Source organism: Alosa alosa, chromosome 23 (assembly GCF_017589495.1).
Source record: "Alosa alosa isolate M-15738 ecotype Scorff River chromosome 23, AALO_Geno_1.1, whole genome shotgun sequence".
NCBI lineage: Eukaryota > Metazoa > Chordata > Actinopteri > Clupeiformes > Clupeidae > Alosa > Alosa alosa.
The window spans coordinates 28,620,542-28,692,630 of record NC_063211.1 but is presented as its reverse complement, the minus strand read 5'-3'; the positions used below and the strand labels follow the sequence as shown (position 1 = coordinate 28,692,630).

Here is a 72,089-nt window from a genome sequence, read left to right as displayed (position 1 = left end):
GCCTTGCTCAAGGGCACTTCAGCCGTGCCTACTGGTCGGGGTTCGAACTGGCAACCCTCCGGTTACAAGTCCGAAGCGCTAACCAGTAGGCCACAGCTGCCCTTTAGGAATCCGCCATCTTGGTTTGTATAGAAATGAATATTAAGTGACACATACACGTAAGAGGTTGGACATACATGACGGTTGGTAATATGTGACGTTCCTATACACTTGGTTTACTTTTTAAGACAACCAACATTCATTAGATTTTTTTATCTTAGAAACATACACATACACTTTGCCCTAAATGGCCTACATTGAAATATAGCAGTAGACTATAATATTTTGGAGCATATTTAGGGCAGGTAGTGGACTAATAAATGACCTGTATATGTGTGGGAGGAGTTGATGGCTGCTAAGACAGGAGTCCTAATCCTAACCACAAAGCTTCTGCATTTCCATGTTTCTTATTACTATGTATTATTTCACCAACTGCAGATGGGTCATGTGCTCTGGCTCTGTAGTTTTAATGCCTCACATAAATCAGATCTGAAGATGAGCTTTAAATGAACCATATTGTTATTTTGTATCAACAGCTAGTGGAAATAGAATACAAATTCTATCTGGACCTATCCTAAAATATGTCCTTGCGAATCTTAGGAACCATATCAGTTTTGCCTCAGTACTTCAGTGAAAACAGGTATAGAGTATAAACAGAATGCTTAAGTAATCCAGGCAAAATTGTTTATGTTATGATCAAACATTTCAAGAAGCCTTCTTGATCCTTTAATGTTGGACACAGGGTGGTGCTGTGTTTCTTGGTGGCCTCAGACCAGCTATTTTTGTTGGCTTTCCTTCCATTTGTTTTTTTTTCTCTCTTTGAGTGCATCCCTGCATCTGGCTTGCTGCGGCTGGATGCTTAACTGTTTAGCGTAGACGTGGAGCTTTTGGGGGGCCTGCACGGGTTTCACCTCTCTCTTGGAGCGTTCTTTTGTTGCCTCTGCATGGTGTGTCAACGTGTCGTTCCACGACAGTGGCGGCTGGCATAAACGTTCCAACACTTCACCCATTCTGTGTGTGCCAACTCCTGGGCCTTGGTGTGGCATGTGTCACCTGTAGCTTGTGTGCGTCTTCATGTATTTGTATGTGACCAGATGGCACCTTATTGTCATGGAGACAGCCTCTGGGGGTGTTTCCTTTTTGTGCTGGTCTACATTGTTGTTTCAACACTGTATCTTTTGTCTTTATACTTGTGGGACCATTCTACTGGGACTAGATAGATATTTATTTTTGTCACAATTATACTACTCTTAGGCATATGAGTTTGTCTCTAATTCTGCCCCATATTTTTTTTTTTTGTGTGTGTCTGTCTGTCTGTGTGTGTGTGTGTGTGTGTGTGTGTATGTGTGTGTGTGTGCGTGTGTATGTTGTGTGTAGCAGCGAGGAGGAGGTGGCTCCGGGTCTGAAGGTCTGGAGGAAAGCCCTGAGTGAGGTCAGGAGCTCCTCCCAGCTGGCCATGTGCCTGCAGCAGCTACAGAAGTCCATCGCCTGGGAGAGGTCCATCATGAAAGTGGTAAGTGTAGGAGTGTGTGTGTGTGTGTGTGTGTGTGTGTGTGAGAGAGAGGGTAGAAGAGATGTATAGGTGGCATACTGATAGTATTATATGGGCATTGAGGTGTATGTGAAAGAAAGAGGCCTGGAGACGTCATGGCAAAATTATACTTTTGTAGACCACAGTTTAATAAAGGTGATGGGTAATCAGTTTAGTTTGTGTGTGTGTGTGTGTGTGTGTGTGTGTGTGTGTGTGTGTGTGTGTGTGTGTGTGTGTGTGTGTGTGTGTGTATGCAGTACTGTCAGATCTGCAGAAAGGGAGATAATGATGACCTGCTGCTGCTGTGTGATGGCTGTGACAAGGGCTGCCACACCTACTGCCACAAGCCCAAGATCTTCACCATCCCTGAGGGAGACTGGTACTGCCCAGCCTGCATCACCAAGGTAACACACACACACACACACATGCACACACGCATGCACAAACACACACATGCACAAACATAAACACACATGCATGCATGCACACACACACAAACACACACATGCACACACACATACACACACACACACACACACACACACACAAACTAACACACAGTAGCACAAAAACCCAGGCAAAAAGGTTGTCTCGTCTATAAAGGAAGACCGGGAACACTTCTATGAGCTAAAGCAGAGGGACAGCTCATCCACCTGGATTCACACCATTGAGTTGTTTTACAGTAAAGTAGCTTCCATTGTAACATTGGTCTATCTTTTAATATTTCTTCCTCATTGTCTGTGTCTCAGGCCAGCACCCCATCTCCCAATAAGAATAAAAAGCCGCAGACCAAGTCGTCAGCACTGGCAAAGAAGAGCAATGAGGGGCCAAACAACAACAACAACAACAACAACAACAACAACAACAAGCAGCCCAAGCCCATCGAGGAGGCTGCTGCTGCTGCTGCTGCTGCTGCTGCTGCTGCTGCTGTCCCCACTGTGGTCACCACAGGGGCTTCAGCAGGGGCCACGGCCGGGCCCAGCACCCCGCCAAAAAAGGGGGCCAAGGACCCCAAGAAGAGCTCCCCGCCTCCTACCACCACCAAACAGGAGAGTCCAGTGTGTGTAAAGCGTGCCAAGACAGCGCGGGACAACAACCGGGACCTGGGGCTGTGCAGGTGTGTGAATGGCCGTCAAAATAGCAAATGCTGCATCAGCGATCTAGCCAGATTTGTGCACATATCTGTTTAACCATGTCGCCATCCCCACAGCCATTGGTTGTGTTGAATGCATGCCATTGTGATTGGATACTGGGTTTTTTGGTCATTCGGAAACGGGTGTCAATGGGCTCTTTTCCAGACTGACCTGCAGAGCAAATTCAAATTGTCTGAGGGTTCATCTGGGTTCACCCAGGCTATCAGTGATCTCACCTGGGATGTGTTTGCTTGGCTGTTTGTGTGAGTGATTATGTTTTTTATGTGTGTGCATGCAGGGTGTTACTAGCAGAGCTGGAGCGTCACCAGGACGCCTGGCCTTTCCTGACTCCTGTCAACCAGAAGTCTGTTCCTGGATACCGCAAGGTCATCAAGAAGCCCATGGACTTCTCCACCATCCGCGAGAAGCTTGTTAGCAGCCAGTAAGTGTTGTGATTCATCTCACGTACACAAAAACACACACACACACACACACACACACACACACACACACACACACACACACACACATTTACATTGAAATGTGTCTTTTGTGTAGAATCCAAGAAAATGGTTGCCACACCATCTCAGATTTTGCTCAGTTTGTCTACATAATATTTAGGTCTCAAAACTAAGATCTGTATAATATATTTGTTAAATTACAATGTTTTCATACATTGTTCACCCTTGATTTTTACTCTCAAAAATGCCTTATCTTGGAGGCCATGTTTGGACAGTTTTTCCAAATCTAGGGCCTTGTAGAAAATCAATGAGCATGTCATACAATTATTTAATGGTTCAGTCATACTGAGAACATGTTTCCTCTCTTTTCAAACACAGTGTGGTTGTCCTCTTAAATAAGAATGAAGAGTTAATTATAATATTATTTTGGTTCAGTTCTCCTTTTAAAATTGGGATATGTTGTAGGTAGGGACTGCCTTTCCTTCCTTGTGTGTAAGAACTGTCATACATCCTTTGACCAGTGAATACAACCTGCTAGAAAAGTGTTTGGACAGGATGATTGTGTCATCTCAGTGCTGAAATTTCTCCCCCTCCGTGTCTCCCCTTATGGCATTTGTTCTCTCCCTCCTTCAGGTATCAGAATCTGGAGACGTTCATCATAGACGTGAACCTAGTGTTTGATAACTGTGAGAAGTTCAATGAGGACAACTCGGACATTGGCAGGGCCGGACACAACATGCGGAAGTTCTTCGAGAAGCGCTGGACTGAGCTGCTGAAGCAGACGAACTAAGACACCCTGCTCTCTCTCTCTCTCTCTCTCTCTCTCTCTTTCTCTTTCCATCTCTTTCCCCTGCTCTCTCTCTCTTTCTTTCACGCTCTTTCTCCATACCAACCTCCATCTCTCTCCATGTGCTCTTTGCTCTTTTTGGCTGTGGACATTTCAGAAAAGACTTGACGTCATAAACTACTCCTCCGTCTGTACTGACAGGACGAACGAGTTCAATCACTGCTGTCGCTCCAGAGCCCCTTGGGGAAACCTCCTCTCCACCAGCCAGGCTTCTCTTTCCCCATAAACCACTCGTTTGGCTCGCTCACACACTCACACCCAAAGAGACCCTGACAAGTAGGGGGGAGGGTCTTCGTGCAATACCATTTCCTTAAAAGACAGAAACAAAGGAAGAACATGGCACTGAAACTACAACCATCAGAGCTGTAACTAAATAAAGAGAAACACTTTCCACTACCTGTAAATATATTTTTTAAAAACTTTATGGTTAATATTAATAGTGAATGTATTTAATTTTTTATTATTAATTATTTATGAAAGTAAATAAATAAAAAGTGAAAAAAAAGAATAAAAATGAAAAATAAGGTCCACTCTTCATTTTCTATGAAAAGGAAGAAACAACAAAAACAAAACAAAGAAACTGCTTTAAACGAAACTTCTGGAATGTCTTTTTTTTTTGTGTGTGTTGTTTTTTTTTTTGTTCTCTCCAAATATGAAAATCAAGCCAAGAAAAAAAATCACCAGAAAAATAAGGAATCTGTTTACACTGATCTACATGCCAGAGGACATGGAGTATTCAAAACAGCTTGACTGTAGAAACTGCATCTCTCTCTCTCTCTCTCTCTCTCTCTCTCTCTCTCTCTCTCTCTTAATCTGGCATTGACCACCCTCATGTATATAACTGTCTAGTAATGTCAATATTCAGTCTGGGAATGATGATATGTACATATTGTTTCAGACATCAGATATGGTTTATTGCCTTAGGAACGATTGTAGCATTCTCCTTATGTTTAGTCTTAAAAACAAAAGGAAAAAAATAGTGATGGAACATATATTGGTTGTACAATTCTGCGCATACATATCCACTGCAAACACTGTGGTCTCCTTAAAACTTGGTAGTGCCTGCCCTGAACAGATAGGGGTGTAGGAAAATATTTTTATTTTCATTTTTGTAACATTGTTATTATTATTGTTATTATTGCTGTTATTTTTTAATATATCGAACACACCCACTTAAATGGACATACTGTATTCATATCTATCTGTGTGGAAAAAAATGAAATGTCAGGAGTATTTTTTCAGTATGCCCCCATCCCTCTATCTGCCTTGCCACAGAAAGGAGAACAGCATCTGTGACCACTGTGTTGTGAGTCTTTCTATCTTTTTCTCTTGCTCTCTCTCCCTTTCTTTCTTTTTTCTCTCTTTCTGTGTTGTGGCCTACTGGAGGCAGCTAGAACAGTTTTATTTTGTATCCAAGTCAGAGTACTTGAAGTAATTTTATTTAAAGAAAAAAAAATGTTGTGGGACATGAAAAAAACACAAATGATAATTGTAGTGTTCTTTTTGTAGGAGCATTATTTTTCACTAGTATGTGTGTGAGTGTGTGGAGGTGTGTGGCACGGGCCTATTAAAGGATGTTTTTAAACCAAGCAGTGTTTATGTGTGTGTGTGTGTGTGTTTTAGTTATTATGTTATTGTAAATGTTATTTGATGCAAAGTTATTTTGAATTGTTAGTTGTCTCATTTTCACACTCACATGCTGAACTTGGCTGCAAGAGCATTGTTGTGGCCGAAATAACCACAATGGAATATTCTGTGGTTAAAACTTAAATGGTAGGTGCTTTTATAAATATGGGATAATATATGTGTGTGGTGGGGGGATGGGTGAAATATTCCTATTATAATTATCCTAAATGCTACTATAATTCAAGTAAGTTGAACTCCTTTTATGCGCGTTTCGAGAAGGTTCCCGCAATACCACCAACGTCGGCAGCGTTACCACCAACCTAGACAGAGATGAGTATGCGATCTCCGTGTCGGAGGACAAGGTTAGGAAAGCTTTGAAACGAGCTAACATCAGGAAGGCAGCTGGCCCTGACGGCATCTCTGGTTGCGTGTTGAGATCCTGTGCTGATCAGCTGTCTGGAGTGTTTACATCTATCTTCAATGACTCTTTAACTCAGTCAGTGGTCCTGACTTGTTTTAAACAATCAGTTATAGTGCCTGTGTCAAAAAATAACATGCCTGAACGACTATCGACCTATAGCCCTCACATCACTAGTGATGAAGGTTTTTGAGAGACTTATTAAAAACATCATCTGCTCATCTATCCCCAACACTATTGACCCACTGCAATTTGCTTACCGATCTAATAGATCTACTGAGGATGCCATCTCTCATGTCCTTCATACCACCCTTAGGCATATTGAGAGTGGAAAAGGGAATTATGCAAGGCTGCTGTTTATTGATTATAGTTCAGCTTTCAACACCACTGTTCCTCACATGCTGGACTCTAAGCTCAAAGATCTTGGACTAAACACCTCCCTCTGTGACTGGATTTTGAACTTTCTTTCTGGCAGACCCCAGGTAGAGAGAATGGGCCAGTTCACCTCTAATTCCATCATTCTGAACACAGGAGCTCCACAGGGCTGTGTCTTGAGCCCACTGCTCTACTCTCTCTACACCTATGACTGTGTCATCTCACAGCTCCACTTCCATCCTTAAGTTTGCTGATGATACAGTAGTCCTGGGTCTCATCTCTGACAACGATGAAATGGCCTTCTTGAAAGAGGTGAAAAAGCTGATTGCCTGGTGTCAGGCAAACTGTCTCCAACTGAATGTTAGCAAAACCAAGGAGCTATTGTAGACTTCAGAAGGAGGCAGCAGCAGACTTACACCCCTCTCTTGATTGATGGAACCCAGGTAGAGAAAGTTAGTAGCCTAATATCTGGGAGTACACATCTCTGAGGACCTGACCTGGGGTAGGCCTACTCACATCCAAGCTCAGTTTAAAAAGGCCAGACAACGAATGTACCATCTAAGACAACTCTGGAAATTCAGTTGCGTCCGTCGTCACGCGATCTCCCGTTTTACCTGACGCTGTCCGGTGGCGGCGGTAAGCCCGTTCGCGAGTGCCACGCGAAATCTTATGAAGCCAAGTACATAACTGTTTGTAACTGTTTGCTTTCTATTTGTTGTGCTTTTTTAATGAGGGCATTCATATTAATCACTGATATCAATTGCAACACCCAGATAAATAAAAATCAATTTTACCAATTTAGGAGGACGCCTCTCAGGGGCGGACTTTGACCTAAACGCAATCGCCAGCGTCACGAGACTCTAATCATGTATATAATACAGAGCACTACGCTAAGCAGCGCCTCCGTGGCACTATGGAGAAGACGGTGCTCTGCTCATTAGGAATTGTTGCAGGTAGCATCGCCGGTTCGAGTCCGCCTCAATGCTTCGGCTGCAGTTGTGTCCGTCTTCACGCGATCTCCCGTTGTACCAGATGCTGTCCGGTGGCGGCGGTCAGCCCGTTCACGAGTGCCACGCGAAATCTTGCCAAGTGCGTGACTGTTTGTAACTGTCAGAGCCGTACAGTAACGGAGTACAATTTTGAGGGATCTGTACTTTACTCGAGTATAATTTTTGGGTACTCATGACTTTACTCAAGTACATTTGAGAGGCAAATATTGTACTCTTTACTCCACTACATTTCTATTCATAACCGTGAGTACCCGTTACTACTTCTAAAAAAAAAGGAAAAAATAAAAATCTCGGAAATCCTCAATTTGTTGTTTCCCTCTCAAACTTGATTGGATTGTGCAGGCGCCACTGATTGGGACAGCCTATCAGCAATCACCTTCAGCTTTCCGCCAAAGTCAACTCCATGGTCAGATTTAGATAAGAGATGAAACCATGGACGAAACAATGAAGACGCAGCAGGTCCATCCCAGGAATGTGCCAACCTGTGGCCCAACCTCGCCAGACTATTTCAATTTTCTGCACAAGTTAATGATAGTTTTCGGTTCAAGTGTTTCAATTACAAAATAGTATTTTGTATTTGAAATACGTATTTTAAATACATGTATTAGAAATACTGCCCATCCCTGGCAGCATAGTAAAAAGATGAAAATGACTTGATTTCACTTTCAATTCCTTTTACATTCTCCAAGGTATTAACATTAACATTAACTCCATGTAGGACATTTCTGTACATAAATGTAAGCACTGTGGCAGTAGTAATGCAATATTTAGAAAATGTAGGCTAATCTTTTACTCTTGATACTCAAGTACTTTTAAAAACAAGTACTTCAGTACTTTTACTTAAGTAGACATCTGACTGTTGTACTTTTACTTGTACTTGAGTAAAATTTAGCAAAGGGTATCTGTACTTTTACTCAAGTAATGAAGCTGTGTACTCTGTCCGCCTCTGGTAACTGTTTGCTTTCTGTTTGTTGTGCTTTTTTACTGAGGGCATTCATATTAATTATTGATTCCGACACTCTTTATTTAGGCTACGTTATTTAATCAAAATAGTGGTTGACAAATTAAACTTTTGAGGAGAATGCGATATGGAGAAGTTACATACTGCACACATTTAATTTTAAGACCCAGATATCAAAATTCAAGACTTTTTCAAGCCTTCTTAAGGTATTATTTCCACATTCATAAATTCAATGCTTTTAAGCCAATCACATCGTGTACAGAGTCGGCGATGGTTGCGCGTGAATTCCCTGCTACTTGAAAACAATGAAGAGGATGCTGCTGCTGGCGAACAGCGGTCTTTGAATCGCGATTCGAATTTTTATTATTATTATTATTATTGGCAAAAGTTTGACCAACTAGCTCCGCTGGTGGGAAAATGCATGGGACTCGTGAGTTTTAGCGCTATCCTAGTGCAGAGAAAAATTGAAAGACAACCGTTTATCCCGCCCCTCGGATTGAGCAGTGTGCGATGTTCTTAACTAGTTAAAAAAGAGGAGGACAGAGGTACTCATTTCATGAACTTTACTGAGTCTTTCTTCATGCATCTACAACTGGTCACTTGAAGGTAATCTGTAGTCTAATTGTCTCTGTAGCGCCACCTAAGGTGTTGGATATGCAACAATACAATTAGGAGAACATAACATTTCCCCCTTTCTTAAAAAGGTTACTTCTCCTTTGCACAATGGGGTAACATCCAAAATGTATCAAAAGAAAATCCTGTAAGAAAAGTAATACTTAAACAGTTCTATTTAGAATTGCGTTTCTTCTTTTTCAGTGCTGTAACAAAAAAACATACATATTAACAACAATGCATTCTTTTGAACACTGTTACAGCAACAACCCTTTAATTCTCTATTCTATGGGGCATAATCACTAAGCCAAGTAGGTTGTCTTCTCACACGCTGGCTCCTGTTCTCTCCACTCTCACTAGCAGGCTCTGCAGGCCTCCCCTCTACTACTGGGAAAGTGAATGTCTCGGGCAAGACAGACAAATGTGAAGCATCCCAAGTTTTCCCATCATTAAGGGTGTAGCTGTGAGGCCCTTTCTGTTTTGTCACTCTAAGGGGCTCGCTAAACTTTGAATGTCCTTTATTAACATGCAACGGGTTTCTCACTCGCACCAGACTTCCTGGTTGCAACTTTGGAGGCTTAGCATGTCTCTTTTTATCTGCGTATGTTTTCATGCAAAGCTGCTTCTTTTCCACGCTATCTCTCATTTCCTGATCCTGAGTAGGTTTGAGTTTTGGCTGAATTGCTGAAGTTTTGGCTGAAGTTCGCATCTTTCTCCCATTCAAGAGTTCGAAGGGTGACTTTCCTGTGGTTGCATGCGGTGTGGCTCTGTAGACTTGAAGGAACTCGGTGATGTGAGCCTTCCATGGAGCCTTTTCTCTCTGTGCAGTAAGGATGCTTTCTTTTATCACCCGGTTCATTCTCTCCACTGCTCCATTCCTTGTGGATGGTAAATTGTGGTTCTGATATGCTGTATATCTCGTTCTTTCAGGAATGCTGTCATCTCAGAGGAGGTCAGCTGTGGACCGTTATCTGTCACGACCGCTGTAGGATTTCCATTGCGACAGAACACTGTTTTCATAAAACAACAGTTGCAGTGTTACACTGTGGAGCAAAACAAACCTCTGGCCATTTAGAATAATAGTCCACTAATGGCAAACCTGCAGTCAGCTGGACCGGTCTCAAATGGGCCCACTATGTCTAAGGCAAGCTTTTGCCAGGGTCCATCCGGCAATGGAACTGGTGTCATTGGTGCAGGGGCAGTACGTGTTGTCTTGTCATTAAGTTGGCAGGACACACAGGTAGAAATGACAGAATGTACAAGTGCATCTATCTTGGGCCACCAATACAAGTCTCTTATTCTCTGCTTTGTACGGACTATGCCTTGGTGTTGCTCGTGTGCAAGGTGTACCATGTGTGAACGTAAACTAACTGGCACCACAACTCTGTGTGTTCCTCGGATAATAAGTGAATCATGCATGGATAATTCATATTTTACTCTGTAGTACTGCATCATATCCTCTGGTAAGTCTTTTGGTTTTGCAGGCCAGCCTTTTGTCATGTAGGTGCGTACTTTACCTAACTCTGGGCAGGAAGAGCAGGCGGCTGTGAAGTCATTCATAGGAATGGCTGTAAGCAGAGTAGAGACCTCAGCAACAGTCTCTGGTTCGATGTCAGGGCAGCCGTCAGGTTGGTATGGCAGCGGAAAACGAGAAAGGCAGTCGGCTGCAAAGTTCTCAGCGCCAGGTCTGTAGACGATGTTGTAGTTGAAGCAGAGTAACCTGGCAGACCAGCGTGGTACTCTGAGACCGGCTCTCCCCATGCCTTTTGTAGCCAGGAGTGTGGTTAAGGCCTGGTGATCAGTTCTCAAGGTAAACTTTGTTCCCCATAAATAAATTCTCCAGCGTTCTGTTACCCAGACACAGGCAAGTGCCTCTTTTTCCACCACCGAGTATTTCCTCTCGGCAGCACTCAGAGAACGAGAAGCAAATGCCACTGTCCGTTCTGTATTGTCTGCATGGATCTGAGTAAGTATACCCCCTATGCCATAGTCCGAGGCATCTGTAGACACGATAGTGGGCAGAGATGGGTCGAACAAGGAAAGTGCTCGACTGTCAGTGATAAGTCGTTTTACCTGCTGGAAACTGTTCTGTGCATCAGCAGTCCATGTGTAGGTGGGGTCACGTAGCACCTTTCTCATTGGTTCCACCACAGTTGCATAGTTCTCTATGAACTCTATGACGTCAGGCCCAGAAATGACCTATCCTGGTAGAAAGAACATTTCTCTGTATTCAGTTGTAGTCCTGCTTCGTGTAGTCTGTAGAGCACCGCTTTCAGACGTTTTTCATGTTCGGCTCGGCTGGAGGCATATAAGATGATGTCATCAAGATATGCCTGTACTTCAGATAAATCACTCTCTTGTATCTGAACAGCCCCTCATGGGTTATGAAGGCCGTCAGGTCCCTGCTATCCTCATGCAGAGGAACCTGGTGGTAAGCATTAGCAAGGTTAATGGTTGAGAACAAAGTCGCTCCTCTGAGCTCAGAAAAGAGCTCATCAATGTGTGGGATGGGGTAGCAATCAGTCACCACGGCCTTGTTAGGCTCCCTGAGGTCTTCTTGTGGAGTTCTTTCGTTGTGTCACCACGATTGGCGACACCCAGGGGGACGCGTCAATCTTCTCGATTATGTCTGCGTCCACGGGCGTTTCAGTTCTGCAGAAACAGCATCTTTGACGGAGAAAGGCAGCCTCCTTAATTTCTGCTGCACCGGTTTCACATCATCTCTCACTTTCACTTTGTGTATAAAGTTCTTTGCACAGCCGATGGTAGCTAGGGGTGGTGCTGTAGTTGTGTCAGGTGTAGGTAGAGGTGTCACTGTCATTTCCCTCACTATCTGGTCTGACTTAATTTGCACTTTTGTTTCCCACTATAACCATTTCTAAAGCCTGATTTAAATCTAACCCCAACAAAGCTGAACCTGACTCCACTCTGAAAAAGGATGCTGGGGCTGAACACCCATTAAGGTGTGCATGAATATCCAGTGTACCTAAAACTGAATTCTCTCCCTTGAATATGTCACTAAGGGAATCTCTGTATTTTTCAGTTTCATGTCACTAAATGACTTCTCATAAATCCCTACTGGAAGCAATGAAACAAAAGATCCTGTATCTACTATCATCTGAACTGACACAATGTTAGGAGATGTGCCTAATTCTACAGTGCACCTTATTTTTCTCTCTACTTGGGCAGCATCATTAATAAGAAGAGTGGTTAATTCTGGAATCACTACTTCCCTCACATGTTCTTTTCTCTCTCCTGAACGGCACACTTTTGCAAAGTTTATTTGCATCAGGACATTTTGGAGAATTTGCCATATGCTGATCTGAGTCACATCTGTAACATTTACGTCCATTTCTGTTACTTTCTTCCCTTTTCTTCCTATAATCCGTTTCACCTTGTCTTTGTTTCCCTACGCCGTCATAGCGTTTCTTTCCTCTCTTCGAAAATGAAAGTGCGTTCACCTCGCGCACTGGCACGTCATCGCCAGTGAGCGTGCTGGCATCACGCAAAGCAGATTAAATTTGTCCTGCGAACTGAATCGCCCTATTCAGGGTCAGTCCCGTTTCAAGTTAGCCTGACGAGCCAGACCCACATTAAAATGTATGGTCTGGGCACTCACCGTTCGCAGTGCTCAGTCCGAGGGGCGGGATAATCGGTTGTCTTTCAAATTCTCTCTGCATGCAATAGGACAGCGCTACCATGCGTTTCCCACCAGCGGAGCTAGTTGGCTAGTTCAAACTTTTGCCAACTTAATAAAAGCTTAACTCGTGTCACACTGTTCGCCAACAGCAACATTATCTTATTTGTTTTCAAGTAGCAGGGAATTCAAGCCAAACCGTTGCAACTCTGCCATCAATCATTATGTTAAGTAAGGGATAATGGACGACATGGTGGTCTGTTCACAGAAGTTAATGCACGGTCGAGGTTGTAAAACGGCCCCGACGCGAAGCGTTTAAACCTCGTAGTGCATTAACTTCTGTGAACAGACCACCGTGGAGTCCATTATCCCGCTTATTCCACTGTTGCCACTTGCGTTGTGTTCATTTCCTGTTACAATTTAAACGTTTTAATAGCTAAAACTGTCTTGTTTGTAGAACTAATTTCTTCCGACACATATCAACTAATTTCTCAACTCACAGGACAAACTGCCATTACTAGTTCTAAATGAATGGTTGCACGCCAAAGGCCAGTCGTTAGTTCTATCTCTCCCGTTGTCAAGCGGGCGTATCCCAAGATTCTGATGAACTTTAGCTTTGAAACATCGCTTTTACTTAGCCTGCTGTTATCCATCTAGCTAAAAGCCACCTCCGTCATATGCTACAATGTTGCAATGTTCTGAACGCGTCTGCATTTTACAGCTCGGATGCAACGTGACAGTTCATTTAAACTTCACAACGAAGTTCGTGAATTAATATACAAGTGTGATAACGGCCAAAAAATGGATCTACTTCATAGGTGTGCAGATAACATACGGTTAATGGTCGTTCTAAATTACGTAGGACAATGGGAAATTCAACCAAGCAGTGGAATAAGCCAGTCTAACGACTCTATACACGATTTGATTGGCCTGATAGACGTTTAATTTTTCGAGCTCACAAGCCAAAGGACAGTTGCTAGACCAGCCCTGGCAGCAAATTTAATTTGCTGCCTAGGGAATATTGCACTACGGTCCTTTATGTTGTTGCACATAGCGAAACAGGAAGTTAATGACTTTGTTTTAGATGTAAACATACCAGCACTTTTAGCTGCTCATGACATGTTTGATTATTGTCATTTCACTGCTATCATTCAGTAAAGCAAGTGAACAAATGGAAAGTTGTTCTTATTTACTGCCGCTAGGGTGCGTCTAGATTTCTAGGCTATAACTTATGTCTTTCAGCAATGACGTTTACTTTAGGCATAAAATAAGCAGTAAGGGCAGTAACAGCCTGTTTGTATGTACTACCGGTATCTGAGAAGGTGTAGAAAATCCTCTGGGTTTTGACAATCGCTGAAAGGGCGCGCAAAAGCGTGCTCTCACGCTTAATGGACATTCTCTCCCAGATCATTGCGGCAGAGGAGGATATGTACGTGTCACATAAACTATTCATATTTCCAAAGGTACGTACCCAATATAGGCCTACTATTAGAGAAGTGACCGGTTGAGTCATGTTCCGCTGTTGGTCTCATTCTTGCCTTTCCCTCTACTCTCTTAGGACAGCATTGACCTGAAGAACATTTGTTTGCGTATGGCTGAAGATGATTCTGGGATTTCTCCAAGCGACAGAGATTTGCGTGACCTACAGGGATGTTTGAAATGCATTGTTGAAAAGCTGTTGTCTCTGTGTAATGAAAACGAGGCCTCCAGCATTTTTGTGATTCTAAAGCTCAAGCAGATCTGTGACACTTTCCCAAAAATGTGGTGACCTATGATGAATAGGCCTAGTCTGAACCACATGGGAGTCTCACATGACGGATTTTTTTGTTAGGCCTATTCCTCAGTATTGTGAAGAAACACTAATTAAGGCTATGTATGTGTTTTACCTTCAAACAATGTATTCAAACAACACAGGGGCGACTCAGTCACTCTGTGAGCCTATTCTGTCACAGCAACACACTAACTTTGGTGGTCATGCTGGCCCAGAACATAACCCTTATTGACATTTTTCGACGGAGCAGACTAGCCTACTTCCTTTTGTCTTCCAACAAGCAGAGCGGTCTAATAGACTTTCCTCGAACCCGCCATTGCATTCAAAACTATTCTAAAGATAATCAGAATGTTGAAAATGCATGCCATGGGGGTAAATCCCAGTTCTTACGTTGCTCAACAAGCTTCACAAGATTTTTTGTGTGGGTGATCCGGTTCTGTTTGTGAGGCAAGTTTTGCATGGGATGAGCTGTCATTCTGCCTTTCAGATTTTCCAGTTGGCAACTTTGCCAAAAAAAAGTGTTGTTTGTTGCAGGAGAGCCCATAAAAGTTAAATTGTTGGAACATACTACTAGAACACAGAATTAGTGAAAATGTTGTGGGGAAAATGTATTTAATTTCCATTTGATTAACATTAAATTACATTAAATAGGCCTACACACAAGAAAACACTGAGATTATCACTTGTAAGTTGTTTGAATGAATGCGTCATGTCCAAAATGTCTACCTGTTAGGCCAAGTGTCTTGCCTAGTTGAACCCAGACAAACGTGTTAGCATATTATAACATAACTTGCTTTGCAGGTCCATCTGAAGGTCCTTTGTCAGTTTATGAATCACCAAAAACCTAGGAACCAATCTTATCCGGCATAGAGCGGATTTTATGACAACAGATAAAGAAGTGTCATTTAACACAACCAGTGGCTGCATTGATGGTGTTTAAAGACAAGGACATGTATTTTGTTATGAATGGACTAAACAAATGCGTACAGTTTTGCTCATAAGTTTACACACCCATGCTAAAGTTGACTAAAAAGAGGAATAAAAAAATCATCTTTTGGAAATTGATCTTAATGCCTTAATTAACAAAAGAAAATAGGGAAAATCCAAAGGACACCAATTTTCTTTGTGAATGAATAATACATGTAATGAATAAATAAATGTCCTTCCTTAAAATACAGGGGGGATAAGTATCCACCCTTTAAAATGTTGAAATAGCCCCACATCATCACATACCATATCTAGTGATTGCAGTGGGACACAGCCCACCGCTATCGTACCAGTGGCGCCGGCCCAGGGCGGCCTTCATACGCCGCCGCCAGCCTCTGTGGCCCCTCTCCCACCGGCGCCCGACGTGTCGCCGGCGACGGACTTGCGCCGGTCCACCAGGAAGGCCGGTGTGCCTGCCTGGCATAGGGACTTTGCTATGGGGTAGTCTTTAATGGGTTCTATGGGAATCGTGTTCATGTTGGACTTTATGCTCGTTTTGATGGTGCATAGTGCATACAACCTTTCATTTCATGCTGTTTTTCTTTAATCAGCCTTTGTGTTAGAGTGTTAAAGGCTCAGGGGGAGATAGGGAATATTGCACTACGGTCCTTTATGTTGTTGCACATAGCGAAACAGGAAGTTAATGACTTTGTTTTAGATGTAAACATACCAGCACTTTTAGCTGCTCATGACATGTTTGATTATTGTCATTTCACTGCTATCGTTCAGTAAAGCAAGTGAACAAATGGAAAGTTGTTCGTATTTACTGCCGCTAGGGTGCGTCTAGATTTCTAGGCTATAACTTATGTCTTTCAGCAATGACGTTTACTTTAGGCATAAAATAAGCAGTAAGGGCAGTATCAGCCTGTTTGTATGTACTACCGGTATCTGAGAAGGTGTAGAAAATCATCTGTCCTTCGGTTCCTATGCAGTGTAGCAATGTAGCACGCACGCGGGGATCAGGCCATTTCGCTCCCTCAGCGTCTATCACGAGTAGGTAGTTTTCGAACATTTTGAGCCATGTTCCAAACGGAATTGCAGGTTCTCCCGGACATTGTAAGTAAGTGGGAGGTAATGGAGTTGTAGACACAGCCAGTGGCGTGTCCAGCCGTAATCCAGTACGCACTGTGCGTACAATTTTTCAACGCTTTATTCGTGAAATTATTAAATATTACAACAATAAAAATATCTTGTGTACTGTCTTTATTGAAACATGCTTCGGGCACAAATGATGTTTAGGGCAAAGAGAATGGACATCTCAACATAAGGATACATTAGAAGATGATTGGTGTAAACTTTGTCACGACATGATAAGCAGTTCTGGCGCTTAAAAACGCAACGTTCCATTCAGTCATAAATCATTCAAGCGTAGTGCTCGTCATGAAAAGTAAACAGCAGCTTATTATATTTTCAGGTGTTTCACAGTAATAGGAGCACTGTTCTAGCAGTTATGCCGAAGGCAGTGAGATTAGGCATTACATCCTACAGTCACGCTGTTTGGAACATCAGTTCGGGTTTCAAGATTGATAAGATTCAGTTAATGCGGAGTAGCCTATGGATCATCTCAAAGTTTGGGACAACCAAACAGCAGTGTAAGCAAATCATTATCGTTAGGTTACCATAGCTATCTTTTCTCTAGACCTAGGCCTATCGCAAATTGCGACATAAACTTATTGGTTTCTTTTTTCTTTTCTTTCCCTTGTTCGCGTGTTAGTGAAGCGATGGGTAGTGAAGCGATAATGCATTTAATGCAATGTTCACGTCATGTGAGCCAGAGCCGATATGGCCAGAGCTGCGCTTTGTAAAGGTATTTCTGTCCCACCCAAATTGCGTGAAAATGGTGTGTTTAGCAGCCAGAATAAAAAAAAATTCCCGGGGTGAAATCTCCCTCATCCCATAACTTTTAAAAAGCTTGAAACACCTCTACAGTACGTGTAGGGTATCCACCATTCTTTCTTTTTTTTTTTTTTTGGGGGGGGGGGGGCGCCCTGGGCCATGGTGCGTACTATGGAATAGCCTACAACCCTAGCGGCGCCCCTGGACACAGCCATCCTCGTCGCCAATTTGCGATGTTCTTATTCTTAACTCATTTCATGAACTTTACTGAGTCTTTCTTCATGCACCTACAACCGGTCACTTGAAGGTAATCTGTAGGCTGATTGTCTCTGTAGCGCCACCTAAGGTGTTGGATATGCAACAATACAATTAGGAGAACATAACAGTGCCTAGTTCCCAGACCCTACATCTTGATGTGGGTCTGGCTCGTCAGGCTTACCTTTTGCATGTTTGCCAACGTCTCTTTGGCGCAACCAAATTTGACAAAATATAACCTCTCCTTTTAATCAACTGTAGAGTTTTGGCCAACTGGCGATCTGGCTACTTTTCCCAGAACAGACCTGTTACAGTGTTTACAAAATCAATGGGCCTTAAAGAGGTATGAACAGGACCTTTTATTATGCATGAGGTCTCACTACCAAGGACCCTATTACTGACTGTCACACTCTCTCAATCACTGCTAACATCTGAATTTGTGACTTTCCCAGCCCCCATCTGACCACTTACCAAGTCCTAAGATTGATTGAAAATTGAGCGTGCGCCACCCAGTTTTATCTTCATCTTCAGTTTCATCATTTTGCACGTCTCAGAATCTGCTGTCTTTTCTCATCATCTTGTCATGTAGTCGTTTGTTTATGGTGGGGTTCACGTTTATGAAACTTCTTAAGTTTGACATATTGAGGCAATGTCAGCTCAGTCATGTTTGTTAACAATTGAAACTGAAGGCTAACCACACCCAGACAGTTAAGGTGTTGTTTAGAAGTCAATTGGGTACGTCTCAACTCACAATGCACAGCCCTTTCACCGGTAGATCTGAGCCATATACGCTTTCAAGTGAGTCACTAAAGTGTGCGTCTCTTGTTCAAGTTGGGTGCAGGATGCATGGCCGGTATCGCGCGTGGCAGCTGGAAGCCTTGGCTCTCCTGCATCAGGTGCGCTCTCGTAACAACACCCAAGGCGAAAGGATAACTTCATCCGCTCGCGAAGGCAACGTGGAGATGAGTCCACTGATCACCCGGGTGTGCCACGGCATCTCGGCGCAAACTCTTGCACCTCGAAGGGTTTTGACAATCGCTGAAAGGGCGCGCAAAAGCGTGCTCTCGCGCTTAATGGACATTCTCTCCCAGATCATTGCGGCAGAGGAGGATATGTACGTGTCACATAAACTATTCATATTTCCAAAGGTACGTACCCAATATAGGCCTACTATTAGAGAAGTGACCGGTTGAGTCATGTTCCGCTGTTGGTCTCATTCTTGCCTTTCCCTCTACTCTCTTAGGACAGCATTGACCTGAAGAACATTTGTTTGCGTATGGCTGAAGATGATTCTGGGATTTCTCCAAGCGACAGAGATTTGCGTGACCTACAGGGATGTTTGAAATGCATTGTTGAAAAGCTGTTGTCTCTGTGTAATGAAAACGAGGCCTCCAGCATTTTTGTGATTCTAAAGCTCAAGCAGATCTGTGACACTTTCCCAAAAATGTGGTGACCTATGATGAATAGGCCTAGTCTGAACCACATGGGAGTTTCACATGACGGATTTTTTTGTTAGGCCTATTCCTCAGTATTGTGAAGAAACACTAATTAAGGCTATGTATGTGTTTTACCTTCAAACAATGTATTCAAACAACACAGGGGCGACTCAGTCACTCTGTGAGCCTATTCTGTCACAGCAACACACTAACTTTGGTGGTCATGCTGGCCCAGAACATAACCCTTATTGACATTTTTTGACGGAGCAGGCTAGCCTACTTCCTTTTGTCTTCCCACAAGCAGAGCGGTCTAATAGACTTTCCTCAAACCCGCCATTGCATTCAAAACTATTCTAAAGATAATCAGAATGTTGAAAATGCCATGGGGGTAAATCCCAGTTCTTACGTTGCTCAACAAGCTTCACAAGATTTTTTGTGTGGGTGATCCGGTTCTGTTTGTGAGGCAAGTTTTGCATGGGATGAGCTGTCATTCTGCCTTTCAGATTTTCCAGTTGGCAACTTTGCCAAAAAAAAAGTGTTGTTTGTTGCAGGGAGAGCCTAGGCATACTACTAGAACACAGAATTAGTGAAAACACTGAAAATGTATTTATCCATTTGATTAACATTAAATTGTTTGAATGAAAAATGATTGTCAGTTGTTTGTCCAAAATGTCTACCTGTTAGGCCAAGTATCTTGCCTAGTTGAACCCAGACAAACGTGTTAGCATATTATAACATAACTTGCTTTGCAGGTCCATCTGAAGGTCCTTTGTCAGTTTATGAATCACCAAAAACCTAGGAACCAATCTTATCCGGCATAGAGCGGATTTTATGACAACAGATAAAGAAGTGTCATTTAACACAACCAGTGGCTGCATTGATGGTGTTTAAAGACAAGGACATGTATTTTGTTATGAATGAACTAAACAAATGCGTACAGTTTTGCTCATAAGTTTACACATGCTAAAGTTGACTAAAAAGAGGAATAAAAAAATCATCTTTTGGAAATTGATCTTAATGCCTTATTTAACAAAAGAAAATAGGGAAAATCCAAAGGACACCAATTTTCTTTGTGAATGAATAATACATGTAATGAATAAATAAATATCCTTCCTTAAAATACAGGGGGGATAAGTATCCACCCTTTAAAATGTTGAAATAGCCCCACATCATCACATACCCTTCACCATATCTAGTGATTGCATGGCCTTATTTCAGTTATAGCCTAATAGCTGGTTTGATTTGCATTGAGAGATGGTCTTATCGAAAGTACCCCATGCTAATCTCTAGGTATGGTGAAGGGTATGTGATGATGTGGGGCTATTTTAATTCAAAAGACCAAGATAACTTTATCAGGATGCATAGTATTCTGGATCCATGAAATAACTGATCTTTAAAAAAAAAAATATGCCTGCCTCTATGGGAATTTATAGGGGTGCACACTATGCCCCCTGTATTTTAAGGAAGAACATTTATTTATTTACCATACATTATTCATTCACAAAGAAAGTCGGATACTGCGATTTGCGATATAATTTCTGAATTTCAATGATTTGCTTCAGTTCAGTATTCCAAATTTGTCTTTTGTGCCACCCCTGATTGGTGAGCATGCTTGGTGCATAAGAAGAACAGCACCCCCAACCGACTGTGAAGCTCACCAATCAGAATTTCTGTGCCCCTCACACACTACACTCAGAGCCATAGAAAAACAGAGTTGCGACACTCTTTGAAGTCGCCGCCGCACGCGGTCACGTGGTTCACGTACGCTTCAACAGTTCCAAACAGCTCTTCGCGTGTAGTGTTATTTCAATGGGATAGACAGCAGCAAGTGCGTTATTGAACGGGAAACATTACAACAAAACAAAAACGAGTGTTATTACGTGTTAGTATGCTTATATTATAGTGTCAATTAGCCTACATATTGCGAGTATAATTGGTCTGCAACATCGATCTGCTATGTTGGTAGTTCTAACATTGAACGTTTGTTTCCTTGCTGGACATGTTATTGAATTCCTACATTTGCCTGTATCACGCTACATATACTTTACTTACATTGTCAAAACGTAGGCTATGCATTTTGTATCCTTTTTGTGTGTGGACATTAGATCCAGTGTCCTTTTCAGTTCGTTTGGTGAGATAAAGATCTACCACACAGCTTTGATCATTGTAGCCTAAGACTAGCAATAAACGTCTATCAAATATATAAATAGCATTCAGTAGCCTAACAGCTTAAATTTTAAAAGTTTGATCAATGAAAAATAGTTTAAAGGTGGCTGGTAGTTAACATTTTAAGACTAGCCATAAACATGTCAAAAACACAGGCTAAATAAGAATCAATAACAACTTAAATGTGAAAGTTTGATCAATACTGCAAGACACCCACTGTTTCAATAACACACTTGTAACTCAATAAGCAATCAACTGTTTCAATAAAATACTTATAACTTATATTTCAGCCGGCTGGTGAGACTACAGCATGAAAAGGATGACTAATATGTTTTTTTTTATTAAGTTTTCAATGTGTGTTTAAAACAAGAACAGGAACAAATGCAAAAAAGACTGGGAGAAAGGTATGGTGACACTGCAACATAAAAAGGAGGTCTGACACTCATTTAGGTTTCCAAAAAATAAAAATATTTCAGTTTCTAAAGTTTGAACAACAATTGTGTGTGAACTACACAAAAGACACTATGAAGGGATGGACAGCTCTCCATATACTCTGTACACCTATAAGAGGGACATGGTGACATTCTTGAATTTGCCCTTGGGGATCAATAAAGTATCTATCTATCTATCTGGTAAGGAGGATGCAACACATTTGGCTGGAGTCAGGAGTGTTATGGGAGGTGTGGAAGATGCTGGATCAACACAACTTCCTTTGTGTAAGGGCCCCATTGTGTGGACCTCAATCATAAAAAATGATCTTATCTGTCCATTCCAGTCATATATAGCACACCCTTCTTGTCCTCTGCATCCTTGGCCCTGGATAAGCAGAACAGGCAACATGGAGAATGGAGGGAGAGAACAGAGCAGGTAACACTTAGTGTATACTTGGGACAACACATTAAGTAAGTAGCAGAAACCTAAGCAAGAGGCCATCTCCAGCAAGAGGCTAGCAAGAGTTTTACATAGGCTATATACACAGCCAACCATTTGCAAGGCTGGGGGTGCCACAAGTCCACACAAAAACTATAACAACAAGGATACAAGGAAGTTTATTGTCACATGCATATAGTTACTGGAAGTAAGAAATGCAGTGAAATTATGTCTGGTGTCAGCCTTACAACAATAACAATAACATGAAGAATAATTTTGTTAGGGATTACTTTCAGAGTGACCTATGCCCTATTAACCTGACTACACTTTTCAGTTATCCAAAAAAAGATATTTGTCCTACAGTACTTACAAAGATCACTGACCTAATGAAAGGCAATGCCCTCTTGACACGTCAGTCTCTTCCATGCAGACTTCGCTATATGTATTTGACAAATTATTTGGCAGACAAAGCAATCAAAATTATTAGACCAAGAGCACCAATACGAAATGTAAAATTACTGAAAACTAAATGAACTGAAACCTGAAATCGATTATCAGTTGGAGCAAAAACTCCTACTGTAGGCTAACGTTACTATACAGACGCCATTGTCCACGCTCGTGCCACACTCGCCTACCGCTTGTGCCACTGTCCCGTTTGTTACAGTGATAGTGGCACAGGACTGGGCTGACAAGGGAAGAGCCACGCACCAGTAACAACAACAACTAGAAAACGCAATTCCAGGGAATTACCAGTGCATGAAAATGCAAAACATATGGTGTGAAATATATTGTTAAAACAGATGATGTGCTAATTGGCAACCAACATGATGAGGTTTAATATAGTTGAAATGACTGAACTAGATGGTTATGGTTATGGATTTAGCAGACGCCTTTGTCCAAAGCGACACATAAATACAAAACAACATAATAATATTTAAAATTGAACAGGGAACAGATTAAAATGTAGGTCAAATATAGTAAGGAGAATAGTTGTAGTACGTCTGTCTCATAGCCCATCTCGGCTTGTCCCCTGCACTCCAAAATCTGGCGCTAGTTAGCCGATGCTACCAACAGCTTTTTCAATAGTGGTGCTTCGGCATCGGGCTAGCCATGCAAATAAATCACTGTTTTACACCCAACAGGTATGATAAGGGATCAGATTCCAAAAATAATTCAGTGGAAATGCATGGATTCCAGTTTCTTAGCAGCAACTGGAATCCATGCATTTCCACTGAATTATTTTTGGAATCTGATCCCTTATCATACCTGTTCATTCCTACTCATTGCTCGACTTATCGTGACTAAATTCAAGATGGCTGCAAACGCTAAACTTCGTGAAGGTACTGTCTGTATAAATTGTCTTGTAAGTAAACTACCAGTGCTTTTTCAAAGTTCTCAATGTCTCGTTTTTAAATGTCAGGGCCCTCGGAAGTCTACCAATGAAGTGTGGAGATACATTGAGCCTCGTAAATGGGTGTAAAACAGTGATTTATTTGCATGGCTAGCCCGATGCGAAGCACCACTATTGAGAAAGCTGTTGGTAGCATCGGCTAACTAAGCCAGATTTTTTTGGAGTGCAGGGGACAAGCCGAGATGGGCTATGAGACATAATGCTCACACTCGGTATCATGTTTCAATACACTTTAGGTCAATATCACACCGGAATTCTCCTTTAAAGACTGCATTTGCATCTGTATTGAACATCCTGTACCTAAATGGTAAGGTATGAATAGGTTTACCTTTACATCCCTACTGTGCGTGCCCATTTTATGTTTATATAATAAACATTGATATATAAATGTGACCATTCCTTTTCTACTGTGATGCTTTTTTTTTTTTAAATAAGATGTTTTTGAATCTGTTTCAAATTTATTTAAAAACGACTGCAAGAATTTGCTCAATTGTTTAAATGAGCATAGGCAGTGGTCTTTGTCTGAACTAGCTCAGTTTGAAAGTAATGTCCAGGGAGTTTGTTGGAGAGAGAGCTGTGGGAAAAGTAGCCAACTGCCTTCATATGATTAAAGCCAAGACAAATAATTGTCCTATAACATGTGATTTTCGATTAGGGCTGATCCTGTTCTTGGTTAACTTGTTCTTAAACTGTAGCTGTCAACTATTACATCAAGCAGCTACCTGTATCACCTGAACTAAAGTTTTCAGTCAAAGGGTTGAGATGTTTGTTTGGCAGATGCTTTTGTCCAAAGAGATTCACGATAGCCTATGCTAAGCTGTTCAACTAGTTGTATAGTGTAGTTGTTGTGCAAACAGCTCTACGTTATTCTTCAAACTCGTTTGATTATCAGATGATTTTGTTCTGTCAAGTAACGTGTGGTTTTTGTTGTATCTTTAGTGCGGTTAGCTAGCGTTAAGCAAGTTCAACAGTGGGGGAGAATTTAACGGGGGCATACAAATGTCTTCCCCAGCTCCTACAGAAATGCATAAACAGCTGCTTTCGCGATGATATACGACGGCAATGTCGAGTGCCATTCTCGATGCGCAGGATATCTCCAATTATATTCAATCGTAGTATCGCTATAACAACACTAAAGATAGGAGGACTGGGCTCTGTAGTTCTTTAGTTCTTTCGGTTACTGTAGTTTTTCACGGCGTGCGTCATGTGTGTCGGCATCACATGTAAACATCCGGGGTCAAAGGACAGGCAAGATGGCTGCCCAGTACGTCCGAATAGAGCTGGTAAGTCCCGCCCTTTCCGCTGGACCTCTAGATTGAAAAATCGTCAATGCAAGTGAATGTGAGAAATTTTAATTATTTTAATTATTTTTTTAATTATTTTCTGGTCCCGTTTGATTTGTGCCATGAATGTGAACATATGTTGTCTGTGAATTTTTAATATAAATTTTCGTGTAAAGAATGCTACAATTGAGCGGGTAGAAGTTTGATGCGGTTAAACTTTGTGTGAGAGCACTTTGTGGACTACAACTTTCCGCTAGACGACAGATCACTAGTTTCCCATAACAACTTTATGGGAAACTAGTGGGTTATTAAGATCGACTTTGAACACAGTGAACCATACAACTTTACAATCACACTGTATCGTAGTGTTAATGTGTTGAGTGAAGCTAGACATGTTTCAAATATTTTTGTTACCATGTGTGTTTATTCCTGCCATTACAAAAACTAGCATCTCAGTTAATGTTAGCGATTAGAGCTAGCTCACGTCACAGGCGACATGTAGTCTTTCTCGTTATGTCTTTTCCACAACTGATAGCCGAAGAATCATATAATATACTGTCAAACTCGTAACATGAAAAATTATATTAAAGATTCACAGACGACATATGTTCACATTCATAGCACAAATCAAACGGGACCAGAAAATAATTATTTTCTCACATTCACTTGCATTGACGATTTTTCAATCTAGAGGTCCAGCGGAAAGGGCGGGACTTACCAGCTCTATTACCCAAGGGGGCAGGCGAATTCCCGGAAGTAGAAGAATCGACATAGGCTGGAGGGACCACTGTTTGGCCTGTGAGATGAGCTGTCAGCGCTTAATTAATCATATCTCACTGAATACCGAACAGATTCTCCTTTCGTTTTTTGCTGCAAAGGTCATACATGTAGCTATGATACAGGACACATGATTTAGCGTATTTTAATATTCATAGTGGGTTTAACAGTAATAGAATATTCTGATATATGATATAAAGTGACCTGACGTCCGATATCAAAACTGGGAACATAATCCATGTTTGACAGCATAGACAAAACTAGTTTGATACAAGTTTAATAAGTTAAATATAGTTCACAGTTGACAGAAAAAGTTCCATCAACAGCATTATTCACAGAAAGGTTCTATAAACATTTAAGTGAGATCAGTGCCATTCAGACATCTGAGGGTATTCCAAGTAGGCCTATGTGGTTTAGTGACAAACTTGGGTAAATTGACAGAATAAGTTGTAAACCTTCCAGTAGAAAAGCTGTATACAGGAAACATGGTTGTGTGTATTTTAATATTCATAGTGGGCTTAATAGTAATAGAATATTCTCATATATGATATATTATAAAGTGATGACATCAATATAAACAATGGGAACATAACTAATCCATGTTTGACAGCATAGACAGAAACTGGTTTGATACAAGTTTTAATGGGTTAAATTGACAGAAAAAAATCCATTAACATTTTCAGTTCAGTGCCATCAAAAATAAAGTTTGATGAACAGACATTGGTGTGGCATAAGTAAATGAAATGGAGTAACTGGGTTCAATATCAACAGCATTTGTTAGACAAGTTCCATAAATATTGTAAAGTGCAAGTTTGTAGGTTTGTTTCTGATCCTTAAAAAAACAGACATTGGTTTGGCATAGTAAGTGTAACTTCATCAATTCAAGACAAAAGGTGACTTGTCACTTGTACAGTGTCAATGGGTTCATCAACAGCATCTGTTATTTACAGTTCACAGAAAGCTTTCAGCCCCAATGAAGAGATTAAATAAATAAGAATTAAGAAACATTTTAGAAACTGCTAAGATCAGCCCCGTTCATTTGCAATCAGTAAAAGAATGAGTGGGAGTGTCTTCACAGGCTCCAGTGAGACAGAGGTTACTGTCATGCAGTTGGTTCTATGATTTCGATAACTGGTGCATGTAATTTTTTTGTATGTTCCCACCTTGCTAAAATTGCTTGGGTACACTTTGGCTAAGAAAAAAGTGCTTCCAGACAGCAGGTGGGCAAATAAGATAGCAGTACATAGTGAAACTGGGTAAACTCCCTAAAAGGGACCGAGTCAACCAGACGATGGGGAAATGGGACACAGAGTGGTGAATGCAGGTGATGAAGGTGGAGCTCATAAATCAAATATTCAGTCACAGTGTAGCAGATGCCCTCCAATACTGCAATGAAGAGCTGCACCTTCCTCAGTTCCAGGGATGTGAGGAGACTATTCAGTTCATTCACAGTCTCCTTGAGCAAGGCAGTTGTTCTGGGGAGATATAAAATAAATAAATGAATAAAATGAATAAAGGAATTTGAGAGGCATCTTATTCTTGTTAGGGTAAATGACATGTGAATAATACAGTGTTGGGCAAGCTACTTAGACATTGTAGTGAGCTAAACTATCAGTTACTCTGCTATGAATAAAACACTACACAATACTACCACCCAGTCAAATGTATTATTAACACAAACACAGCAGTAGGCTAGTTCTCTACATAGGAAGCTACTTTAAATTGTGCCAATTACACATGACAAGAAAAGTGTAGCTTGTGTGGCTAAGCCACTTGATAAATAAAGAAGTTAAGCTATTGAAAAGTTACTTTATTCAGAAAATAGTGAAGCTACCAACACGCTTTAGGCTACAAGTAGCAGCTAGCGATTGCCCAATAATATAGGCTACAGTCTGTGCCACTTGTGTAAAATTCGCCAGCCAAATCTAGTATGATTTATTTCTACAATAGCCCTTTTGTGTCAGTTGTAATCTAAGTCAGTGTTATGGAATATGACTTATTAAGTCTTTTTCTCGTTTCCAGCAGCCAATGCGGCGTCTATGTATATTATGTCTATGGGAGGGACCACCTCTCTGCTAACTCCCATAGAAGTCCATTCATTCTAGGATTTTTTTGAAATACCATAACTTCATATAACATATATCCTGTGCCGATATTGTAGCTTCTGTGTAATCCACATAAACACTACAAAGGCAAAACAGACTACCACTACCTCGTCCATAACGTTGGTTACCCTTAAGAAGAATGGTTAGCTTGTTCGGTTGGAGGGAAGCTAGCTTTGACGTAATCTCTCTTTCGCGCCGTAGGGAGGGAGTATTGTTTGGATAAGAAGCTCAGTCCACCTTACGGTCTATGACGGTAACTCATAAGCAAAACCTAGCATACACGACCGTATGTTAAGGTAAAGCCAAAGATCCTTGATTACTAGCTCCGCTTTAACCCTCTCTGGTAAAGCATTACACAGAGGCAACCTAATAATAATAAAAAAGTAAACCTATTTTTTTTAAAAACGGCACTAATCATTACAGAGGTTTTCGACGGATTGACCGTAGGTCGGAAAAGTGGAAAGAAGATTAGCTTCAAGGCTATGACTGTTTTTGAAGATGATCATGGATGGTAGCTTCAACATTAACACGACTTGGTGAGGATGATATTAATAATAATACATAAATAAATGTTTAACTTTGATGACTTTGAAGGCGAAGGAAGTGTGAGAAGAATTTCTGTGTATCTATCATATGAGTTACAAGATTCAGTTCGATGGCTAACGCCACGAAGTTAAGTGTGAGTCTGGCGCCAGTACTGGGGGGGACCAACTGAAAAATCGTTCTATTTGACTCAGTGCCCTCCCATTGAAAACGACGGAGTCTGTTCGTCCATTTCTTTTACTGTCTATGGAATTACCAGAGAATGTCTAATAATCTTCTTTTGTAGTTCGTTTATGAAACAAATAGGAGCAATTTCGATTTTCTTAAATAAGGCAAAATAGGGTCTGACATTTTCACAGTTAGAATATTATTACTGTATAAACACTGAAAAATATTTTTGGTGGATAACATCGCTGATTTGGCTTCACAATATTTTTTTAAAAATAGGTCTATGGGACTTAACATTGGAGCTGCTCTTCGATAGGAACACAACCACTTGGGGCGCTGGTTTTCACTTTCCCTCCCTATGTCACTTAACAGTATGTAATGTACAGTCTATGGACGAATACAACTTACCTGATGTGTTTAATCCTCTGACTCATGGTATTTTCTTCGGCAAGGAAAGCCCAATTAAGACCTGTTGTTGCTGGTATGCTTAGTGTGGCTGTGAATGAGCTAACGTCACTAGCTGACTGATGGGTTTGTAGTCGTTGGAATTACGATCTTTCACAATGTTGTAATTCAATAGTTACGAAACAAACTGCAAATGTCTTTACATGAAAAATTGTCTTTAAAATTGACAAACATCATATGGGTAATTCAAGGCAGAAGTCAACCGGGACCAGAAAATAATTTCTTTTTCGCCATGGACTGCCGTTCAAATTTTTTTGAAAGATAGGTCCCATAGAGGCAAACGTAAGGGGCGGGACTTCACCACTCTATTAGGGGTTTGCACCGACGTCACGTTCTGGCCGGTAACTATGGTAACCCAGCACGCGCGGCCATATTGGCGATACTCAGTGAATGAAGTACAATGGAGTATTATGCACTTTGGATATCTTACGTGATAGTAGAGAAATTACGGATTATTGGCAGCGCAGATCCATATGAGTTGGGTGAGGGAGACGAAGTACCAAGTTCAACCACAAGCGCCCCCTTCCTCTGATAACTTCTGGCATTATTGTCCCTTCTCCCTGTTTTTTTATAACTTTTGGAAGTCGATACCTACACCAGATGTTTTTCTCAGTCTGACCTATTGGTACAACCTAAAACACGGCAATAATTAACCATTTTCCTTGACGATGTTAGGGATTTACTTCAGTGCCTAATGCTTTCTAATGAGGCGAGTATCTCCAATATGGCGATGTCCAGATCTGACGACACGCCGTGTAAACCCCTAATAGCAACGCTTTTTGGGCACTCATCGGGCATCCTCTTCAGCAGAAATGCGCATGCGCAAGGCTTCACGACACCAATCTTGTTCCAGTGGCGAGTTCACAACACATGATTGGCAAGATGTCTTCACAACACACCATATGATTGGCTCAATGTATTCACATCACACCACATGATTGGCTCAATGTATTTACATGTCGAAGGAGGGTTTGGATGGACCAAAACATAATGTCCGAGAGGTGTTCTATTGCATTTAAGTCAGGGAAGTGTGGGGGACAGTCAATGGTATGAATTCATTTATCCTCCAGGAATTGCCTGCACAATCTTGCCACATGTGGCCATCGTTGTGCACCAGGAGAAACCCAAGGCCCACTGCACCAGGACAGGGTCAGAATATTTCATCCCGATACCTAAGAGCAGTGAGGGGTGCGTTGTCCTGCCCACAGAGGTCTGTGCATCCCCTCCAAGGGTATGCCTCCCCAGACCATCACTGAGCCACCACCAATCCGGGCATGCTGAATGATGTTGCAGGCAGCATCATGTTCTCCACGACATCTCCAGACCCTTTCATGTCTGTCACATGTGCTCAGGGTGAACCTGCTCTCATCTGTGAAAAGCACAGGGCGCTAGTGGCAGACCTGCTAATTTTGTATTCTATGGCAAATGTCAAATGAGCTCCACGGTGCTGGGCAGTGGGCACAGGTCCCTCTAGAGGCCATCAGGCCCTCAGGCCACCTTCATGAAGTCTGTTTCTGACAGTGTGGCCAGAGACATTTACACCAGTGACCTGCTGGATGTCATTCTGTAGGGCTCTAGCAGGGCTCCTACTGTTCCTCCTTGCATAAAGGAGCAGATACTGGTCCTGCTACTGGGTTAAGGACCTTCTACCACCCTGCTCTGCTCTCCTAGAGCAACTGCCTGTCTCCTGGAATCTCTTCCATGCTCTTGAGACTACGCTGGAAGACACAGCAATCTTTCTGCCAATGGAACATATTGGTGTGCCATTCTGGAGGAGTTGGACTACCTGTGCAACCTCTGTAGGCTCCAGATACTGTCTTATGCTACCAGTAGTAACACTGACACTATCCAAATGCAACACTAGTGAAAAATCAGTCAAGAAGGATAAAGATGGAAAAATTACCAGTTGCCACCACCTGTAAAACCATTCCTGTTTTGGGGGTCGTAAATTTCGTTGACATCAAAGCAGGTGAACCTGATTCACAACCACCTCTGTTGCATAACTGGCCAGATCAATATCCCACAAGTGTGACTGACTTGATGCTATACTCCTATGACCAAGTGTTCCCTTTATTTTTTTGAGCAGTGTAAAAAATATTTACTACTTTTTTGTTTTTGGTGGTGGAAATGACATTGCCCTAAAAACACAGTTTATTTGCTTCATAGTAGGCCTACTAAAGAATCTAGTAGAAAAAAAACCTCATAATTACATAACATATGGCAGGGACACATTTTTTTTGTTTCAAATCTTAATGCTTTTAAATCTTAAATTTGTCTATGTATGTCATTATGTCATCTCCACCACACTTTGTCATTTCCACACTTTATCAACACATTTTAAGTTAAACATGTAAAAATAATACAACATGCATTTCTGGAAAATTAATAAATTTAATAGTTTGGCTGGTATGTGTAATATTTCGGAGAATTCCTCCGAGCGGTCCGAGTGAACATCCTCATCCTCGGAGGGAGCTGGAGGGTCGTGGACAGAAGACGGGACAGGTACGAGACAGGGTCAGGGTCAGGCACAGGACAGGAAGCCGGGCGGGCAGGGCGGTTAGGGACCCCTCTGGGGCTGACCCCTACGGATTGCAGGTTGATCAGGATGCAGGCGGTGGAAGTCGGCGATGAGTGTCGGTCCACAATCCGACTGGCTGGCACCCAGGTTCTCTCCTCAGGTCCATAGCCCTCCCAGTCGGTGAGATACTGGAGGCCCCCCTCGCCCGTCTGGACCGAAGCAGGCGTCGGAGCGGTGTACACCAGCCCACCGTCAACGAGGCTGAGGAGGAGGAGGAGGAGGCGGCACGTGTCGGCTTGACTTCGAGAAACATGGAAAGTAGGGTGCACCCTCATGGAGGTTGGCAACTGGAGCAGGACTGCGGTTGGGCTGATGACCCCTCTGGATAGGGGAACGGGCGAGGGAATCGAGGTGCCAGTTTCTGTGATTCCACCCGCAGTGGGAGATCCTTGGCTGACAGCCACACCTTCTATTAACCGGCGGTGGGTGGGGGGGCGATCTTCAGCGGTTAGCCCCAGTGGCATAGCGGACAGCTGACTTGAGTAGCGTGGCACGAGCTTGTGACCAGGTACGGCGGCAGCGGCAGGCATCTTTGAGGGGCAGGCGGGCAGGACACATCTCCTTCCTGGCTGGGGAACAGGGGGGCTGGTAGCCATACACACATTGGAAAGGTGACATACCAGTGGCAGAGCAGGTGAGGGAGTTGTGAGCATACTCTATCCACATCAGTTGTTGTGCCCAAGCCTGGGGTTTGCGAGAAACCATGCATGGCGCCTTCTCCAGCTCCTGGTTTGCCCGCTCGGATTGACCATTGGACTGGGGGTGGAACCCAGAGGTGAGACTCACTGTGGCCCCTAGAAGGCGGCAGAACTCCTTCCAGAATGTAGAGGGTGAATTGCGGGCCTCGGTCAGAGACAACATCCCTGGGCAGCCCGTGTAGGCGGAAGACATGATCAAGAACAGCCTGGGCAGTCTCTCTGGCAGATGGCAGTTTAGGGAGGGAATGAAGTGTGCCATCTTGCTGAACCGGTCAACCACAGTGAGAATGACCATCATCCCACCTGATGGTGGGAGGCCAGTTACAAAGTCCAAGGAGGCGTGGGACCAGGGTCGTGTGTGGGCACAGGCAAGGGCTGGAGTAAACCAGCCGGGGGGCAGTGGAGGACTTGTTCTGATTGCAGGTGGGGCAGGCACGGGACGCGAATTCTCGGACATCCCTTCTCTCAAAAGACCACCAGAAGCTGGGCAAGGAGATGGCAGGTGCGGGCAGAGCCCGGGTGGCAGGCACCAAAGGGGAGTTGTGTCCCCACTGTATGACCGGGACCTCAAATTCTCTGGGGCGAAAGGAGGCGACCGTCTGGGCATGCACTGGGACTGGGATGGTCACGGAGGGCCTCTTGAATTTCCTCCCTCGACATACCAGGTCAGGGCAGCTACGGCCTTGAGGGATCGGGCAGAATTGATGCAGGTTCCTGGGAAGGGGCGTCATCCTTATGAAACTGACGGGAGAGGCGTCCGGCTTGGTGTTCGAGAACCTGGGGGCGGTATGACAGGGTGAAGTTGAATCTGGTGAAAAACAAGGCCCAGCGGGACTGTCTGGGGTTAAGACGTTTGGCATTGCGGATGTATTGAGGTTTTGTGATCGGTCCAGACCAGGAGCGGAACTGTGGACCCCTCCAGCCAGTGGCGCCACTCCTCCAGGGCAAGCTTGACAGCCAACAGCTCTCACGGTTTCCAACATCATAATTGCGCTCTGCAGGTGAAAGCCGGCCCGAGAGAAAAATGCACAGGGGTGCAACTTGTCCTCTGCCCGTTGAGAGAGTATGGCCCCGACTCCCCGTCTGAGGCATCCACCTCGACAACGAACTGCCGGTCTGAATCCGGCATCTGGAGGATGGGGGCAGTGGTGAACCGGACCTTGGGGTATGAAAGGCTGTGTTGGCCTCTGGGGTCCAGAAAAGGGGTGTTTGATGCTGGTCAGAGCTGTGAGGGGAGCGGCGACGGAGCTGTAGTTCGGATGAATTTCGGTAGAAATTGGCAAAACCGAGGAATTGCTGCAACTTCCTATTCCCGGAACTGGCCAGGAGGTAACTGCGAGACCTTTGCGGGGGTCCATCTGGATATTGCCTTCAGCGACCGATGTATCCCAGGAATGACACAGTCTGAGCATGGAACTTCGCATTTCTCGGCTTTGACATAGAGAGTTCTCCAGGAGCCGTCGAAGAACCAGCTGGACATGACGGGTGTGTTGGGACAGAGTTCTGGAGAAAATTAAGATGTCGTCCAGGTACACAAAGGCAATTTATTCAGCATGTCCGCAGCACATCATTCACCAGCGCCTGGAATACCGCTGGGGCGTTGAGTGAGGCCAAATGGCATTACCAGGTACTCATAATGGCGGTGTGGGTGTTGAATGCAGTCTTCCACTCGTCACCCTCCCTTACCGCACTAGGTGGTAAGCATTTCTAAGGTCCAGTTTGGTGAAAATAGTGGATCCCTGGAGCAACTCAAAAGCAGAGGTGAGTAAAGGCAGAGGGTACCGGTTCTTCACTGTGACATCATTCAGACCTCGATAATCAATGCAGGGGCGAAGAGAACCATCTTTCTTTCCCACAAAGAAGAACCCGGCACCAGCAGGAGAGGAAGGCAGGCGGATGAGTCCAGCTGCCAGGGAGTCCCTGATGTAATCCTCCATAGTTTTTCTTTCAGGAGGGATAGTGAGTAGAGGTGACCTTTGGGTGGAGCAGTCCCAGGGAGGAGATCAATGGCACAGTCGTGCGGATGGTGTGGGGGCAGAGATGTGGCTTTGGTCTTGTTGAACACCTCTGGGAGGCCATGGTAACATTCAGGGACATTAGAAATGTCGGGGGGGGGCAGTGCTGGGGGTACTGAGCCGGGGCAGCGAGGCAGCACACAAACAGGTCAGGTGGCAGGCATTTCCCCACTCTTTCACAGTTCCGGAGGCCCAATCGAGGTGAGGATTGTGGAGATGGAGCCAAGGGTAGCCCAGGATTAGGGGTTGGCCTGGAGAGCTGAGCAGGTGGAAGCGGATGTCTCTCGGTGGTTTCCTGACACCATCATTGAGATGGGGGCTGTGATGCTGGTAACTGTGCCAGTGCGTGACCGTCCAGGGCCGGGCTGGAACAGGAGTGGACAAGCGATGGCTTTCCAAGCCCAGCTGACGAGCAAGTCCTGTGTCAATAATGTTTGCTTCTGCGCCAGAGTCCACCAGGGCTGCCAGGGTGTGAGTGGAATCAGACAGGTGAAGACAGACTTGGATGAGGGGTTTACGGCTGATGGAGGGCTGAATGTTCATTGAGCTCATCCAGTTCCTCCTACATCTGGTGAGCTCCGGCTTTTTTGCTGGACAGGTGGCGACTCGATGACCATCACCACCACAGTACAGGCACAAGTTGGAGGTGATGCGTCGCTGGCGTTCTGCAGGGGTTAGGGAGGCGCGGCCGATCTCCATCGGTTCAGACTGGTCCGGCTGGCTAGATGGTGTGGCAGGTGCGGACAGAAGGGCAGTTGGGACACTCCGTGTGCTGGTGGATGGACTCTGGCGCCCTCTCTCACGACGGCGGGCCTGGATCCTGCGGTCGATTGGACAGCCAGAGCAATGGCTTTCATCAAGAGTGGGGGTTGATCATGGGAAACCAGCTCGTCCTTTATGTAGTCCGCCAGGCTGTGGAGGAAGGCATCCACCAATGCGTTCATGTTCCAGGAGCTCCGACTTGCCACAGTTCGAAAGTCAATGGAGTAATCCGCAACAGTCCTTCTGCCTTGGCGAATACTCATCAGGGTCCGAGATGCCTCGGCTGTTGCGGATTCCAAATCGAATACCTTGAGCATCTCCTCTGCGAATAGGTTGAAGGTTGCACATGCTGGGGTCTGGCGCTCGAACTCCGCCCGTTCCCAGAGTCGAGCTTCGACCCGTCAGGTGAGTGATCACGTAACCGACCCTCGCCCCTTCAGTGGCAAAAGTCCTGGGTTGCAGGTTGGTAAACTGGACCACGGCAGCTCGTCAGGAGCGCCCGTACCTGGGTTGGTCGCCCGCTGAACCGCTCTGGATTGCCGATCCTGGGTTCTGGGGCTCCGGCAGCCACGGCAGCAGTGGACTGGGCAGGAGACTCGGGTGCTGGGCGGTGAGCAGGCTGGCTGGGGCTGGGCGGTGGGAGCAGGCAGAGGAGAAAGGTTGGTGAGAAGTTGAATGATCATTGCAAGTTGTTGCTGTTGCTGCTGGAACTGCTGACGCTGTTGGTAACCCGGCTTGAAGTAGGGAGGCAATGTCAGCAGTGTTGCGGTTTACCTCTCTCTCTGTCTCTTCCAGGCGTTGCATGGCGGTGGGGGTTCTGGTTCGCCGGTTTCCATGCTGCTGGTTCGACCGTGCGCTGGGTCCATGTTTGGTCAGATCGTACTGTCAGACACCAAACAGGGCCGAGGACCACAAAAAGCGTCCACGTTCAAAAGTTTATTTAAGGGTTGGGGTTAAGGGGGTTTCAGGGTTCGGGGGTACAGGAGTTCCAAGAGTCTGCGTGTGTGTGTTCCCCAGTAGCCGAACAGCGATGGCAGGAGCTGGATGATCGGGAAGTCCTGGGGGAAAACACACACACAACAACAATTGAAACGAAGCAGCAGTACAGTCAAGGACTAGGCGGTATTAAGTAGAAGAGGGGCGGAAGGCAGGCCAAGATTACGGGGCTGGAGAACACAGAAGTAGTCGGCGGGTCCGGGATCACAGGCAAAGAGTCAGAGGCGTTTTCCAAAACAGGCAGGTAACTGGTGCTGGTTGCAGACGATCTGACAAGTGTGGACTGAAAAGCAAGGCTTTATATACAGGGCATGATGAGTGGTGAATGCAGTGCAGCTGGTAGGTAATGAGGGTGAGGCAGAGCAGAGCAGAGCAGGGAACAGGTGGAGGTCAGACTTCAATCAGCGCGTGTGTTACCAGGCAGAGAGAGCTCATGACACAGTCGTGGCCTACTGCTTAGGGCTTCGGACTTGTAACCGGAGGATTGCTGGTTAGAACCCCGACCAGTAGGAATGGCTGATGTGCCCTTGAGCAAGGCACCTAACCCCTCATTGCTCCCCGAGCATGGCTGTAGCAGGCAGCTCACTGCATCGGGATTAGAGTGTGCTTCACCTCACTGTGTGTTCACTGTGTACTGAGTGTGTTTCACTAATTCACGGATTGGGATAAATGCAGAGACCAAATTTCCCTCACCGGATCAAAAGAGTATATATACTTATATACTTATACTGGAAATGACAGTTAGACTTTTGGAATAAAATGTCAAAAATATATATTATTCAAGTGAAATCTTTACAGCCACTATTAGGGCAAGTTTCTAGAAAGAGTAGATAATTAAACCATGCAAAAAGAAAGATGAAGACTGAAAGATGTTACATTTTCTGAAAATTACCAGGTCAAAGAGTACCATAGTTGAAGAATAACCCTGCAGCAATAGCATATGTCTTATATTAACGTCAATTCCAGTTTTGTTAACACGGATAGCACCTTTGCACCTCTCCACAGGGATACACAAAGGCTAGGGTTAAGTGATGCTTTTGTATCAAAGAAGGGATGACACCTTAGACTTATTTTATGTGGCATTTCCTTTATGTGTAACCTGACTCTCGCCAGATGAATTTCGTTTCGCCTAGCTCCACTCACATCCATCTGGGATCGGTTCCGTTGAGAGTGATTTCGGCACCATATTGTATGGTAGAGCCAATCAGGACGCAGGGTGGGAGTTTCATAGATGTGACGTAGCGTAGAAGCGACTGTGAGACTGTTCTCAGCGTCACGAGTTGGCTTCGATGTGAGTGGTTGAAGTAGCACGTCAATAGATGACGGACAAGTGGCTTATCCAATCATATGCAAGCATTTTTTGATTAGGCCCAGCCTTCTGAAGCAACACTCCAATGGATTGATCTCAGATAGATGAGTGGAGCTAGGCGGAACGAAATTCATCTGGCGAGAGTCAGGTTAGGTCATGTGACGCCTCTTCCGAGACACAAGCTCAGTTACTTTGCCATTATTAGTTAAATCACAGTCAGTTTTCAAGGGTCAGCCCATTACCATGCATACACCACTCATGCATTTGCTCATTCCAGTCTATTAATGCACTGAACATTCATCTCTCATGATTTCATAGAAAGACAGAGCAGGAGGTTGCAAATCAGGAGCGTGAAGGAGTGAATCTTGTATTTACATGTCACCTGTACTATAGTCTTATTTAATATATGCATAGGATTAATATTCTGCTGATTTGTCTTCCCATTACCCCACAATCCCTCTGTCTTTCTAGGAAGATGTCAATGTCAACAGCAGAAGGAAAATTACTCTGCAGGCCCATGATTTTTTTAAGACCTGGAATGTAAGTTTTTGATTAAATTGTGTGTCCTCTTTCACTCTTTCTTCTTTTTTTACTTTGTCTTCTCTATATATCTCTATTTCTATTTTAAGCCCTCTCTGATACTACCTTGCAGCCAAAAGACAACAACCATAACCGTCTTCCTAGCCACCAGAATAGCAATTAAATCATACTACAGTAATTCACCAAGAATGTCATATTTGGGAATTTTACCTGAACTTTTCATTCACTGGTATTTCATATTATATTAAATACACATGTAGTGTTTTTCATTGACTACTCTACTTATTAACTAATTACTGTCATGTTCTTCAGGCAGACGAAATTGACCTGCCAGACTTCTCGGATGCAGCTGTAGCTATTCCCACTGTCTCGGGTGATACAGACTCCCTTGTGAAGTTTGGTCCTGCTATCCATTCTATAGTTCTTGACGGAGATATTGTTGTGTGTGATATAGCAGAGTTGACAGAGACGTTAATTTTGCTATTTGGTTTAATATATGCACTTCATCTCGATTATCCAAAGCAATTGTCCTACACATTTAATTTCATTCAAAAAATTATAATGGTTTTGGAAGACCTGAAGCGGTTACCTCCGCTTAAATATACCTTAAAAATAAATTGCTGATGATGGATGAGTAAGCAGTCTGTTCTCCAAATCTCATGGTTGGTACTGCCAGCATGTTAATACTCAAGCAAGCAATGGAGCTTTTCGCTTTTATTTATGTTGGCCTATTATTTTGTTATTTGAGTATTATTACCTTTGTTGAAGTGGTAAAAGGTTGTTATACAACAATTGGGTTCTATGGAACTATTTATTTGTTTCTGATTGGCCGAGAGACGTTCCATGAGTTGGAATATCCCTGGACATTTCAACTCAGACTTTGCACAGCTAATAATAAATCACTCCGCGATACAATGCGAAGATTTGACACTCTCATCTCCACTATTTCAAGCAATGGGTTACTCCTTAGCAAACCATAAACGAAACCATAACTCGTGATCGTGGGATTGGTCATGGATATTCCCACGGCTGTTGTTGCCTGCGCCACTCGGCCTCCGGACTCTCACTCGTGCTATATTGCTTAATTATTTCTTTGATTTTCTGTATTAACCACGTTGCTGGGGATGTTGTTCTGTTAGAATTCTAATGGGATTCTTAAATAAATGGAATCTGCATTGAAATTGTCTTTTGAGTAGTTTTTTATTTGAATCATACAAATAAAATATTTTTGATTTTGAGGTAAATAGTAAACCTAAACAGTCAAAAAATGTGTTTCAATAGAGTGAAGTCAACTTAAAAATATAAGAGACTGAAGTGACAATGTTTAGGTCTGAGAAACTGAATGAGTCATGGTGATAACAAGAATATATTATTAGGAGTGATAACTTAAAAACATCAACTCCATTTCCAGTGTCAATTTTGTTGGTTTTAACAATGGTTTCAAAATGATCAGGTTCATTGAACTTATCAACGATTTAAGTAGTGATTACTTAAAATGTTTGTTTGTCAAATTATTATGTTTCAGTTCATCAACTTCCTAAAAAAATGAGTGTGAATAACTTCTAGTTTAGAGTAGTAATTACTTAAAATGTTTGTTTGTTGAAATTATTTGTTTTAATGTTGTTCATTTTTGGAGTCTTAAGAGCTTGTCTGACTAATGTAACAATAACTTAAAACATCTATTTCTCACATTATTCTTTTTAATTTTATCCTTGTCCTTAAAGATTTTGAGCATTTAAAAAAGATTAATTTTAAGTAGAAATTACTTAAAATATTTTTTAACATAGCTAAATATTTTGAGGTAATCAGTTTCATCAAATATTTTGAGTTCATTGAACCTGTTGGGGTTTACAGTGCATGCTTCCTGCCAGGACTTTTACAGGCTTTTCCCAAATCACGGAAGTAACGTCGACGCAGCGGTTTAGTAGCAGATAGCATCCATCAGGCAAGTGTTATTTAAATAAACTCCTGGTGTACTTACAAACTTTCCAATGCCTCGTTTTATGAGTAAAGAACATACTGTAGAAGTTTAGGTACCATTCAGGGCATGGGTAATTTACGAGATAAAAGTTGGTTCCATTACGCCTGCAGAAACTCATTAGTTTCTGACAGGGCTACTCGACCAGGGTTCGATCAAGGGAAAACAGGTTCTGGGAGGGTGTTTGGCTCGGGGTCATGGTGCAAAGGACCCTAGCGTGAAATTACTCCGAACCAACAGACTCAAAATGTCATTAAAAGGTCTGTACAATATGAACAGAATGAAAACTTGAAGTTTATTTCCTTTAAAAAATAGGAGCACTGCAGTGGTTATGACCATATAATGACTATGTAACTACATGGAAACGGTCCAAATGATACCTAAGCTTGCACATTACTGAAAGCTACAGTAGCTCGCGTTGAAGTACTGTGGGAATGTAGTTGTTGCAGTAAAAGGCAAACAGTATTGTGCAGATGTGACAGTACAAACTGTAGTACAAAACTTTTTGAATTTAGACAGTTTTTTCACAGCTAATGAGTAGAAAATGCAACGTTATGTCACGTAAGGACTTTTAATTACATTTAAATACCTTTTAATGACATTTAAATACCTTTTAATGTCATTTTGAGTCTGTTAAGAGGCAAAAAGGCATGTTTAGATGCTGCCCCCAGACCTAGCATTGTGGCTGAATGGAAGTACTGGCCATTCGCTGCAGCTACTCTAGTTGGTAGCACTGATTTTGGTAGTTATTTTTCCTTTCGACAGTACGACGACATGTAGCGATCAAGATCCATGTAAAAATCAGCCGGATTTCTGCTTTAAAGAAGTAGAGAACCTGTAGGTGTATTCAGAACGACACATGTTGTTCAGAATGAGTCAGGAGGCAGGGTCTAACGTGAAGATGTCTTTGCTTTGTTTCAGTCTTCTCGTCACGGGATCAAAAGAGCATTGTTAAAATTTCCCTCACAGGATCAAAAGAGTATATATACATATACTTATAGAGTACTGTGCTTTCATCTTATGCTCAGCAGTTGAAGATTATGTCTATTTTGGGGGCAGCTGTGGCCCACTGGTTAGCACTCTGGACTTGTAACCGGAGGGTTGCCGGTTCGAGCCCCGACCAGTGGGCCACGGCTGATGTGCCCTTGAGCAAGGCACCTAACCCCTCACCGCTCCCCGAGCGCCGCTGTTGAAGCAGGCAGCTCACTGCGCCGGGATTAGTGTGTGCTTTACCTCACTGTGTGTTCACTGTATGCTGTGTGTGTTTCACGGATTGGGATAAATGCAGAGACCAAATTTCCCTGACGCCAAAATTTGAGACAAAAGAGTATATACTTATACTTATTACTGTGTCTCAAACTACTTCTGTACCTAATTTGAGTGCACAAGTGCGTTCACACTGAAAATTAACGACACAAAGTGCACTGCTAGTCCCCTAATGGTGGAGTGTGGAATGGTGGACACTTTTCACCCTCAACGAACACCATCTTGGTTACATATCGGAAGGGGATGGAGTGTTTTCAAACTTGTGATAATCACAGATTACTGAGTGGATGAGTGCAGCAGTGGAAAAACACACATTACAGATGTACAAGCAAGTTATAACATAAACTGTTCATGTTTTGACACAATACAACACAGTACGATGTCACTGTCAAATAGAGGATACCAATAAAATTAAGTGCACAGAGTTGGTGTTCAATTTGAGACGACACTATTCTGTTGAAATATACACACTCTTTTTGACACAAAACAAAATTTGAGTCTCTGTCTCAAAAAGTGTCTGTCTGGTTAGAATCCTTTGCTAGTCATCAGTCTGCTAAATTTGTAGCTTGGGTTCTCTGGGGGTAATTTTGAGTAATCAGAGAGCTGAAGAGAGCACCATGGGGGAATGGTCAAGCAGAGAGGATCAATCACTCTAGGGAACATGATTAGAGCCCTGTCACAAAGGTCAAGTGGGCTCAATTGCTCAATGGTCTCACCTTCGCATATAACTGCACTGGGAACCACATGAGACCACAGCTTTGCCCCCATTGTTTTGCAAGGTTGTACTCCCAGGTTCACATTGACTTGATGTTTAAAGGGCCGGTTCTGCTGAATGGGGAGGGGACACAGTAGACATGGACACAATATAGTGTTGCATTGTTGCGGAGGGACCTGAGAGAGTCCATGGCCTTGGCTCTGTCGAATGCTGAGAGGCAGCAGCGTAGTCAGACTGAACAGTACGAAAGGAGTGCTAAGAATCAACCTGTTAATGTGGAAGCTGTCAGATAAGTGGGACGGGATGTTACACTGTTCTCTGTGAGTGACACCATCCACAATCAGGAAGGGGACTTTGAGACAGTGGACAGCTCCAGCCTGGCAGAGAAGACCGTATCGTTTGTGTCCTCAGTCTGTGAAAGCCCTTTATGTGCTGTATCAGATGTGTGTATCAATGGGCTGATCCCCAGTCAACTGTGCCTCTTTCTACTCACACTGGAACCACCTCATGAAGTGTCTAATCTGGCTGTCTAAGGGGTGGAATATACACACACTGGAACCACCTCATGAAGTGTCTAACCTGGCTGTCTAAGGGGTGGGATATACACACACTGGAACCACCTCATGAAGTGTCTAACCTGGCTGTCTAAGGGGTGGAATACACACTAGGCGATTAAGCCTATGATATAGGCTCATACAGACGCTGTATTCTTGGTGGGTGCGACTGTGGTTAAAGTGGGATTTGGCAGGTGGGGGAACCCTAAAATCCAGTGTCGGTGCAACAGGGAAAAAATGACTCACCGTTGGACAATATATTGAGTATCGTGGTGTAGCAATACTTTTTGGACGACACACAAGAAAAATTAACTAATCATTCATTTTAACAGCATCACTATCGTTGGTATGAAAGAATATTTATTATTAATTTATCAATATCGGCTTGGAGGCTGAAGCTACTTTTGAAGATGTGTGTATAAAATCAGTTTGGGTGCAAAGGTGTCGGACTGGGGGTAAAACCACTAGGGGCCCAAGGGGAGAGGGGGCCCTTGAAAAGTCTGGAATATATTTTATTTTACCTGGGTTGAGGAACATGGGGGCCCATCAGGACTGCCTATGTAGGGGCCCAGGATCTTGCTACGCCCCTGTTTGGGTGCAACATAGTCGGCATGCTCTATACTTTTTCATCTCACATATAATTTTGTCCAGCGCTTACAATTAACTTATGTCTGAATGTTCTATACTTTTTTCATCTCACATATAATTTTGTCAAACACATAGCTTACAATTAGAGGGATTTACATGTTTAGACTTAACACAAACAAACTGCAGTTAATGGGATGTGCAATGCAATAACGTAGGCTAAAAAGTGTTCTGACAACAGAGGCATGTAGTTTAACAGGTTTCTTACAGGGCCTTTCCCGACTATGAAATGATTGGGTTGTCCAAGCACCCCTATGATCAAGTACCCCTGGCTTCAGTGATCCTCCAATGTCCCAGAATGCCAATCGAAAGCACGTTCGACGTCTACCAGATGACGTGTCTGACAGAGAAGAAAGTGGGTTACGCTGGCAAACAAGCAGTCTCCTTATGCTTCCGCCTTATCATCACAAATGACTTGGAATCGCAAGTAGGACGTGTTTTTGCATGTAGATACTCCTGAAGAAGCAATTTGGCAGTCAACTGCACAAAAATGTGCATCTTTCGCCGCTCTCACACTTTTTTAAGCGTTTTTTTTGTGGCCGGGGTCTTGCAGTACGCGACAAGTTTCTATCTTCCGGGTTTGGCCCCTGTTAATTTTTGTGAGAAGGATAGCACTACGGGGAAAGAGAATGAAGTACCTGACTGCAAGGTAGGTGATTTTTTATGGCAGTTGTAGCGTTTATGTTTACGCAGATTGCATGAAGTTGGTTTTGAGCCATCGTTAGTCAAGCTATTACCAATCTGGCTATCCTAACGTTAACATGGCTTAGCAGGTAACGTGAATGTTAACGTTAGCCAGTGTTACCAATGGCTTTAGTCATGTTTTCTTGCACGACACACATTACTCCTCTATACTTAAAATATACAACTATGACTGTTAAGTTCCTTATTTGCCATATTTGTCAGTTCGGGTGGTTACTTCCAATATCGGTTAACCTTAACTGCCTTACACCCATGGTTTAGCTAACTTGCTAGCTATCTGCAAAGCTAATGGTAGGTAACGTTAGCTGTTTTTAAATGCCCTCTGACAGTTTACTTGCACAAGGGGTGGCTGAAATTCGTTGTTAGAAAAGGTGAGGTGGTCATTTACAGTATAGTTATTATTTAGATGTCCAATTCAGCTCGTTATCATACGAATGGGGACGATTGGAACGACAAACTGTGACTTTGTCATGCTAGCAAGTTCTCAACGGGTTAGTGATATGACAACGTTGCAAATCAGTTGGACTAAGACAGTATTTAGAGACCACTGTAAGTCCCCCTGTCTGATTGGTTTGTAAGAGAAAAGTAGAAGCTAGCGTGGATACTAACGAGTCTATGTTTTTCATTTTCAGTCAACCATTGAGCTGTTTGTGAATAGGCTGGATTCAGTGGAGTCCGTTTTGCCATACGAGTACACTGCGTAAGTAACCATCGACTCTCTTGGATCTGATAGATAGACTATACATGGAGCACATAGAGCATGTGTTCATTTACATCCTGGAATGTTGGGCATCAGCACTCATTGGGTATCCAATAGTGATTTAAAATAATAGGCCCAGACTAGGTACATACTCTTGCAAGTCAGGGGACACACTTTGCTAAAGGTCTGGTTAAACCTGTACAGATCCCATGTAAAGTAACATACATATCATATTAGCTATTCTCTCTCTCTCTCTTTCACATACACACACACACACACACACAGTTAATACTGTCAGTTATGTTCTGCAGTAGGGAAATGTGCAGTCAGCTATGGCTGCTTTCTGCACTGAGGAGGAATTGTTCAGGTAGCAACAGTGACTCTTTTCACGGTAGGCCTAGCCTGCAGGGCCTAGTCAGGGTCCTGATCAGGAATTGCTAGAAAAAAGGGAAGGCTTAAAATAGTTTGCCTGATACACTTCTTATGCACTGACTGTGGGTTTTTTCTATCTTTCATGTTTATGGAAAGTGATTCAAATAAATTGCAGTCATAAGCAACACAAATGGTAGAGTTAGTAGACCACTGGGCGATGGAACATAATTTTGAAGTGTTTTGTTTTGAGCCCTGTGTTGTTATCAATTTATTTATGAAAGTATGTCACAGAAGCTGCAAATAATACAGAAGCCATGTGGATTTTCCATCCCTTTATAGGAAATTACTGAAAGCAAGCGCGCCGGAAGCACCGGTGCAGGGGGTGCGAACGCACCCCCACTTTCCGAGGGTAAAAAAAAAAAGGGCAGTTGTTGACCACAACACCTACACGGCATCGCATTGATTAGAGCAGTGGTTCCCAAATGGGGGTACGTGAAGGCACTTAAGGGGGTACGTGAGATTTTAACCCTTCGAAGCCGATTGACGCAAAGTGCGTCAAAAAACACACCCTTTCTTCTGTTAGCTTACATTGCTCCGCAACTGTTCATAGCAGCGAGAAGCCTTTATTGCATGACAGAGCTGAAGTGGGGCTTTCCAACGAGATCACGCACTTGTCTGTACATTAAAGTATTACGATTTAAAAAAATCATGAATTTAAATCAAATTGCATCATATTTACAGTCTCTGCGTTCACCTGCGCACCCATTACTCTCGTTTGAATTACTCGCAAACCCGTAAACGCATAGATATGGCAAGCATATCAGATGAAAGAGGAGACACAGGGCTATCCATTGGTACAAAGTATGTCGATCCTTCTGGCTTATGAAAACAGACGAAATGACTACAAAATAATAATGTCATGTACAAAAACCAACTGCACACACCCATTACTCTCGTTTGAATTACTCGCGGACCTGTCATCGGATAGATATGCCATGCATGTTAGATGAAAGAGGAGACACAGAGCTATCATTTGATACCAAGTACATCCTTCTGGGTTATAAAACAGACGAAGTGACAGCAAAATAATAACTTCATATAGCTCGACTTACCTCACGTTTTTCTCTGTTTTTGTGGCAAAGCATGTTTATAATCCAACGCTATTGTGTGTTTCTTTATGGCAAAGAATGTTCATAATCCAGTTTTGAGATCCTAGCATCCCAATTTGCATCCCAATTTGTTTGACAAAGAAACACCTTTTTTGCCTTTACTTTGTTCATGGCAATGCAGTAAAAAGTTGTAGAGAATCATGAGTGCAGACAGGCACACACAGGCGTACACTTAAACTCGGGTCAAGTCAGATCAGTTCGTGTTACAGATATGGAGCGCAGAAAGGTCATTTTTAATCACTAATTAATGTATAACATGATTACAGTCAAACACAAAGTGAACAGGCACAGTTGGGTAACTAATTCTAGTGTCGTTTTATTACGGGGATAAACAGTGACAGGTTACCGGGGGACCTTTTACGTAACCTTCAAAATGTAGCAAGTAGGTTACGTGCAGATCTTTTCATCAGTCATTGACAAGGCATGGACAGAAAATGGAGATTGTGATCATTATTATTGTAGGCTATAGACTACCTCCGTTATTCCTTGAATGGAAATCCAGGTTATGCTGGTGTGTCTGTGTCTGTCAATATCGGGCGCAGTTTATTTTAGCAGATTATTCATTTAGAACTTGTAGCCTAGACTAAATCACTCTGTGCGTAAAAAGACGCTACTTGCAGTCCAATCAGCTTGAATGAAACCACCCGAAATCACTACACAGCACCTAACCACGCACGTAACATAATGACAATTTTTGTTAGACTTTTTTTAAAATTATTATTAGACTATCTTATATCGTAATATCCCACGTGAAAACGTGCGTGAATAGTTGGCCTGTGGAATTTTCAAATTGGTCTCGGGGAACCCAGCCCTCTGGAATTTTCAAATTTTTTGCTTTTTTTTTCTTCTTTTTTTTTTGCACCCCCACTTTCAAACTCATTCCGCCGCTGACAGTTACTGACACCTTCTGCTAATGAGCAGTTTACTTTTTCATAATGTGCTCCTCTGTATTGAAATATTCATAAAAGAAAATGTATACTTTTAAATATAAATCCTTATTTACACATTTGGTATAATTAAGTAGATATATTATAATTATATTTTTCGGCCTACATAAACAAAGGCACAATTGTTGACAAACTGACTTGACACAAGCAGGAAAGGAGAATCCTGTTGGCTTCTGTAGATGACATGGCCCAGACAACTAATAAAGAACCAGAGGAGTATCATTTGACCCTGCCTTTCCAAGCCTTACTTTTCAGCTGTGTGTTGCTGCTAATTCTTGTGTCCACACATGCATTCTGAAGAGGTAATTGTTAGTGTTTGGGGCAGCCGTGGCCTACTGGTTAGCGCTTCAGACTTGTAACCTGAGGGTTGCCGGTTCGAACCCCGACCAGTAGGAACGGCTGAAGTGCCCTTGAGCAAGGCTACTAACCCCTCACTGCTCCCCGAGCGCCGCTGTAGCAGGCAGCTCACTGCGTCGGAATTAGTGTGTGCTTCACCTCACTGTGTGTTCATTGTGTGTGTGTTTCACTAATTCACGGGTTGGGATAAATGCAGAGACCAAATTTCCCTCACGGGATCAAAAGAGTATATATACTTATATATACTTCTTGCTCTGCTTGGTTGAATTTCCCATTGTCCTACGTAATTTAGAATGATCTATGAACACCTATGAAGTAGATCCATTTTTTGGCTGTATCACACTTGTATATTAATTCGCCAAACTCATTGTGAAGTTTAAATGAACTGTCAATGCATCCAAGCTGTAAAATACAGACGTTCAGAACATAGCAGCATTGTAGCATATGGCGGAGGTGGATTTTAGTTAGTTGGATGACATGTAGGCTAAGTAAAATAGCGATGTTTCAAAGCTAAAGTTCATAGGAAGAATCATGGGATATGCCTGCCTGACAACAGGAGAGATAGAACTAATGACTGGCTTTTGGCCTTAGCAACCATCCATTTAGAACTAACCAATGGCCTTTGGCCATAGCAACCATCTATTTAGAACTAGTAACGGCAGTTTGTCCTGCAAGTTGAGAAATTAGTTGAAATGTTCAGACAGTTCTAGCGATTAAAACGTTTAAATTATAACAGGAAATGAACACAACGCAAGTGGCAACAGTGGAATAAGCGGGATAATTGACTTCACGGTGGTCTGTTAACAGAAATTAATGCACTTACGAGGTATTACAACCTCGACCATGCAATAATTTCTGTTAACAGACCACCGTGTCGTCCATTATCTCTTACTTATATACAGCGGGGAAAATAAGTATTGAACACGTCAGCATTTCTTTCAGTAAATATACTTCCAGTGAGGCTATTTGCATGAAATGGGACGTTTATCAGGGTGTTATGTCTTCCAAAACATCTATTTTCTGTTTTTTTTTTATCTATCACCGTGTGATGGCTTATAGAAAGGGGAATATGTTTTTTCACCTTCAGTGTATGCACTTTGTGATTTATGGAGCATCAGTGTGATACAACAAACTTTTAAAAGTCTTTCTGGGAGGTCCCATGCCTATTACACAGCTACACAGTATGGGTGTCCTGTGACGTGTAGTACCTTTTTTTCAAATTATAGTGGTGGAATATGGCTGAAGCAGCATCAAGGCTGTGTGTATCAGAATGACAACGACTTATTACAAGTGCAAGTGGATCTTGTCTTTCGATTATTCTCTATTAGCAGGCTTGTGTTTTTTTTAATGTTGCGACAAGTATTATTTAGTTAGTAGCAATTCTAATCAGGCTTATTGTATTTAGCTGTGGGAAATTGCAAGGCTGTGACATTTAGTTTTTTTTTACTGATAACATGTTGTTGTTGTACTGATTGTTGACCATGCCTGTCTCTTATAGATTTGACTTCTGCGCCAGTGATAAAGAGAAGCGTCCTTCGGAAAATCTGGGACAGGTTCTGTTTGGAGAAAGAATTGAACCCTCCCCTTATAAAGTGAGTAGATTTAAACTCATGTACATTCACAGAATGTTTGGTTCATTGTCATGTTTTAATAGAATTGCTGATGCAATTTCATTGCAATGCTTTTTTTGAATTTGTGTTTATCAACATACGGCAAATTGGTCTGGCACTTGCTGAACTACAAGGCTACACTGTTTGCAACAATATTTCTGATCTAATGTCATCCAGCTTATGTGAAACATGGCAGAAAGTAATAGTAACATAGTCTATTGACAGAGAGCTGGTAACCACTGGTTTGTTCAATAAGGCTGGAAGTGAACAACTAAACATTTGTGAAACAGACATGTCATGAGCTGGCATTTTCCCAGAATGAATTAGTTTATCTGCAGAGCTTTTGGCCTTTTCCCCAAACGTGTGTGTCTGTCTTTGTGTTCCAGTTTGAGTTTAAAAAGAAGGAGGAGTGCAAGCATGTGTGCACCAAGGAGTATGACACAAATAAGGTCAACACTGACAAGCCCATCGTTGACTTCCTCAAGAAGGGCATGCTGCTCAACTACCAGCACCACTGGTGAGAGGACGGAACCCCCTCTCTCTTTCTCTCTCTCTCCCCTTCTCTCTCTCTCTGCCTTGTTCCAGGCGTGATAGCGCTGCAGTAGTGCTGGGCGGTATGACCAAAAATGTATATCACGGTATTTTTCAAAATTCTTACGGTTTCACGGTATATGACGGTATTTTTTTTACCATGCTCAGATGTTCACAGCATTTTCTACAGGTTGTGAGAGGAATTGCTGCAGTACATTGACTAAGGATGGTCTATTTTACTGTCATGATGTAGAATAACTCCACATTGGTGGTAATGCAGTTTTGCATGGCCCCAGAAAATGATGCTGTTTACAAAGAGCCACTCATGATTCTAATGAAGAATCTAATCAGAATGCAAAGACAATTGCAGTCAAAATACAGAACTTTTACTGTGCAAATTTCACAAGTACATCTTGTATAAAAACCAATACAAAAAGTAGTGCAACTTGCAATAATTATACTTTTTTGAAAATGATACAATTTAAAATAAAACCTCTCTGTTAATATGCTTACTCTGTCAAATAGGCCTATCAGAAATGTATTGTTATTGTGTGGTTTTACATGGCGTTAGTGGTAGGCTAACGTTAACTTCATGTGGATGTGGATGTCTTGTTAGCCTGCCATGAGCTTAAACCCGGTTAAGCTGGGCAAAACATTAACAAAAAAAAAGTTTGTTTTGGTGCACTGATGACAGACAGGATCATTTCTAACTAGCCAGCTAGCATTGCTCAGTGCATGTCTATAACATGCTTTACTTGCTACCTGGATAATTTTAGCGAATATTCTTAAGGTGAGATGAATGATAACATCATTAAACTTCACTGTGTTCGGTGGGTTGCTAACTAACGACATCACCTACTACTAGCCAGCTAGTTACAGCTGTTGAACAATCTCAATAGAATTTTCGTGACTGTAGGCTAAATCCTTTTCAATGCAGTATCCCTTAATGTTTTTCCTTAACTAAAGAAACAATTTAAGGTATTATTCTGTACAACACCCGCGCTGGATTTCCGGCATACCGTTGTGTCTGAAAAAAAAAAAAAAAATAGGTTTGCGTGATCTGACAATTCCTAAGATCTGACAGGCGCTTTCACTGAACCACACCAGTAGGCCTACTTAAGCCAATCGGTAATAGGGTAGGGGCTGGTCTTGGGTTTTGGCCAATCAGAATGATTTAGCAGTCACTCCACGTGCAAATTTGTTTTGTGTTTCCCATATACTACGAATATGTTTCCCACACTGGCAACGCGAAACGTAGCCAAAGTCATGGAGAGCAACTTTATGAAGCCAGGGAGACACCAAACTTGTCGTTAAAGGTATTCGCCTTATTCATCCAGTGGCCAGAACGAGGCTACAGGGTACACTTGCCATTACACCTCAGTCCCGAATAAAGAATAAACAGCGCTGGTCTTGGATAGAGGAGGTGGGTAGAGACGAAAAGCCCTTTGGCCACGGCCCGAGTTAGACCCTAGTCATCAAGCAGCTGTCCGAGCAATTCAACACACCTCACGTTTGCCGGGGCAAAGCCACAGCAGATATCCGACCCTCAATGACCTATCGCGATGCCTGCTTTAAAAATTTGCTTGTGCTCCTTCATTGCCGAGTTTGATCTGTCGTTTACATTCGCTCATCCACTCGTCACTTTGTGTCAGAAATTAGCGGAGGATAAACTCACCCTTACACATCTGTCTGTCTCGAGGCAGCATGGGGGCTATCTTATTACACGTGGCATCTCGCCAGAATTTAAAAGACAAGCTTAAGAATGACATGTTTTCACTTAACATTGATGAGGCCCTGGACAAAAGCATGGATAATATTCTAAATGTACTGGTCCGGTTTTATGACGAGGATGCATGCAGTGTGAAAACACAGCACCTTGCCAGCGAAAAGGTTAATGTTGCAAATGCCTCAGCACTGATGCTGCAACTAAAAGATGTCCTGCAATCATATGGGCTGGAGTGGAGAAAAGTCACTAGCATTGTTCTGGACAATTGTGCTGTGATGAGGGGAAAGAAACCTGGGCTTGAAATGTTAGCAAGGAAGGAGAACCCTAATCTCCTGGATATATCAGGAGACACTGTTCATGTGGTGTCCAATACTGCTAAGGCCCTCATGAGACCTTAGCAGACCTGACCTTTCTTGGTATGGCTGTAGTATCTGTATTCTCAGTATGCTATACAAGCAATAAGTATGCAGTTAAGTGACTAGTTAGAAGCAGGGATGGATTAATGAACAGGCCTACCAGGCCCGGGTCCCAGGAGCTCTGGTGCTCTACACAAAGATGCTACTGTAATATAGGCTTGTATTGGGTTTGTTCATCTCATGTCTGAATGATGTCAATTAATATCCACAAAAGTCACCAGAATCTATCATTTAAGGGACTATTTATCAAAATGTTCTCCCAGGGGAGCACACCCCTGGATCCCGTTTGACAATTATGTTGACCAGGGCATATATCTTGGCTTAGGGGCCTGCTTACCTGAAAAAAGTTCAGGCTCAGGATTTTTTTCTACCATCACCCCTGTTCTCTCCCTCACATGTGCTTAGCTGCGAGCTGATGATTGTGGAACTCCCTTTTTTAGTAAAGACTTACTTCCATTGGATCTGGAAAAGCGCACCTAGCAGTTGCTCCCTGTTTATCACACGTGTACCAGTGCATAGTCAAACACACACACATTAACACATGAGTGTTTTGGGTGTAGACAGGCCCTGTTATGAATGTTGTGGTCTGCAGGATCGTTGACAACATGCCAGTCACATGGTGCTATGATGTGGAGGATGGTCAGAAGTTCTGCAATCCGGGCTTCCCCATTGGTTGCTACGTGACCGAATCCGGTCGACCCAAAGATGCCTGCGTTGTCAATGTAAGTCTGAGGTGGAAAGCAGTTCTGTCTGTCACATTCCCCTGTGTGTGTGTTGATGTGTCTGAATGTAGGTGATCTATCTTTGTGAGTGTATATATCCTGTGCAAATACATACACTTGTCTCTTCATGTGTTTAGTGCATTGTGCATGGCCATTGAGGGATATCTATTCTGTTGTAGTGCTGACTAAAAATGTAGTGACATCTCTATGACTTATTACAGTGAGGCCATAAGTCCTACCCCTTGCCCCTCCTCAGTCGAGCCCTGGTCATAGTGTCACTTTTTATTAACACAAGTCCACATGTTCCTCTCTCCCTCTTTCGTTCGTTCTTTCTTTGTCTTTCTATCTCTTCAGTCTGAGTTTAATGAGAAGGACACATTCTACATCTTCAACCATGTGGACATCACTATCTACTACCATGTGGTGGAGAACGAGGCCGCCGGTGCCAGGCTGGTCGCTGCTAAGATGGAGCCCAAGAGGTGAGGGTGTCATGTCATCACCACCATATAAGTTTGGAAGTCTAGTCCTTTTAGGCAAGTCCCTCCACTCGGCGGCTATATAGCAACGCTTTTTGGGCACTCATCGGCCATCCTATTTAGCAGAAATGCGTGTGCGCAAGGCTTCACAACACTAATCTTGCTCCAGCGGCGAGTTCACAACACATGATTGGGAAGATGTCTTCACAACACAACATATGATTGGCTCAATGTATTCACATCACACCACATGATTGGCTCAATGTATTCACATGTTCGACGTTTTGCCAAGGAAGGGGTGGGATATGTGTAGACAATTGCCATATTGGCGTTACAAACTAACCCCATTCATTTCTATGGAGGATTTTTTTAAATGCTGTGTCTCCTCATCAGAAAGTCTCTGGTCTAGTCCTCGGTGTTGTTAGTTGAATGCTAACATGCCGTGTTTGGCTATCATTGTCCTAAAGCTACAAGCACAAGGAAGGCCTGGACTGCACTGGTGGCCCCATGGACCTGAGCAACAAGTTTTCAGGACAGCTCAAGATTGACTATACCTACTCTGTGCATTTTGTGGTGAGTTCTCATGCTTGCTCTTAATTATTGCCATTTCAGTCCACTAAAGATAATAGCACTGAATAGTGCAGTGAGTGGATTTTCATGCTGCTCAGGTTATTTAGCTTGATTAAGTGAATCACAGTGGGCTATTACCCATCACTTCACCAGTTCAAGACTGGATTGTTTTTTCAGTGTTTACCACATGGTGGCGCACTTTGCTAGTAGTCTGGTCCCTAAAAGACAAAAGCAAACAAGTTAGAGTTATACCAAAAACATGGAATGTGTACAATTGTTCAATACAACTTAGATATTTAAGTGAGGTTGCTGCACCATAAATCTGTAATGGTAGTTAAATATACTAGCCTATAGTATTTAACTGCAAACAAAGCAACATTTTGTGTTTTATTAATTTCTGTTTAAGGATAGTTGATAGCCAAACAGTTTAAAGTAGCCTAAACAGCTTAGAACACTTAGTAGGCAAAGGGTGTGTTGATAATCATAAACTGAGTCTTAAGGATGGACCATTCTGATATTAAGCATCTTGATAACCAACTACACTATATCTTACAGCCTGCTAGGTCTGTTATCCACATTTTTTCTACAGATTACGATGTAGGCCTACTTTAGGATAGGCCAGAATAATGCAGAAATGAGTAGCCTAGGCCAAGTAAACATACTCTGTAGCTATGTTGACCGCACAAACGTACACCTCAACTTCTGTAGTGTGTTTTAACAATACTTTGGTCATATGGTCCGTTTCCAAACAGTAAGGTTTTCATCAGGTCCCTTTCCACAGGTTATCAAGAGCCAGATAGTATAACGTTAGTTAAAACGCTACTGGTTAGTGAGCAAATGTAACGTTAACGTCAGTGCTTAGCTGCGACGTTAGGTTTGAATGTCGTTAGCTAACGTTACCGAAACCTACAGCTAACCGGTCAATTTAAAGTGACGACTTATTAACGTTGATTAGGTGGGTTTCATAACTTTCCTTACATAATAAATATCAACGAATAGGATAGGTGCTAACGGTAACTATTCCCCTAACGTTAGAACTACCGAGTTTGGCTACTTGTGACCTATCATTTCATACATAGCCTATAGTATAGAATGCTACATAACATAATGTTTGACGACATAAATGAGTCAAATACCAAAAATCGGACCTACCTTGTCTGTAGTTAGAGAAATGTGCCTCTGGAGGAGAGTTTTACGAGCAAGTAAAGTATCACGGCAGGCCAAAACGTTCAGAAGATTCACAGCTCCAGTGGTAGAAAGATTGCAGCGGACCAGCTGTTGATTGCTTTCAGGTGCAGGTCACGTCATAATGCTAAAAGTTGTCGCCAAGGCGGTCAATGTTAACTCAATGGGAATTTATTGCTATTTTAGCGTAAATATCTCAAAAAGTATAAAGTTCACAAATGTAAAAAATACATTGTACAATTGTCCGTTACAAGACCTTTGTAGGAGTGTTTGAATGACGTCAAACGGTTCAGTGGTTTTAGTGTTATTAAACGTCAAATTTGGTCAGAAGAAGAATAATAAAAGACGATAAGAAGAACAGTGATAATAGTCCATTGCATTTACATGCAATGCAATAATCAAATCTGGCTGCTAGGCAATGTAGTTGTGAGTGTCTAGATAGATAGAAAGATAGATAGATAGATACTTTATTGATCCCCAAGGGAAAATTCAAATGGTCATGGTCAAGGTGATGGTCATTTTGACACCACAGATGAATAGTGATAGCCTAGAAATCTAGATCCCCAAGGGCTAGTCTAGTAACTCTCCGTTGGCTTGTGAGCTCGAAAAATTAAACTTCTATCAGGCCAATCAAATCGTGTATAGAGTCGTTAGGCGGGCTTAACATGATTGATGGCAGAGTTGCAACGGTTTGGCTTGAATTCCCTGCTACTTGAAAACAAATAAGATACACTGTTTGCCAAAATCAACATCTGACACGAGTTACGCTTTTATTAAGTTGGCAAAAGTTTGAACTAGCCAACTAGCTCCGCTGGTGGGAAACGCATGGGACTCAGCGCTGTCCTATTGCGTGCAGAGGGAATTTGAAAGACAACCGATTATTCCGCCCCTCGGACTGAGCACTGCGAACGGTGAGTGCCCAGACCCTACATTTTAATGTGGGTCTGGCTCGTCAGGCCAGAATAGTGATCCAGTCAGACCAATAGTATGAAAAATCAGGAACAGTGTTTTATTTACAATGATGCGCATGACTTCACCTAAAGATCCATCAGCTGCTCTAACTAGACAAGGAAATAGTTAGGGTTTAAGTATCCTTCCAGGCTGACGGGAGATGGCGTTGGTCATCTGATCTCACGTGGACTACACTGAATCAGACTCTGATTAGTGTCAACCTGGCAATCCGGAGCAGATAGCTACTGACGCAGCCATGCAGAACAGTGAAACACTGCAAAGTCATAATATTCACGCTTATCTAAATACATAGTCACACACAGATATACACAGGGACAGTACAGACATCATAGTCATTACATAGAATCATACTTTTGGTGTCAAAGTGACCCACTAATGAGAAATGCAGAACATTAAACCACATATTGGAATATTGGACATAATGCAGAACATTAAACTACATATTGGAATATTGGACATAATGTGTTCCACTTTCTCTCAAAGGTCAGCATGTGGTTGGGATTTGGGGTTTTGCAATTTGTGTCTGCGGTGCATTCTAAAGCCAGCTTGCACTGCTGTGTTTGTGTTGTGTGTGTGTGTGTGTGTATGTATCAGGAGGATCAGCACATCCGCTGGGCATCCCGTTGGGACTACATCCTGGAGTCCATGCCTCACACTAATATCCAGTGGTTCAGGTGAGCCACACACACACACACACACACACACACACACACACAAACATACACACACATTCTCAAACTGTGCACATAAATACATCCCAATAATAATAGGTTAATAGAGTTAAGTGGAGATGTTAAAATTGTCAAAATTGAGTTAACACCTTTACAGCAGCGTTACAAAGTGTATGCTAGCAGAGTAAAGGTCCTCACACAAACTAACACACTAACACTGCTTCAACTTTTTTCCGAACCATTGTTTTTTGTCATGAGCACATACACACAGAACACAAATGTTACGCAGCTGGCCTACAGTAGCCAGCGTTGTCTGTAATGTGATGCTGCTGGCATGGTGCTGTTTTAAAAACAATGCTCGGTTCTGATCAATCCCAAAATGAGTGATGAGACCAGTAGTTGTTGCTGCATTGTGTGAAGTTTTTCTATTATATGATTCTATAGCGGGCCTGCCTACCTAGTGGAACAACATCGTAGGTTGATTTCTGGTTAAACGGGTGCTTCATGATTCTTCAGCTTGGAGTATATATTTTGTCGGAGTAACTGCTTTTCCATCTTATGAAATGGGAAGGATAAAAAAATCTGGAGTAAATGTTGCTTTTACCATATCTTTAGCCTTGTTGAAGTTCACTTTGTTTATGTGAACTTTTGACTAGAAACAGCTTCTTATCTTGTTGCATGTGTCACACTGCAGCCTAGAAATGATTCAGTTTTTTGTTACCAGACAAAATATATTATGCAGTACAAATGAAGGAAAAGCTATTAAATGATTATTTCCTCTCAATTGGAATCAATGAAGTTTGTATTTATATGCAAGTGCATTTCATTTGTATTGGTAAGACATGCATCCTATAGCAGAGGCCAGTGATTGGTTGGATTGGCATCCATATTCTTGTCACTACAGTATACCATTCACCCAGTCTTGCAGGGACCTCCGGGGATCAAGCATGAAATAGAATGCAAAATAACGCCCTGCGTGTACATACTTTTTGCGAGAACTTTTTCAACACAATTTCGAGTCAAGGCTGATGTGTAAAATCATAACACATGCGCACACACATTCTTGTTCAAATACGTTGTTATTTATGTTTATTATATAAGTGTGGTATATGTTGAGAAAAAAAAAAAACTCTCTCTCTCTCTCTCTGTGTCTCTCTCTCTCACACACAGAGCAAACAGCTTGTTGGGGTTCATGCCAACAGTTAGTGTGCTGACATGTTGTTTTCCCTCCTGGATGCCACAGTAATGGAAGCAGTTAACCTGTTTTTCTCTTTGTGGTCTACAGCATCATGAACTCGCTGGTCATTGTGCTGTTCTTATCCGGCATGGTGGCCATGATCATGTTACGGACACTCCATAAGGACATTGCCCGCTACAACCAGATTGACTCAGTGGTGAGTAGCTCAGATCACATGGTTGGCTCTTGAGTGCACCAGTGTAAGCAGTAGCCCTCATGCACTGCACACACACAGCGGACTCAGTGGCACTCTCAGTGTTCCTCTAAAAATTAAGCAGATTAAGCTGAGATTTGTTTTAGTTTTCCTGCCTGGATTTAGCCTACTCCATTTCACTAAAGAAGTGGCACATACATGGAAAGGGTAATGAAATATATATATATATATATATATATATATATATATATATATATATATATATATATATATATATTTATATATATACTACGTTTATGTTTTACTTTCATGTTTTACTGTTTGTGGGCATGACAAGCTCATACGCATGGATAGACTGTAAATTCCATGTGTGTGTAGTCTGCAAATGCATTCAGTCTGCCACTCTTTTTCTCGCCATCTTCGAATGCTGTTTTCTAACGGCTGTTGCTGACTTGATGTGAATTAGGCTATGGTGTGCAACATGCCTTTCTATTTCAACCACGAGGTCTTTTGAAGAAAGCAAAGAAACCACATTTATCAGAATCACTTACAACTGAGTTGACTTTCAGGAACCACGTATAGCCAGAATACGTTGACCACTTGTCTTGCGAGTGGGATTTCTTAATTCTGTTTTTATGAAATAGCCGTCTGTTCCATTGTTTAGTCCTTAAGCTCACTATTCTTTCTTCATCAGCTATTATGCAATGGCTGTAACGTTCTGTATGTGTGTGCATGTGTGTGATATTCTCTGTATGGCTTTGTTTACATATAGCATGTGCATGTCACTCCTGTTTAAAACTGATCAGGGCACCAAGGATGAGCACACCAATATTGGTGTGATGATGAGTGACAGGGCACGCACGCACACACACATGTACACACACCCACGCATACATGCATGTAATTAAGGCTGATCAGAGGCCTAGACAATGGTTTTACACTGATTAGGAGTGACTGGGGTCCGAGTCTGTGTCATAGCCCCTGTGGCCCTTGGACTAGCACGCACACACACACACACACACACACACACCCCTCCCGTCGTCTGGTCAGGCAGCTGGTGGACCAGTGATGGTTTGGGGGTTTCGGTTACCCCAGCATAAGCTGTACGTTAACGCTACACAAGGTCACTCACCCATGAATGCCATTGCCCCCAATTCAATTCAGTGCAATAGAGCTTTATTGGCTTGATGAAAACAGACTACATTGCTAAAGCATTTCTAATTCAACAGGCACTTAGTAGTATATAAAGGAACTCCATTAAAGACAGGCATCATGCATCATACATCCCTCACTCTCTCTCTCTCTCTCTCTCTCTCTTCCTCTCCGTCTCTCTCACTTTCAAATTAAGGGACCTTTATTGGCATGACTGTAAAAGTTCTCTCTCTCTCTCTCTCTCTCTCTCTCTCTCTCTCTCCCCTCTCCCCCCCTCTCCCTCCCTGTCATTCCTCCTTTGCATCTCTCTCCCTCTCCCCCTCCTCGTCTTTGAAGTGGCCCCACCCCTGCAGGCGCTCCAATCTGGATGAGACTCATTAACCCCAAACTGACAGACAGAGTTATTGCACTGAGCAGCCCTACACACACACTCTCTGTCCAGCTCATGACCTTGTACTGACCCTCATCTCCACTGTGTGTGTGTGTGTGTAAGCATGTGAGAGTGATTCTGATCATTTCTAGGAAGACGCTCCGAGGAGAGAGTGTGTTTGTTTGTGTTTATGGAAGCATATGTGACGCCCTATGCTCATGTCCTGCAGGAGGATGCCCAGGAGGAGTTTGGCTGGAAGCTGGTGCACGGCGACGTGTTCCGGCCGCCAAGGAAGGGAATGCTGCTGTCCGTCTTCCTGGGCTCGGGCACCCAGATCTTCATCATGACCTTTGTCACACTCTGTGAGTACCACAGCAGCAGCACAGCTGTGAGGTTCATACACGGGACCAGTTAGACATGAGCACGCTTTTTTTTTTACCTCATTCCACTTTTGGATTACAGCACAAACTTATGCTGATTCATTGGGTTATTTGGTCCCCTTTGGGCACTCAACCCACAACTGAGTGGTTTGATACATGACACAAATAGGTTGATGCCAGTAACCACTTGAAATGTAGTGTTTTGTGACACAATAAAGTTATGTTTAATAACCTGTTTTTTCCATAAATCACTGTCCTGCGATTTATGCAAAATGTGTCTTATACACTGGAAATTACTTGAACCCTTTTTATCATTTGTGATTGTTTGACCTAGGCCTGTCCAAGTGTCTCTGTGTGTGTGTCTATGTGCATTTGATCATGGATGTACTTAAGCTCACGTGTGTGTTCCCCCCCAAATCTAGTTTTCGCATGCCTGGGCTTCCTCTCTCCGGCCAACCGTGGTGCTCTGATGACGTGTGCCGTGGTGCTGTGGGTCCTCTTGGGCACGCCGGCCGGCTACGTGGCAGCCCGCTTCTACAAGTGTGAGTGGACCCTAATCTTAGCCTGACTCTGCCTAACCTTTAACCCCTCAAGGTCAAGCTCATTAGGAACCATGAGCGTCAGTGGAGCGTGATGCAGAGTGCTGCTGACCTATTATCTGAATTCACAATGGTGATGATTCAGTTCACAAAAATGTGTTCGCGTGGGGCAATTATAGGAAAAAAAGACAGATCTAGAAACACACAACACATGTCAACATGTAGCAGGGACAAGACGACATCCAGCACACAACTATGACAAGACAGTGGCACACAGCAGTGACAAAACTTGACAAAGACTGCAGTAGGGATCAACTGTCCAGCAATAGACCAACAGTAGGCCACAATGAATAACAATAGGGCTTTGGAGTGTGGTGGCCAGTTCAAATGGTGTGTGACGCTTACAGATGGATGTGGAGCACTATTGCTTGTTGACAAGACAAGAGACAAACTCCAGGATTAAAGTTGTCGCTATGATGGTAATCCGTCAATTGAGTGGCATAGAGGCCATATAATTGTTAATAATGAAATAAATGTGAGTCTTAAGTAACACACACATACACACATACAGCACCACAGAAGAACCCTGGTTGCGGCCCATTTACTTTGACCTGTAGAACACATTTTGAGTCAGATTTTGCCTTTAATCCCTGCTTTAGCAATGCAGTCTGTAACTCCACCTCCATTGAGAATTGAGATTTCTCAGTGAGTGTATTTACATGGACTGATATAAATCCGAATAAGACGCTGCCATATAAACAACATTTTCTGATTGCCTTAACTCTTGCCTGATCTTAGTCGCGTTATTGAGGCACGTTGCATGCATGTATACACATTACGTCCTATCAGAATTTTCAGTGCAGAATCAGAGTCTTTTGTAGTAATAATCGGACTATGCTTTGTTACATGTAAATGGGAATATGAATGGAATATTCTATCAACAAGTCATGCAAACCCAATAATTGCAATATTGTCTTATTCTGAATAAGGTCAGCTAACCTCGTAATATTGACGTCCATGTAAACAGGTCAAGAGTCAAGAGGGCATCGTCATCAATGGTCAAGCAATATTTCCATGAATGCCCTAATGGAAGAACTATTTATGATAATGATGATGGGTGGGGAATTGTGTCTGCATGGATCAAACGTGAATGTAAAAGCTGAGTTGGTGTCCTGAAATGTCCTGTCATTTCCCTCCGGTCCCTCTTTAGCATTTGGAGGAGAGAAGTGGAAGACCAACGTTCTCCTTACAGCTTTCCTGTGTCCTGGGTGAGATCTTCATTAATACTCCACTAACATCATTCATATCAATATGTAAAAAATGGTATTATGTAGTCACTGTGTATGTTAAGGGTATTAGGATCAGTAAACACCAACAGCATAAAATGAGAGATTGTGTCCCCTTGCTTGACCTCTGCCCTTTGTCCCCCAGTGTGGTGTTTGCCGACTTCTTCCTGATGAATCTGATCCTGTGGGGCGAGGGCTCGTCGGCGGCCATGCCCTTTGGCACGCTGGTGGCCATCCTGGCGTTGTGGTTCTGCATCTCCGTGCCACTCACCTTCATCGGGGCCTACTTCGGCTTCAAGAAGAGCGTGAGTGAACCCCACCCCCACCTGACCCATGACCTCCAGTGACCTTGTAACCTCATGAACTGCCTGCCTTTATCCTGTGTTCCTTCCTCACGCAAAGCTTTCAGTTTCTCTCTCCACGACCCTCTTGATTTTCTGTGCGTCTGATAGTGCTGAGCGGTATACCGGTTCACGCCTTATACCGGTGTATATTTTCGTTATGATATTAATTTTAAATATACCGTGTATTTTATTACACAACGTTTGGAAAGCTGCACCACGCGACAGTGTTTCAGACGGGACTTTTTCACATGCACGCATGGTGCAACTGCGAGGTGTAGTGAGGGTAAACACAAAACACCTTATGTTTTTCCCCTGAAGTATGACCCTTAAGGCTTAATTTCTCCTTAGGTAAGGGGTTTATTTAAGGGTGTTGCACAGAATACCTTAAAATGTTTCTTTAGTTAAGGAAAAACGTTACGGGATACTGCATTGAAAGTGATTTACTGTCACGAAAATTCTATTGAGATTGTTCAACAGCTGTAACTAGCTGGCTAGTAGAAGGTGATGTCGTTAGTTAGCAACCCACCGAACACAGTGAAGTTTAATGATCTTATCATTCATCTCACCTTAAGAATATTCGCTGAAATTATCCAGGTAGCAAGTAAAGCATGTTATAGACATGAACTGAACAATACTAGCTGGCTAGTTAGAAATGATCCTGACTGTCATCAGTGCACCAAAACGAACGTTTTTGTTAATGTTTTGCCTAGCGAACCAAACCGAAGCTCATGGCAGGCTATGGCAGACATCCACATACCACTAACGTCATGTAAACCACACAATAACAATAAGGCATGTTTCTGATGGGCCTATTTAAAAGAGTAAGCATATTAGCAGAGAGGTTTCATTTTCAATTGTATAATTTTCAAAAAAGTATAATTATTGCAAGTTGCACTACTTTTTGTATTGGTTTTATACAAGATGTTTGTGAAATTTGCACAGTAAAAGTTCTGTATTTTGACTGCAATTGTCTTTGCATTCTGATTCCTGATGGCTCTTTGAAAACAGCATCATTTTCTGGGGCCATGCAAACTTGCATTACCACTTGTGTGGAGTTAGTCAACATCATGACAGTAAAATAGACCAATCTACTGCAGCAATTCCTCTCTCAACCTGTAGAAAATGCTGTGAACATTTGATTATGCATGGGAAAAAAAAACCGTCATATACCATGAAACCAGATACCGTGATATACATTTTTGGTCATACCGCCCAGCACTAGCGTCTGCCTTCCTCTCTGTGTCCCCTGGCCTCCCATCACTAAGTTCTTCTTCCCCTTATACACTATGAACACGCCCCACAACTAACGTCCATCTCTGATACTACAGCTACAGACATGCAGTCATACATGGATGTGAATTTAAATACTGACAGATTTTAATTTGTACGGTTATTCATTTTTTTTTTTTTCATCTTGTTTTTATTGTCGGAAGTGTATGTAAAACGTCTGATGCAACATAACATGTAAAGATCATTTTGTTGACTGCAGGCCATTGAGCATCCAGTTCGGACCAATCAGATCCCTCGTCAGATTCCAGAGCAGTCTTTCTACACAAAGCCATTCCCTGGCATCGTCATGGGTGGAATCCTGCCATTTGGTTGCATCTTCATCCAGCTCTTCTTCATACTCAACAGCATCTGGTAAGATGCTCAGCCAGGCAGCATGGTGTGTGTGCATGTGTGTGTGTGCACGTGGGTTTGCGTGTGTGTGTATATGGACAAGTGAGAAAAAGTCCTTTTAGCACTAACATGAACTGTTTTCATCAACTCATTGTTTTGATCTATTGGGCGTCAACCAATGTCAGGTGTTCACTTTCCCCAGAAATATGTCATGTTGGAACCTAAGGCCTATTTAATGACATTCAGTGTACTTGTGCATCAGGTTGTTTTTACATGTTCATTTTGTTGTGTGTTCTTCCTCCCAGGTCCCATCAGATGTACTATATGTTTGGCTTCCTCTTCCTGGTCTTCATCATCCTAGTGATCACCTGCTCTGAGGCCACCATCCTGCTCTGCTACTTCCACCTGTGCGCGGAGGTGAGACACACGCTCAGGCCACATTCAGACAGGACATGTAGCCACGAGAGCCAATGGACTGTTAATGAAATTCGTAGGTGTAGTGATAACAGGAGAAATAACCATTGGTAACAAGATAGACCCAACTAGACTCTCTTGCAACTTTTGAGATGACAAGTGAATCGCTTTATGTCTGGATGTGGCTTCAAGTATGAAAGGCGAATGAAGGCTAAAAAATAAAGGTACATTGAGCTTGGGTTTAACTTTAGGGGTTGTTTTATTTTAAAAGTTTGTCTTAGTCTTTCGGTGTTCATGTCTATGGGTTTAACTTTAGGCTGCAGGTGACTACCTGAAGTCGAATTCCCCTATTGGAAAGCCCTGCATTAGCACCTAGGTGCAGCCTAGCAGGCAGGCAGGCTACACCAGGCACATAACCTGAACCATTCTGTTCACGGAGCATATGCTGCAACAATTGCCTTTCTCTGTAATCAATGGAATTGGCTACACCTGACGTGATGGAAGCACGTACATTCAAACAAGTGATGCTATGTTTACACATGGCCGGCTATTTTCATAAATGGACATTTCACCCTCTCCGTTTTCAAAAATAACATTGTGCACACCTGTCAGTTTTCAGAAAAGTTTTCCTTTACACTAACCCGGGCATATGCCTTCAAGAGCATGCCAAACCTCTATGTGGCAATGTAACGAGAAGCTCAAGCCCATGTTAGCCAATCAGAATCCCGAAGATATATAAAATATATAAAACAGCAACGAATCACTTCCTCTTTCTCTTTTGAACTGACTAAAAATCTCCGCCTTGTCACATAAATCTCCGTTTGTACCTGTTTAGACGCAAACAAACAAACAGAGCTTTCCCAAAAAAAGATCAGCCCGGCGTTTTTAAAAACCTCCGTTTGCGGGGATAAAACCTCCGTTTGCGTCTAAATGACGGGGTCAAATGCAGAAAAATATCATTGTTGTCATCTCAACAGGCCCTTAGACCAGTCTTCTAAAACTATTCTTATCCTCTGCCAACAGAACGCCTCACTTATGTGCCTGGTGTAGCCTGCCTGTAACTTCTATGGATAGTATAGAGCAGGCATGAATCAGAGTCTATGGTCAGGACTTTGCTAATAGTGCTGAAATTTGGCAGTACCTTGAAATTTGCACCAAGTAATAATGATCCCTCAAAGTGGGGGGAAAGACAGTTAAAAGCATAAAAATGTTTTCAATGTTTTAAAAAATGTTCCAATTCAATTTAAATATTCAGTGGCTATATAGATTATTAATGCTGTTTTCAGTAGCCAACTACTTGCTATACTCCGTTAGTCAGTTTGTTTTGTTTACTCTTGACAAAAGTTGCTAAGGAAACAAAACATGCTTTCAACTCACCATGCCATGAATGTTGGCTCACATTGATGAAGATGGTAAAACAATGTTTATCTTGTACTTGAATCCCTCTAGCAAGTCATTTAAATCAGTGTTTCTCAAACTTTTTCAGACCAAGGACCACTTAACCAATAAAAAAAGAATCACGGACCACCTAGCTAAAAAAAAAAAAAAAACAGTAGACCTACGTCAACATTATATTACACAATAGGCCTACTCACTGAACCACCTTGCTTACCGTTTTTGCACCTTGCTTATTGTGTCAGAGGATTCATATGATTTAAAGGGAAACTTGGCAGGATTTCCCCCTCTGCTGGAGAAATTGTGCATTATGCTATTTCAAACTGTGGAAAAAGGTAACGATAAAGCACATGGATTTGTTTACAAGCTAGCAAAACGGTTAGCATAGGTTCGGCAGACAATGTGGATGTTACAAGGTAAGAAACACGATTTAAAATGAGTTTCTTGTTTCTCACTTCTCTTTCCGGGACGGTAGTCTCAATGTTGCAAGGTTGGTTTTCCACCTGGGGACGCTAGGGGCAGCGGGAAAAGTCACCATTTTCACCGGAACAGGTCATTTAACCATGCAAATGATTTCTAAACAGATTTATTACGTTGAAATAGTTGCCAAGTTCTCCAAGTTGGTTCAATATTGCAACTATTGCAATTACCACGTTTGTTTGACTTTCTTGGACCACTTTGAGATAGTGCTCCCCGGACCACACTTTGAGAAACACCGATTTAAATGAAAGCAGTGAGTCAGGGTTGGAGCACTCTCACAAACTCAGGCATAGCTAACGTTGTTGTCCATGCCCAGCCAGTGCACTCTACTTCAGATCTCTACGTTGTTTCATGTGTCCTCCCGCATGAAGTTGCGTGACTGCAACGTCAGTAAAGACACACTATTGCCAGTGCTCTGCCGTAACTGGTTTCAACCTGGTTTAACAGTGTGCATAACTGTGTGTGTGTCTGTCTGTCATATAATTGATATGTGTAAGTCTGATAAATTAATCTGTCTGTCCACAGGACTACCACTGGCAGTGGCGCTCGTTCCTGACCAGTGGCTTCACGGCCATCTACTTTCTGGTGTACGCCGTCCACTACTTCTTCTCCAAGCTGCAGATCAGCGGCCTGGCCAGCACCATCCTCTACTTTGGCTACACCATGATCATGGCCCTCATCTTCTTTCTCTTCACAGGCACGTCTGACTACTCTTTGCCGTGTGTGTGTGTGTGTGTGTGTGTGTGTGTGTGTGTGTGTGTGTGTGTGTGTGTGTGTGTGTGTGTGTGTGTGTGTGTGTGTGTGTGTGTGTTGCGCACGTGTATTAGTAAGTGAGTAGTTGTGTGTGTGTTGTTGGAAATGGTGATTTAAGCATGTATGAATGAATTGGTAGTATTAAAGAGCCTACACAATGTTTGAGTGAGAGAACAAGATTTGGAGAGGCTCACTCACATTTGTGTGTGTGTGTGGTTTTGAGTGGCTAGAGTGGGAGCAGACCACAGTGGTGTGTGTGTGTGTCCAGGCTGGCTCATTAATGCAGGGTAATGGAGTGAAGCAAACAGGTTTTGGTCAGGAGGGGGGCTGGGTGGGGAGCTGCTCCAGAAGACCATTAAAGCCTTTTTCAGAGTTTCAAACTGAAGCTTTATTCAGACTCTGTCTATCACACACATAGTCACTCATCTGCCAACACAAACATTTACACACACAATCATTTACTAACCTACACACTCTCACTTGTTGATTAGGGCTGTCAATCTTCATCCATAACCCAATTCGAATTTCATTCATTATTATTTTTTAATAATCAAATTATATTTGAATATTTAATGCTCAAATTTTGCCTATTATTAATAATTACGATGCATCTTTAAACACTGTATAAACGGGCTTATGCATTGCCAATGCCACTATAAACGCGTGGTTGACTTTTTATATTGAACAAAAGCTCAGTCTACCAAAAATATCTGTGCAACTTGAGTGGTTTCAATTTCTTTTGCGCAGACACGCGGCGCACACACACACTGAATGAACGCCCATACCACTACCACTTTATTGAATGCCTCTATGTTTGATTACGGCAAATTAGCAAGTATGACAAAAGCGTCGGACATAGCCTAGGGGAGGGAGGCAAAAACCTAATTCTTGCCTGCTTTAGCTGTGCGGTTCATCATCCTCGGACTGTTTTCCTACCTAGCTTGTCAGGGTGTAGCGTTATCAGATGTGCACTCAGGCTGCTCGCTGCTACATATTCTGCAGATTACGACATCGTTAGGCTAATTGTTATTTTTCCGTTTTCTGATGGAAATCCAAAAAACGTTCCACACAGGAGTGGTGATCTCCGTGGGTGCATCGCTTCTGCCATATTTAGATTGCACATTAGACGTGACAAACATTTCGTTTTCACATATTCGCTAAAGTTAGCCAACACATAACAAACTCCCCAAAACACCACATTCGAATAGTAATTTCCAAATTCGAATAGTATTGATTTTTTAAATATTCGATTTATATTCGACTTTAGAAATTCGTTCCAACAGCCCTATTGTTGATCCAGACAGACACACATACTCACACACATGCTGAGGAGTGAGTACACAGTTCCTGGTGAGCTGTGTGTGTCTGAGTGTCTGAGTGACTGTCCCCTCTGTAAGCGGTGCTGACACCTCCAGCCAGCGTGTTTGTTTTCACATCAGTGGAGTGATTCTCTCTGAGCAGCATGGGGAACTGCACTACCAGAAACTTCTTGAACTTTGACCCTGTCATGCACATGTTCTAGTGTGCACTGAGATGCAGCACTCTCGGTTCCAGAAGGTGCTTTAGTGCAGAACAGAATTGATCGATTGAGGATGCAAAACTTTTGAAAAACTACTGTATTTTCCGGACTATAAGTCACACTTTTTTTCATAGTTTGGCTGGTCCTGCGACTCAGGTGCAACATATATATATATTTATATATATGTTTTTTTCCTCTTCATGACACATTTTTTGACTGGTGCGACTTATACTCCGGTGCGACTTATAGTCCGGAAAATACGGAATGACAATGTTCACCTCAAATATGCGTATTTCTGTTTACCTGGCTTAATGTAGACACAGCCTTAGTGTCTGCTAAAACAATTGGGATATTAATATTTGACAAAGGAGCAATGGCAACAGTAAACTCTAGAGTTGGCACGTACTGTCTGGTTGTACTGTAGTTGGACTAATGCTTTAGAGATCTTAAAGACATGATGTTATATGAAATGACAGCACATATTTCAAACATGTTATGTATGTGAAACTAACGGTTTTCTCATGTGTTTGTTCTGGTATAGGAACGATTGGATTCTTTGCATGCTTTTGGTTCGTCACTAAGATCTACAGTGTGGTGAAGGTGGACTGAGCATCATGGACATTAAGATGGGACTCTTGTTTCTTTTCTGCCCTCTTTGTCACACTGGTCACTACGTCTGGACAGAGAGAGAAAAAGAAAGAGAAGGATCTGCGCGCTGTTTAAAGACTGTCCCTTCGCTTTGCAACCCTGACTCCATTAGACCGACATCAACCAACACAGTTTTAGGACATGTATGAGTGTGTGTACTGTGTGTTTGTATGTAGAGGTGTGTGTGTATGTGTGTGTGAAGGTACATACCTGAACTTGTAGAATGCATCTGAGCATCACTAGTTCTGCAGATCATCAATAGATTCACATTTTCTCAGTATGAACACCCACACACGTGCAACCATACAGACCTACACAAACACAAGGCAATATACTATATTAATGAGCCCTTTTGCGCTACGTGGGCAGCAGAAGGAGATTGTAAACTGAAATGGTAACATTTGTACATACTACTTACATTTTGCTAACATTTAAAAACTGAAATTACATGCATCTAGCATCAATGTAGGTAGCTGAGGTATGTCACCTAGGTAAACCAACATAAGAGGCATCAGAATCTTGATTGTAAATAACTTTTCTTATGCTGAGAAAACTGGGATGAGGTCACCCTGGTACTGTTCGAGGAAAAGAAATGATGGAGGTGGGGGGTAAAAGGTTGATGTGATCCAGTCTTTTGGAGAGCTTGACTCGAGTTGTTATTAGTGTGTATGCTTTGTCTTTTCATCCTTCTCTTTTGCGATTTTATTCTGTTCTGTCCTTCATTCGCTGTGTGAAGAAAAGAAATGCTCGAGTGTTTATTAATCGACTGAGCCACTTGTGTTTATTTAACTACCTTTTTTATATTTGTTTCCATTTTTTTTTGTCTCCTCAACACTCTTCTGTGCCTCATTCAAACAGTTCTGCAGTCCCGGTGTTTGTTTATGTTAGACATTCATACTGAAACCTTCTCAAGTCAGGAAGGGTCAGGTGTTAAGAAAGCCTCCAAGAGAGATGACAACAGAAGATGTTTTTTTCTGTTCTTGACTGTATGGTATACATACACACATACATAAATTATGATGGCCTCATTTCTTTCATCTTCTAGCTTGTTTTTCTTTTCCTCATCACTGGTTTTGAAAAATACCATGGGATTGCAAATAAACAAAATACCTTTGAAATCAGTAGGAAAATAAAACCAAATGTTCTGTCCAAAATAGTTTCCTTTTTTGTCTATGGCCTGTGAAGTAGGACGGAAATTAGGTGAAGAATGAGAACGATATCCTAAATGTTAGCAGTCCACAATGAACTCCTTGGGTAAAGCTCAGCGGTGAGATTGGCTCAGTTTAATTGATGTCTGTAGAATTTCTACAAATTTTGAATGTTTGGTGTACTTGCAGTTATCAGTGATGACCAGAAGAAGGCGCCCCAACGGTCTCTAAGACAGCCATATAGATCTGTATGTACGGCTCTGCTCTAAGAGGGAAAAACTAACTGCAGCCAAAGTAACCAGAGAAAGGCTGAAGCATGGACTCCGCTAAGAAACTGTTAACGTTAACTTTTAGACGTAATAGGTGCTAATATTAAGCCACAAAGCATCCCTGTGATAAACTTAAGGAATCAGGTTAAATCTATGCCAAGATGGTGGTTTGTAACTCATCATTGAGTCATAGATGCCACTTGTCTTTTATCTGAAGATGAATAATTCCCTGATTGTTCACTCTTAGCCTACTGGCAGTCTCATTTACCTCTTGCTTTATGTTTGATGCTACCTGCGTCACATCTTTGTGCGCCTCTTCATTTGCTTTAGATGACGAGAAAATGTCTTCTCTCCTGGCTCACCCACCACCACACCCCTGAGCCCTGCTACCAGCGTTCCTCCAGACAGAGTTAGTTTGGTGGGAGGACAGCTCAGATGGGTGGGTGGACAGTCCCTTTCTTCCACATTCATCCAGAGTGAGTGATCGCCCCCCCTCTCTCTCCCCTGACTGACTCAGCAGGGCTTTTATAAGGCCACTGATTCACTTGCCCCTTACGCTTCTCGAGGGGGAAAACTCGCTTGTTTTGTTCCCTTGGGTGACTCAGAAGATCTCTTTTGTGTGTTAGGGGCTAAATCTATGGTTGTTGCGTCTTCAATCTGAAATACCTGTGGAGAATAATACTGAGGGTTGTGTTGGTGCAAGGAGATGACACTGTAAAGCAGGCACAGTCATCCAACCGACTGGCTTACCTCACCCTTTGAGACTTGTTAATAAAGGAAAAGAAGCTGCTTGTGTTCTTGGGAAAGGGTTTGTAGGCTCATTTGGCGAGTCTGATGTGGTCATTGATGAATCGGGCTCACTGGTATTCTGTCACCTGTTCCGGTCCTTCTTCAAGTAATGCTTACATATTCACCATGTACTATACCACGGCTCCTATGGGTTTGCATTAGTCCCCATGACATAGACACAGTTGTTTTTCCCAAAACCTTTCATACATTTTTTGAAAAAGTAAAAAAAAGTAATAAAAGACAAAGTAGAATAATTATCGAGGCAGATTCAGAATTTGTAACTTCGGCACAGTTAGCAGAAAGCGTCTGAGAACAGTTGGGCCTTTTTAATGTCATCCGAAAGTTGGTTCCACAGCTGAGCAGCATAGCAGCTAAAAAGCTGCTTCACCATGTTTAGTTCTAACTGTAGGTTTTACTAGCAGGTTTTCACCTGGGACCTGAGAGGGACGAGAAGGTGTGTACTGCTGAAGCATGTCTGACAAGTATTTAGGTCCTGCTCCTTTTACTGATTTATAAACAAGCAATAGTGCTTTTAAAGTCAATTCTGTGACTTACTGGAAGCCAGTGCAAGGACTTAAGAATTGGAGTAATGTGGTCAGTTCTTTTAGTTTTTGTTAGAGCCCTAGCTGCTGCATTTTTGTATCACCTGAAGCTGTTTAATAGTCTTTTTAGGAAGGCATGTGAACAGTCCATTGCAGTAATCAACCCTGCTGGAGATAAATTCTTCTTGAGAATTTGTCTTTTGTGATTTATTTCAGGGTTGCTCAGTGCTTAATATTTGCACTACTGTCCTCAAATGAGTATTCCGATAGCATTTTGACATTAAGAAGAAAAGGACTGGAAGTATGACCTCTTCCCGTATCTATCAAGACAGCTGCCTACTTCTTTAGTCCAGTCTTGACCTCTTCTGAAGGCCCATGCTATCACATTGCTTACCAAAGCAGGCTTTGACATAGAAAATCTTCATGGTTAGTTGTTAATTGTTTGACTGCCCTGAAAGCAACGGCGTTGGTGAAGTCTATGATCGCACTGATAGTCTGGAGGGTAGAAGAGAGAATAGTAAGGAAGATTGAAAGACCTTTGTAGTTTTATGTGATACCCATGACACTCTCATCACAGCATATAACACTGTTCTCAGATCAGGCCTTTAGCCTCCTGTCCATGCATTGGTCACGCTCCGGCTCATTTACCACCTTTTCTTCCCCAGAGTCTGTTTGTCTGCCCCCTCAGGAGTCTGTGGATGTTTGTGTGTTTGTGTGTGTGTGTGTGTGTGTGTGCGTGTGTGTGTTGTGTCACTGTGAAAACACACAGCCCGTGTCCAGTCTTTCAGATCTGCCGGATTACCGTGTTAAATGCTATTGTCAATCACTCCCTCTTTTCCTCCTCCTCCCTCCTTCTTATACCCCCAATCCCCAACCGCGAGGCCTTATGGGCTCTTTTGTGCCCCTCGTCATTCTCCAGACGGACTACCCCAGCACCACCACCCCCTCCCGCCCGTACCCCTTTCACCTGGATGGGGAACAGTTGTTCGCCCCCATCCCCGTTCCCTGCGGGCCCAGTGTCCTGTCAGATTCCGACCGGCGGGGTGCCCCATTGTCCCCTTTGAGCGGGGTCACAATGGCCGCCGCGAATGCCAGCGTGTCCATAGCTGGGTTTGGACAATGGCCGGGGAGTGTGTAACGGATCG

The 72,089-nt window shown here is 42.7% G+C and overlaps 3 protein-coding genes across 3 annotated transcripts in view; all 3 read left to right on the top strand.

Moving 5' to 3' along the window:
• Positions 1 to 5,600, top strand: part of LOC125288179 (bromodomain adjacent to zinc finger domain protein 2B-like) — a 97,677-nt gene extending 92,077 nt beyond the window's left edge. Inside the window, 5 exon segments of the mRNA XM_048234320.1 lie at positions 1,417 to 1,552; positions 1,828 to 1,974; positions 2,320 to 2,687; positions 3,002 to 3,145; positions 3,798 to 5,600. Of these exon segments, the coding sequence (XP_048090277.1) occupies positions 1,417 to 1,552; positions 1,828 to 1,974; positions 2,320 to 2,687; positions 3,002 to 3,145; positions 3,798 to 3,954 (952 nt within the window). The 3' untranslated portion in view covers positions 3,955 to 5,600.
• A 12,719-nt stretch (positions 5,601 to 18,319) lies between these two features.
• dleu7 (deleted in lymphocytic leukemia 7) lies at positions 18,320 to 19,438 on the top strand. The gene is made up of 2 exons (XM_048235455.1): positions 18,320 to 18,647; positions 18,743 to 19,438. Exons 1-2 carry the CDS (start codon positions 18,342 to 18,344, stop codon positions 18,950 to 18,952), a joined length of 516 nt encoding a protein of 171 aa, XP_048091412.1. The 5' UTR covers positions 18,320 to 18,341; the 3' UTR covers positions 18,953 to 19,438.
• A 23,677-nt stretch (positions 19,439 to 43,115) lies between these two features.
• Positions 43,116 to 69,350, top strand: tm9sf2 (transmembrane 9 superfamily member 2). The gene is made up of 17 exons (XM_048234282.1): positions 43,116 to 43,428; positions 44,114 to 44,181; positions 48,525 to 48,618; positions 49,023 to 49,153; positions 51,902 to 52,031; positions 52,386 to 52,510; positions 52,975 to 53,080; positions 55,829 to 55,908; positions 57,191 to 57,299; positions 59,048 to 59,180; positions 59,621 to 59,740; positions 60,948 to 61,005; positions 61,169 to 61,328; positions 62,857 to 63,008; positions 63,293 to 63,404; positions 65,802 to 65,973; positions 68,090 to 69,350. Exons 1-17 carry the CDS (start codon positions 43,270 to 43,272, stop codon positions 68,155 to 68,157), a joined length of 1,977 nt encoding a protein of 658 aa, XP_048090239.1. The 5' UTR covers positions 43,116 to 43,269; the 3' UTR covers positions 68,158 to 69,350.
• Positions 69,351 to 72,089: the final 2,739 nt, after the last annotated feature.

Excerpts from the sequence above, each read along its gene's own strand:
- tm9sf2 (XM_048234282.1), top strand. The coding sequence starts at position 43,270 with ATGTGCATCTTTCGCCGCTCTCACACTTTTTTAAGCGTTTTTTTTGTG. Across the intron at positions 44,182-48,524 it reads TTGCCATACGAGTACACTGC|ATTTGACTTCTGCGCCAGTG; the intron begins GTAAGTAACCAT and ends TGTCTCTTATAG. Across the intron at positions 63,405-65,801 it reads ACTTCCACCTGTGCGCGGAG|GACTACCACTGGCAGTGGCG; the intron begins GTGAGACACACG and ends GTCTGTCCACAG.
- dleu7 (XM_048235455.1), top strand. The coding sequence starts at position 18,342 with ATGCATGGCCGGTATCGCGCGTGGCAGCTGGAAGCCTTGGCTCTCCTG. Across the intron at positions 18,648-18,742 it reads AACTATTCATATTTCCAAAG|GACAGCATTGACCTGAAGAA; the intron begins GTACGTACCCAA and ends CTACTCTCTTAG.